This window comes from Peromyscus eremicus, chromosome 8b, assembly GCF_949786415.1.
Source record: "Peromyscus eremicus chromosome 8b, PerEre_H2_v1, whole genome shotgun sequence".
Taxonomy (NCBI): domain Eukaryota; kingdom Metazoa; phylum Chordata; class Mammalia; order Rodentia; family Cricetidae; genus Peromyscus; species Peromyscus eremicus.
The window spans coordinates 15,232,095-15,304,183 of record NC_081424.1 but is presented as its reverse complement, the minus strand read 5'-3'; the positions used below and the strand labels follow the sequence as shown (position 1 = coordinate 15,304,183).

Here is a 72,089-nt window from a genome sequence, read left to right as displayed (position 1 = left end):
CCTTCATTGGAGACTCACAGGAGGCATTTAAAGCAACCAAGCTCAACTGCTAAGACAAAGACCAATTTTCTTCTTTGGTACATTCATGGGAAATGGCCTGTACTGAGCCCCTGGTAGATCAGTTTCTCATCCAGTGCTCAACCCACGTCCCTGTTTTCACGTTGGAGGAAATACAGCTGCATGTATTTACTGTGTGACAGTCTCCAATCGGTTGCCCTCTGGGGGAGTTTTAAGATCAGTTTGGACCTTGCCTAATTTCTTTTATGAATGCATAACATGGATTCCACTTGGTTAGTGGCAATGTTCCAGGCCTGCCGAGGGTGCTTACTAACAAGAATTTATTTCCATTGGGACATGTTTGGTATGCTTCCAGAAAGTTCTTGCTATGAAGACTCAGTGAGTTTTCTGGAAGGGACAATTGTTAACTTTCACCAGGAGCCAAAGGCTCATCCTTCTGTTTCCTGAGCTTGGAAAAGAGGTAGCATCGTTCTGCCTTAAAACATGAGTACTACTTGTGCCTATGCAGTTTAAAAGACATTGACTGTTTTAGTTAGCATTCCATTTTCTAATGCATGGGCAGGTATCAGAAAAAGTTTGCCCAAGACTTTTGAAGAACTCACTGCTGTAGGGTAATGCTCTTGTACACTGCAAAGATTTGTCACTCGAATTGGTTTAATAAAATGCTGATTGGCCAGTAGCCAGGCAAGTAGTATAGGCGGAGTGACCAGACTAGGAGAATTCTGGGAAGAGGAAGGGTGGAGTCAGGAGTCGCCAGCCAGATGCAGAGGAAGCAAGATGAGATGATCATATTCAGAAAAGATACCAAGCCACATGGCTAAACATAGATAAGAACTATAGGTGAATTTAAGCATAAGAGCTAGTTAGTAATAAACCTGAGCTAATGGCTGAGCATTTACAAGTAACATTAAGCCTCTGAGTTAATTATTTGAGAAGCAGCTGCTGGGTATTTGGGAGTTGCTGGATGGACACAGAAACTTCTGTCTATAACTCACATTTTCATCAGTAGAGGAATCATCACTGTGATCTGCCTATACAATGGAATATCATAAAGCCATAAAGAGAAGTAAAGAATGATTTCTCTATATGCCACCATGGAAGCTTATTAGAAATACGTTGCTAATATCTTAAGAGGTGATTATAAATATTCAAAATAAAATGAAAGAACTAAACCTAATTTTGCATTAAGTAGATGGCAAATCCTCTCAGGGAAGAAAATTTTCAAGTGACCTTAGAATATGAGAATTAAATTGAATGTGGTGGTTGATGCCTTTGATCCCAGAACTTGGGAGATGGAAACAGGAAGGTCAGAAGTTCAAGGTCAGCCTAGGCTAGTTGAGGCCCTGACTTAAAAGACAACAACAGCATAAATAATTAAAACAAGAATAACCAATTAAATAAATAAATAAGGAAAATGAAAGATCCTAAGTATGGGTTATGTTCTTAGAACAAAAGGGGAGAAAAAACCCCACAAATAACAATAATAAAAACTGCACACTTTCAGTCCTTTCCAGGATATATATTATTAAAAGTGTTACTTTTGTTCTTGAGACGGTTGCATATGTTTCATGAGATAAAACAGGTAATGATGTTGGACGCTGAGAAGGGAGGGTGGAGGTGGACCTGAGATCCAGGAACAACGGTGACTGTGGCCCACAGGTAGTGCCTACAAACCCACTCACTCCTCTATGTTGTCACCCCTTCTGCAGATGCTGGTACCTAAGAAATCGTATGTGTTAAGATGGAATTGAAAATCTACCCTGAAGATATCATATTATTGACAAAAACATAAACAGATTTTATTGTGAAAACCAAGCAAGTTTATTAGAAGCCTCCACTCCTTTTTTTTTTTTTTAGTTTCAAGTAGAAAATTTGTCTGGGAACATGGCTCTGTAGCTATCTTGCTGGGAGTCACATCTGCAAAGAGGTGTCCCTTACTGTGCTCTCTCCACAACCCACCCCTTCCTCCTGCTCCCTCCAAACTACATGAATGGCTGGGCTCAGTTTGGCTCTACATTGCTATACCTGGGGGGTATGTATATCTAAGAGGTGACTGCCGCTAAGTTTGCTTGCCTTGCAAGGGCCGATGCTTTTCCTGACTGAGGTGCTGTGATTGAATTTATATATTTTTATGACTGCAGGCTTATTTCCTGATTTTTCAGTTTTAAAGAAACTAGTTGAAATAATAAACTTCCTTCTCCTCTTTTGATTGAATCTGTGGTAGTAATAAAATAAAGAACAGCTGTGCAGGAAGGCAGCAGTGACTAACTTCTGGCTTACTCTGTGGATAACAATAACCGCCTGGACTGCAAGAAAACTAAGTCTTCCTGTGGCAACACTCACCTAGCCCTTGCATTGTCCATGACAACCCACTTTTTGATAGAGGAATGACCCATGGAGTACTAAGCCCAGAGACTTGATATCAGGAGATGCAATCCAGTAGCAGAATGTCTCATCTATGTGGTCTCACTTGCCCTCTACCCTGCATCTCTGCAGGTTCCATAGATACCACCAGCTCTGGATCTAAAGAAAATATTTATAGAAAAAGAGGTGCCTGATCTAGGCATGCTTATGCTCTTTCCTTCCCACTGTTCCTGAAACAGAAATGGTTTGCAATCATTTATATAGCATTTCCATTGTTTTCACTGGTAATTGACAGAGGTAAAGTGTGTGGGAGGATTTGCATGGGTCATATGCAGAAGAGGCTTGAACAATTGAGGGCTTGCTGGCTGCAAGGGGCCCAGGAACCAGTCCCTCAGTCACTGAGGCGAGCTGTACAGACGAATCTGAGCCCTGCCATTTCTCTATCTCTCCCCGAGGTGTACAGCTCTCTGTGCCACTGAAAGAAAAATTTTCAGGCTGGGTGTGGTGGTGCACACCTGTAATCTTTGTACTTGGGAAGTGGAGGCAAGAGGCTCAGGAGCTTGAAGTCATCTGCTTCTACATAGCAAGTTCTGGACCAGCCTGGGCTGCATGACACCCTGTCTTAAAAATAAACCCAAACAAACATTTTTGTTTTTTGACATAAACATTCACCTTGAGCTACATCTAGTAGCATGCATTATTGCTACAGTGCCTCATGCTTTTTTTTTTTGTTTTGTTTTGGCTTTGGTTTTAGCTTTTGAGACAGGTTTTCTCTGTGTAACAGTCCTCATTGTCCCTGGAATTCACTTTGTAGACCAGGCTGGCCTTGAACTCACAAATGTCCTCCTGCCTCTGCTTCCTGAGGTCTGGGATTAAAGGTGTGTGCCACCATGCCTGGCTATGCATCTTAAGACAAGGGTCTGGCATATCATTCTTGTTTGATTCAGTGAAAGGTGTTCATGTAGGCAGATTTTTCTGTCCCTCCTGCCAGCTCCCAAATCACAATACAGAAAATTATTAATTATAAAAGCTCAGCTGACAGCTTAGGCTTGTTTCTAACTAGCTCTTGTAACTTAAATTAACCCATTTCTATTAATTTACTTTATGGCTCATGGCTGTATTACCTTCACTCTGTCCATGCTGCCTTCCTGATTCCTCTGTGTCTGGCTGATGAGTCCACCCTTCTTCTTCCCAGCATCCTCTGTGCCTGGAAATCCTGCTTAGCTTTTGGCCATTCAGCTTTTTATTAAACCAATCACAGTGGCATATCTTTATGTCAGTGTAAAGGAATATTCCACAATATATTTGGGGACTGAAAATTTGGCTTATTTCTCCTACTCCATTTTTGTGGGTAGATGTGATTTTCTGAAGTCAAGCAGGGCCAGTTTTGGATGCCTGCCCATGGATCTGATTTACACAAGGGCTCTGAAGATTATTGGCGTAGCTGTATCGTAAGAAAACTATAGAAGACAGATAGTTTATGAAAAATACTTGAGGAAGAGATAGGGCAGACAGGTGGAGAGGAGAGGTCAGGGGAGAGTGTGGGGTGAAGAGAGGGTTTAAAACTGTCCAAATACTTTTCAGTAATCTGGAGCAGCAAGTAGAATTTACTGGTCAGACACAAGCATCCAATCTGTACAGGTAAGCAAAATCGGTGGATGTACATGGTAGCATGTAGTCAGGTTTCTGTGTCTTGCCAATCAACTCTGCCCCACCAGCTGGTTCCCAAATAACCACACAAAGACTTATTATTAATTGTAAATGATCAGCTGATAGCTTAGGCTTGTTACTAACTAGTTCTTTCAACTTAAATTAGCCCATATTTCTTATCTGCGCTCTACCACGTGGCAGTACCTTTTTCAGAATGGCATGTTCAGCTCTTGCTTCCTCTGAGTCTCACTGGTGACTCCTTGTCTCCACCTTTCTTCTTCCCAGCATCCTCTCCATTTTGCTCTCCTGCCTAACATCTTCCTGCCTAGCTATTGGCCAGTCAGCTCTTTATTAATAATGAGAGTGATACACAGCCACAGTGTACAAAAAGGATTATGCCACAGCACTGGCATAGACCTATACCACTCAGCATTCAGGAGGCTGAGACAAGGGCATCCTGAGCTTAAGGCCAGCCTGGGCCAGACAGCCAAACCCTATCTTAAGAAAAGGAATTGATCCTAGGGGTGAGAGGAAGGTGAATGGCTCAGTTGGAAAAGCGCAAACAGAAGGACCTGAGTTTGATCCCTAGCACACATGTAAAGAGCCAGACTTGGTGGCACGCCCTTGCTATCCCAGCATGGAAGAAGTGGACGCAGGAGGATTCCTGCCACTTACTGGCCAGTCAGCCTGGACTAATCGATGAGCTCCAGGTCCTGATAAGAGACCCTTTCAAAACCAAGGTCCTCAAGATGGTCCAGTGAGTAAAGACATTTGCTACCAAGCCTGAGTTTGATTCCTGGAACCCACATGATGGAAGTGGAGAACTGACTTCTTAGATTATCCTCTGACCGCCATACATGCCTTGTAGAATATGTGCGTGTTTATGCCAACACACATGTCCACACACAAGTAAATAAATGTTAATTTGTTTTTTTAAGATGGACTGCCCATGAAGGTGATCTTTCTCCTCCATATCCATGGTACATGCAGCCCTTACACCCCTACCTCCACCTCTCCCTCTCCCTCTCCCTCTCCCTCTCCCTCTCCCTCCCCCTCTCTCTCTCTCTCTCTCTCTCTCTCTCTCTCTCTCTCTCTCACACACACACACACACACACACACACGACATACAACTCTCTTATATACATACCTACACATGACACACAAATCTCTTACACACACCTACACATGACACACACACATACCTATATATAACACACCACACAACATACAACTCTCTTATACACACACTTACACATGACACACACACACATACCTATAAAACACACACACACACACACACACACACACACACGACATACAACTCTCTTATACACATACCTATACATGACACACAAATCTCTTACACACACCTACACATGACACACACACACACACACACACATACCTATATATAACACACATATGACATACAACTCTCTTATACACATACCTACACATGACACACAAATCTCTTACACATAACTACACACACACACCTATAACACACACACACACACACACACACTCAATTAACGGATTATAATTTAAAGCAGTATGGAACTGGCATCTTGGATCAGTAGAATGATGGGACAGACGCTGCTGGTAAACTTCTGGGTGGAGAACGATATCCATTAAAAAGATGAAGAAAGCTCCTCCTTTGTGGTTATTGAAAGGTCTCGAGGCGAGAATTTTAGAGAAGGTGAAGATGTTGACAGCGGAGGTCTGAGGTCCAGGACTTCAGTCAGGTCCACAGCAGGGGAAAGGCTCCACGTCCTGTCTGTCCTTGTGGAATTAACTTTGTGAGAAAGCAGCTGCAGGGGTAGATGCAAGGCAAAAGAAACACCCTCGCTGAAGAGACACTGAAGCACCAAGTCAGGAAAGTGAGAGCCAAGCAGCGCCATGCTGGTGATGGAGAAAGTGGGAAGCAGGAGGGCTGGGGGCAGTTAAAAGGAAAATCGTTCGGTGTAGAACAGTACCTTCTTAAAAGGTGACAGTCGGCAGAAGACTGTGGCACACAGAGCCTTTTCTGGAGGTCTGAAGATCAACTGGAGAGTTCCCGTGTACCACCCCAAAGCCTTTCAGGAAGATGTGCGCTGGGACATTCACATTCTGATGGCGTTTGGCTCATTAATGAGTCCGTTAGCAGCTGGCTGGGTCTTCCAGGGCACCAACTCCTTGGCCTTACAAAGTTGCCCTTGGGGATTTGAGAGGAAGTCAACACGGAGGGGCTTCTCTGAAAACCAAGGGCACTGGGGAACTGGGCAGATTAAAACGAGAGGACATCACGCCCTGAGGCCTACCTAGATTGTCTCAAATGGTAACAGAAATCATTGATTATTTACATAATGATTTTCCCTGTAAATTCTTCTTTAAAAGTGCTTATTTGACATTACTAACCAAACTACTTCTGTAGAAATCCACTTGAACGGTTCAATATCTCTTTCAGAATTATCAGCCTTGTTTTTTTTTTTACATTTTCTTAACGCCCATGACTCTTAAACCTTTTGCCATCGACCCATCAACCTTCCCTGAGCCAATCTCCTGTAAGGCAGTTTCAGAACACTGTAGGCTTCAGAGAGTAGAGGTGCAAGCTGCCAGGGTCCCTTCCAGCAAAACTGAGCCATTACATCCCCCACGCCATACACAGAGGAGCTCGGTGAGGCTCTTTCTAAGTGCTGTATAGCACAGATGGGGTCTTCACAGCCAGATTCAAAGAGTATTCATTCTGTCTATTGTGCTGCACTTCTGGACTGATCCTTTCTTATTTGCCTCAGGATTCCAGAGACATAAATTGGTCAGCGTGGTTCCCACAGAAGGGACGAAGTTGCTAGGGAGGAGCTTCACAGATGATGTTATGGTTCAGGTCGATCACAAGCTTCCTTTTCCTAAGAACCATCAGAGGCTGCCATCATCATCTTCTTGGTACAAGCCCCTCCATATTCTGGTGGTGGAAAGAGGGGGAGAAGATCACACCACAATTTTGTCTCCACTTTTAGTGGGAAAGAAAGACACTCCCGAGTGAGAATATGGCCGCCATGTCCCATTCGTTTCTACCTTAACTTGTTCTTATAAAGGGAGTGTTAACCAATAAGCCAGACAGAATCCCTGAAGGTCTCAGAAGACTAAGAAAGTATAGCCTAGAGAACGTAGGAGATTGGTGGAAGAAAGGGGAGATAAAGGAAAGAAGAGGAGGAAAAACCAGCCAGAGAATTATCGGGATGGGGGTGGGGGTGGGGGAGGGAGGGCACCTTGGGAGAGCCACTGCGCTGTGGCTGCATAACACACATGCTGGCACCTTTAGATCGCACTTGTTATTAAGGAGCTGGTAAGAAGTCCTTCACTCAAAGCTGCAGGAAGGAGCTCTACCATGTGACTATAGGCCCAGCCACTTACAGCTCTACAGTAATCCACTCATCCCACAGGTATTTACTGAGTTGTGATATACCGACATTGCCCCAGCTTAGGGAGTCCATAAAGCAGGCACAGAAATCCTCTCTATCTGAGGCTGCGTCTGTTTCTATTTTCAAAGAAGGAAGTGATGACTCTTTCCGAGCCTATATGTGATCTGTTGAACTTAACATGTATTTGCCCTCCAAAAGGCAACAAACAATATTAACTAGTCAGTTTTCCATCACGATGACAAAACACTTGAGACGCCAACTTATGAAAAGGAAAGGTTCGTTTTCCTTCATCGTTTCAAAGGTTCCCATTTATGGTCAATGGGCCCCAGTGCTGTTGAACCTGTAGTGGGGTAATATATCATGTTGGGAGCACATGGCAGAAGCTGCTTATATCATAGCAGCCAGGAAGCAATGGAGAGAAATAGGAGGCTGTAGGGACAGCTCAATGTTGGAGAGCATATTTGCCCTTTTTGCACAGAGCTGATGTTAGTGTTCAGCACCCATGTTGGGCAGCTCACAGCTAGCTGCCTGTAGCTCTGGCTCCAGGGAATCCAACATCTCTAGGCTCTGTGGGCACCTGTAGATATATATGTGCACACACAGACACACACACAGACACACACACAAAATTAAGAATAATGAGAACAGATCTTGAAAAAGAAGAGAGAAGTGGGAAGAATTCGGCGTCCTAATGTCCCATTCAAGTACACACTCATCCACTAAACATCCTTCTACGAGATTCCAACTCCCATCTTTTCCAACACAACAGGATGGAGACCAAGTTTTCAACACACATGCTTCAGGGCATGTTCAAGATTTAAATTAAACAAGTGCACATACATGTATTTATTCTGTGAAATTTGGACATGAATAATTTCCCTTTGGCCTTCAGTACTGGAAGATTTGCCTTGGTGATGACTTTTAGAAGAGGCCTATCCTTTCAATATAGAGACTGAAATATTTATGTGCAAAATAATGAGACAACTGGAATTTTTTTCAGAATAATCCTGGGGAGCCAGAGTCTGGGGATATAGAGGAAATAGAATCAGTTGATCATGAGGACTGGATGACAGACATGTGGAATCTCTCATCTGTCCACTGAGTCTGTGCTTGACAGTCTCCACAGTGAGCACCTTTTTGAGGTAGTGGGAGTACAACAAGATTCTTCCTGTGTTGCCTAGGGTGGTATTAAATTCAAGTGATCCTCCTGCTTCTGCCTCCAGAGTACTAACTAGGCCACCACTCTTGACCATAGTAAACACTTTCAAATTACCACATAATGCAGAGTGGTATTAAATTCAAGTGATCCTCCTGCTTCTGCCTCCAGAGTACTAACTAGGCCACTACACTTGACCATAGTAAACACTTTCAAATTACCACATAATGCAGAGTGTGTTTCACGACTGTCCTCAGTGTTTGCAAGTGTGAATGACAGATAAATGCACCTTACAGAATAAGAATTATCCCCGATGCAGTGAAGCTGCCAAGGTATTTCGAGCCTCTGCGTAAAGAAGCTGATGTAACTTTAAAAATCAAAACAGCGATCCTGTGACAGTGATTCATGCGAGATAGTCCTGGGCATAACTTTTAAATTAAAAGTGTTTTAAGTGTGTGTGTGGGGGGGGGGGGGGGATGAAATTTAAAAAAAAAAATCTCTAACATCTCAATCATTTAAATTGGGAAAAAAATAAATAAACAAAAGTGTTTTGTGAGCCACACCGAACATTTGGTGTCCACAAAGACATGAAAACACTCTGGTGAGATGGCGGGTACAGGGCAAACAATACACTCCCGAAAGGAAAAATGGCAGGCATGAGCTGTCACTCTGCGTGTTTGGCTAGGCCTCCCCATGCACTCACAGACCATATGTTTTCAAAACCTGCTCATGTCTGCTGACTTCCAGGCATGACATGGCTGCTGTACTCTTGGACTCCCAGGATTTGTGACTGCATACACAAGGTCTGCACAGGACTGGGCTGTTCGATGTCCTGCCACAGCCTGGGAGGGGTTCCTGGAGCCCCGCTGCTCACTGGAGAGCTGTACATAAGACAGTGATTGGTGAGGAGAGAGCCATTTTCTTCAGTGGCGCAGCCCCTAGTAAAGTGCCCATGTTCTTGCCAACAACCCTAATAAAACTCACTGAGTCATACACACACACACACACACACACACACACACACACACACACACACACGCATGTGCACACACAAACAGCGTGAAAGTGGAAGGGAAGAGGAAGGGTTTAGCAGGGATGGGAGGAGGAAAAGGATAAAGGGGATGGGGTGTAAATACGATCAAAATACATTGTGTACATGTATGAGATTGTCACAATGAAACATATTTTATATATGTGATTGAAAAATAAATTGTGAGGCCAGGCGGTGGTGGCACACGCCTTTAATCCCAGCGCTTGGGAGGCAGAGCCAGGCGGATCTCTGTGAGTTCGAGGCCAGCCTGGGCTACCAAGTGAGTTCCAGGAAAGGCGCAAAGCTACACAGAGAAACCCTGTCTCGAAAAAAACAAAAAAACAAAACAAAAAAAAAAAAAAGAAAAATAAATTGTGTATGTCAAGTGATTCCTTAAACAGGAATATGGGTTATGAGACATTGTCTATACACAGCTGATTGGAAAGTTCAAATTATAATCAATTTTGATGCCTTGAACTATCTACAGTTCCTGTATGCTATGTGCATTCAACAAATATTTATTGGATGCTTAGTATGCTCCATGCAGTTTTGGGAGATGAATTAAAAAAGAAACAGAAATAACCTGAGTTCATGAAGCGTACATTCCAATAGAAAAATTCAGATAATACACACAATAAATTAGAGATGTGTTTGAAAGTAAAAGAACACAGGAATAGGGAATACACAGGAGTGGATTAGTTTTTGTCATTGCTATGGAAAAATACAGCTTTAGGAAGGATGGGCTTAATCTTGGCTCATGGTTTGATGTCTTTATCACGCCAACAGGTAAAGGTGTGTAATGTTTGCCCATGACACTCAATGCTTAAGAATCAGACAGGTAGGATAGACAGACAGATACACACGCACATACACAGATGTAGTGACTTAACTTAGAAACTGCTCAATCTGAGTAAAGCCAACATAGGCTTGGTTGCAACGGTCTTCTAACTTTTCAGTGAGTTTGAGATCATCTTAAACTAAAATCAAAACTTTTCATAATATATATATATAATATATATAATATGTTATATATTATATATATGTATATATTGAACAGGTCATATATGCCCATGGCTTTTATAAATCAACACACAGTTAAAAGCAACTTTTTCTTTCCAACTCTTAAGCCTCAGCTGTCAGTTCCTTTTCCCAGAGCTGGCCTCTGTTGACAACTTCCTCTGAACCCTGCCCAGTGTTTCCTTTCGTTTTTCATACTACAGTTCAGGGAGGCCTTAAACCCCTGATCTTCCTACTTCAGCCTCCTAAGTGTTGGATTTATAGCTATGCATTATTATGCTCAGCAACAAGGATATTTTAAAATGATTTTTATGTACTTTATATGCACGCACGCACACACGCACACATACTGGTACCAAGTTTCTGATATTGTTCCCCTCTCCTCCCCTCCCCGCCTTTCCCTTCCCCTACTCTCCCCTCCCCTCTCCTTTCCTCTCCTCTCTTCCCCTCCCCTTTCTATCTCTCAATCTGTCTGTCTATAGAACTGGGGTGGGGAGCAATGAATTCATGTTCCCCACACCATCAAGTACTGTATACAGGATCAATTTCATCTTAGAACTAGAGAAAGAAAGAGAAGAAATCCTAAAGCTCCATGACTGCACAAGCCCGGGAACTTCCTGTTTCATGGACTTCCGGGGATGGGAGGGTGGGGGGGGAAGGGGGACAGCCCTGCTGACTTTCAAAGTGTTACTTTACAGTTCTAAGAAAACAGAAACAATCCAGGCATGACCACCTAAACCTGTAATTCCAGCTCTTGGGAGGTGGAGGCAGAAGGATCAGGTGTTCAAGGTTATCCTCAGGTACACAGAGAGTTTGAGGCCAACCTGAGATATATGAGAACTTGTTTTTTTTACAAAAACAAAACAGTAAAAAGAGAAGAAAAAGAAGGAGCAGGAAGAAATTAAATGTACCAAAAACAGCTACACAGAATGAAAAAAATGGGGAAAAGTTCAAAGAATTTTTAGGATAACAGTATAGCAAAAACAAATTGAGAAAGATGTTTGAGGTTCCAACTAGAGTTCTGGGTTTACTGTGGAAGGGTTGATAGTAGGTGGGAAGAAATAAGCAAGTGTGACACTAACAGACCTCCCCAATGTTGGCCCTGCTTGGTAATGGAGGGGTCTATGTCTGTATGTGTGTGTGTTTGAGAACACTGTGTTCAAGAGCAGATATCAGGCCAACTGTTTATAAACAGATCTTCCCAAGTTCCAAGAATTTTCTGGCAAAATATCTTACATCATCTTGGAAGCACAGTTTCCAAGAATAGGCTAATTAGCTGAAGACTGGCCTGGGAGAAACTGTTGAGAGCAGCATGTGCCTATCACAAGGTAGTGAAAATGAATGTCTGAAGGCCATTCTGCATTCAGCCTCAGGCTGGGCGTGCTGACACACGCGGGTAATTTCTGCTCTCAAGGCTGAGGCAGATAGGAAGTATGAGACCAGCCCAAGTTACTTGGTAAAAACTGCCTAAACTGAAGAGGTGGAGAGGGCGTGGGGGTTGGGTACACAGCCTCAGGAGAGAAAGCCCCACTAAAAGGTTCATTTACTGACCTTCTTCCAACTGAAGCCACCCAGAGGCAAGCTGTCACATGGACCTCTGGATTTTGAAAGATTTTTTAACATTTATTTTTTATTATTGTGTGTATGAGTGGGTGGGAAGGTATGATATGGGGGAGGTGCGTGGCTGTGGAGAGCGGAAGATAACTTTGTGGAGCAGATTCTCTCTACCTTTGTGAGGATTCCAGGCATTGAACTTAGAGCCTTTACCTGATGAGCCATCTTGCCAGCCTCCCAAGAAAAATTACTAATGAAGGCAACACATCTGCTTCTCAGATGAGTGAATATGGTCCCGTGGACTCACATCATCCTGCCTGCCTGTTGGTTTTAAATGTGGCGCTTTTACCTTGTGAGGAAAGGTCATGAGGCCCGGCAAAACCCAGTATCAGAGCTTTATTAGGAGTGGGGGGGGGGGGAGACAGAAGAGAGCGTGGCCAGGCCTGTTGGAAAGACATGTGAGGAGAAGGGAGAGAGAGGGGAGAAGGAGAGAGCAGAAGAAGGGTGGGGGGAGTCTGTGACTGGCTTTTTAAGAATTCCCCTGCACATATGCATGTGGGCTTATGGAGCTACGCCACGCATGCGCAGACTGCATGACCGCACTGAGCATTGCACGATCATGCAGCACACAGATGACGTAAGACCCCTTGCTTGTGTGCTGAACTGTGCATGTGTGGTCATATAGCTGGAGGAGTGGCAGAATCCTAACATTCTAGACTTTTTGCTTATTATAAAAAAGGTGGGTGAACAGGAATAGGGGTATCAGTTCTCCCAAAAAACTGCTTCCAGCTGACTTGGTGGGCATCAGTTGACTCTTGTGGGGGGGGGGTAGGGAAGGGGGCTTTTGAGATAGACAGGCTGGGGTCTGGGCTCTGGGGTCATCTGCTGCTTTGGAGCTGTCCATCATCTTTCTCCGCCTGGAACTTCTGTCTGCTTGTGTCTGACGGGATGCTGGTGAGACAGAGAAAATCTTTAAAAAGATTTATTATTATTTTTATTTTTTCCTTTGCGGGGGGGCCCTGGGGTGAGGGAAGGGGTCCTGGGACCAGGAATGTTTGGGTTGCACTTATCTGAAGCAGATCCGACCTGTCCAGATAGATTCAAGCTGATTTCTGGAGCTTAGAAAAAAATTTAAACATATTAAGAAGCAGCCATGAAAAAATTAAAGTCTTGGGCTGGTGACTGTAGTGTTTAGTACTCTGCTTATATTGATTAGTGTTAGTGAGAGAGAGAGAGAGATTTGGAACATGTTTTTAATTTTTAACTGAGATAAGTCTTATCTGAGACAGATTTTAAGGCACCTGTTTCCTTTATTAGTTCAGCATCCAGGAGGCAAAGGTGATCAATGCTAAGGGCTAACAGTAATAGATTGTTATATTATATTATATTTTGAGAGCCGAGACCCTTTTGGGTCTGGGGGTGTAAATACCTTTGGACTGTTACTGTTCCTTACCACCTGGGTATATACACGATGGTCCTTGGACTCCAGCTCTGTAGTGATCCTGTAACAATTAGCTGAGTAGTTAATTAGAAGAGGGAACCAGGAAGAGAAAAGCTTGTGGGGTGAGACCTCATTCTTCTGGAATTAGGACAAGGCAGTGGATCCTGGTGTCCTCTGGAACTTGAGAGAGAGCAGGGCCCTGTCTGTGTCCCTGTGCATGAGGAGGAGACCAGTCTGGAGTGAGGCACATGGAGGGAGAAAATGAAATGGAAGCTCCTACCTTAGCTGGAAAATCTCTTCCATTAGGTACCCCTGAAAGTACAATTAAGTGGTGGGGTCTGGTGAGGTGGGTAAGGCTGTCCCCCTACCCCGACAATAGGGAAACAAGGAGAGGTGGGACCCCAAAATTCCCTCAGGATTGAATAAGTGGCTTGGTGTCCAACAGGAAGAAAATGCTGCATCCTGGCTTCCCTGTGAGCCGGTGGCCAAGCCTAGGAGGTCTACTGGAGGTCTTTGTTTGATGTCCCCATGCCACGAGGTGCACGAGGACAGTCAGCTGACCAGCATCTCTCTAGGTGCCTTTTTGAACAAGGCTCAATTGATGGCCCGAGTGGGCAGGGCACACACTAGCCCATGTGGCCTTTTATAGCATATGTTTAAAACAGGGACCTGGAAACCCTTATGCAGCCACTTGAATAGCGTGCGCTAGCATTTGGCAATTCCGTTCATGGGCTTTCTCATCTCTCCCACAGTACCTTAAATGCCACAGCTGAGACAGAAAAGAGTGTGGCCAAATGTTAGGATGCCGGCCACTCCTCTAGTTATGTGACCACACATGTGCAGTTCAGTAGGTAAGCAAGGGGTCTAACGTCGTATGTCATCTGTGCACTGCATAATTACATAATGTGCATGGTGTGGTCATGCAATCAGCGCATGCACGGCATAGCTCCGTAAGCCCACATGTGCATGTACAGGGGAGTCCTTAAAAAGCCAGTCACAGGCTCCTCTCCTCTCTTCCGCTCTCTCCTCCTCCCCCCTCTCTCCCTTCTCCTCATGTGTCTTTCCAACAGGCCTGGCCACGCTCTCTTCTGTCCCCCCCTTTCCTCCTAATAATGCTCTGATACTGGGTTTTGTCGTGCCTCGTGACCTTTCTCACACGGCAACAGCGCCGCTTATTGAAACCAACCCTGCCTGCCTCTCAAATTCATCATGAAGTATAGTGACCATACTGGTGACAGCCCCTGAGCCCCTGGGCCCCTGAGCCTCTTGGCTTAGGATGCACCTATGTGCAGATGAGTTCACAGCACTGAACTAGCACCACCTCCCTGAGTAAAGGCAGAATGTGTGATGCCCAACACTCCCTCCTTTTCCTCTTATCATTCTTCTTCTTTCTTACTTTGTTGTTTTTCTGTGGCATCTAACTCTAGCCTTCTCTAGTCTGACACACTGCCTTCCCCCTCCCTCCCTGTCCTTTCTCTTTCCCTTGACAGAGTCTTGGCATGTGACCCAAACTCTCAAATGCTAAGATCACAGGTATGCACCCCTAGACTCGGCTCCGGTGCTCACTTTGAAAGCAGACAGTCTCCCTCTGTTGCTGCTGTTAAGCCAGAACTTGACCCTGAGGCCACTTGTCATTCTGTCGAAGAGTTGGCAGCTATTTACACTAAACCAAAAGACACTAATATGGCAGTGAGAGACTCAAGGCTTGGATACGCCTAATGACAACAAAAATTACATAGAAGGCATTCAGACAGGGGTTAGCTGTCAGACTGAAACTAGGCCACGGATGGAAGCCGACATTCTGTTGCTTATCCTTTTAAACTGTATAAATTTTATTTATTAATAGTTTAGTTTTGTTCTGTTTTGCTTGGGACAGGGTCTCTCTGTGTCTACTTGGCTGTCCTGGAATTCACCGTGTAGACCCAGCTGGCCTCGAACTCACAAAAATTCCTGCCTCTGCCTTCGCAAATGCTGGGTTTATAAGCTTGAGCCACTGCACCCAGCCTAAACTACATAAAAATTTTAACCCTTTGAATCTATTATTCATAAAATATAATAACAAAAATAAATACACCTATAAAAATTAATGCAATTTAAAGTTGAATTTCTCATAGTTAAAAATACTAGGATAGGTTTATTCTGTATATACGACTGTCTTTAAAAAAGGCTTTGTTGAAGATCTTAGATATGAACTACAATACACTCGGATTGTGGTAGAAAGCAGATAAGTCAGTCCTCCTTCATTATTCCGTCCTCATAACATAGATACCATGAGAAAATATCAAATGCCGTGGAGCCTTTTCCCATCACACATTCCTTTATGCTCTCATGATCCTGTGTCCACAGAATCCACCTCAGGTGGGATTCTCTCACAGTCCAGGTGAGGAAATGACTTACGACTTGTCCAAAGCTTAAGTGGTAGAATTGGAATTTGAATCCAGTTCTCCCAGCTCTGCACAATTCCAAGATGTTCTCCTCTAATTTCAGGGTAGAAATCACACATGAACTACAGAGACTGCACAAAGAAAAGGAAATCTTAAATGAGCACCCTGCTGACCACACCATCACTCCGACACATCATCTTCCCTACTTCTCCTCGGGTTTTATCCAGAGATGCTAGATGCCATCTCTCTGTCAAGGTAGAGTTGCCTATTTGGTGCCTATTTGGGCGGAATTAAAACAGATAGGTGAGCCAGATATGGTAGCACATTTCCCTCTCTTTCTCTCTCTCTCTCTCTCTCTCTCTCTCTCTCTCTCTCTCTCTCTCTCTCTCTCTCTCTCTCTTTCTTCTTTTTGAGATTATAATTACAACATTTCTCCCTTCCCTATTTCCTTCAAACCAATGGCCTCTTTTTTCAATAACTCTTATTGCACGCATATATGTATATACATAGATATTCCTCAATATAACTTGTTCAGCCCATATAATGTTACTTGTATGTATGTTTTCAAGGCTAACCATTTGGTACTTGACAACCAATTGATTTGCTCTTCCTTAGGGAAGACCCTTCTCCCACTCCCAGCTGTCTTCAGTTGCCTGTAGTTCTAAGCATAGGGTTTCGGCTTCAGGACTTTTCTCAATCCAGTTTGACATGCCCAATGGTGTTCTCCTGTTCAGTTCATGTATGGGCAGTCATGTTGGTGATACTTTTTGTGGGTGTAGCTTCTGACACTACTAAGAGACACAATCTCACACAAACTCCCCGGTCCTCTGGCTCTTACAGTCTTTCCAACCCCTCTTCTGCAATGCTCCCTGAGCCTTAGGTGTGGGGTTGTTTTGTAGATGTATCTGCTGGGACCGGGCTCCACAAATGTGCATCTTGATTGGTTGTGGTTTTCTGTAGTGGTCTCCAGCTGTTGCAAAGAGAAGTTCCCTTGATAATGGGTGAAGACTACACTTATCTGTGGGTGTTAAGTACAAATGTTTATAGATTGTTGTTAGAGATTATACTGACTTAGTAAATTAGTGGTTGCAGATTCTCCCCCAATGACCGTAAAGCCTCTAACACTGAATAGTTAGCTAGGTTTCCAGTACCAGGCACATGACTTTAATCCCAGCACTCAGGAGATTCTCTGTCAGCCTGGTCTAAATACATATTGAGTTCCAGGTCAGTTAGGGCTGCATGGTGAGACTGTGTCTCAAGAGGGGAAAACAAAAGAGCAGAGTTGGAAACATTTGGTCACAGAGAGTCACAGCATCTCTTCTTCTACCATGGCAAACCTGATGGCAAGCACTACAGGAGAATGTAGCAAGGCATGCTGGGAAGCATTCTTTAAAGTGGTTATGTCTACCTATGTATTAAAGGGCAAGTGATAAATATGGTTTTTAGGTGTGTAATATATTAGGAAAAACTGATGAGAGTGTTTCACTGTTTTATACATATATTAACATTTAAACATTGTGTTAATTCTGTGAGGGTTTCATGCAGTGTATTTTGATTATATTTACTCCCCACTCATCCCCAACTCCTACAAGATCTGCTGCTGTCTTCCTATCTTCCAAATTCATGTCCTTTAAATTTTTAATGTAATTAAAATACAATTACATCACTTCTCCCTTCCCTCTCATCCCTCCAGCTTTTCCCCTTTCCATGCACCACCTCTCAAGTTCATGATCTCTTTAACAACTGTTGTTACATAGATATGATACAAATAAATGCAACCTGTTGAATCTGTCTGGTGTTATTTATATGTATATGGTTTTAGGGCTGATTATTTAGTATTGGAAAATGATGTAGGGGGTTTATCCCTGGGGAACACGAATTTTCCCTCTCTCAGCCATCATTCATTCCTATAGCTCCTCATCTAGGGTGTGGGTATATGAGATTTCCCCATCCGTGATGCAGGGTCAGCTGGTGCTGCTATTGTTTGGATCTTGTTTAAGCAGCAACATTGTTGAGATTTTGTGGGTGCAGTTATGTTTCTCGTGTGTTCCTGCACCCAGGGGAGCAACGTCACTGCTATATTTTTTCCACTCCTACAAGCAATTATGTTTTTACCTGTTTTAACTGATGGTTTTTTAGCAGCGCTCTTACCCTGTGAGTAAAAGTCATGAAACACGACAGAATCCACTAACAAGAGTTTTATCAAGACAAGGAGAAAGAGATAGATGTGATCGAGCCTGAGGAAGGACACATGTGTGTGTGTGGGGGGGGGGGACATGGGGCCTGTCTTTTAAGGGCCAGCTCGAACCTGCGCACACAGGCCCACATGGCGACTCCACACATGCACATAGATCACATGACCATGCAGCCATGGGGCATGAGTTACCTAGGACATATGACCTGGAAATGACTGGGCAGAAATGACTAAGTGTCCCAGGCATGCTCGACCATGGGGGCGGGGTTGGAATTGCTATCATTAACCATACTCTTTGTATTGGCTATGACCAAAGTTTTGTTTTAGGTTTTTTTTTAAAGGGTTTGCTCAAGAATATCTGATGGCAGGGATTAAATATGAACACAAGTGGTGACAGACAGACAGACAGACAGACACACACACACACACACACACACACACACACACACACACACACACACAGGGGTGAAGCACAAATCTAATTAATCTTACCAATAAAAAACAGGAGTCATATTGGGATAAAACCTGAAAGACCAGAGAAGCAAGGGAGCAGCCACAGTCACTTCCTGCCTCTCCCAGATCCTCCGACCAAAAGAGCTGAGATCCTCTCTCCACCCTGCCTTATCACTTCCTGCTCCTGTCTGTACAGACCTCCAGACTTCTAAGGTTAACTAGTGGCTAGCTCCACCCTCTGACTCCAAATAAGCTTTATTTGTCAGAACACAAACAACAGAACAAAGGGGGTGGGGAGAGGGCCAGGAAGCTGGTCTTGCATAACAGAGCTGCTGTCTAAAAATGTCCAAAAACTCTGCAATCTTATTATCATCAGCATCCTAAATATTGGGATTACAGGCATGTGCCACCTCAACAGCTTGACCTGTTATTAGACAGTTTTTTAAAAAAATTTGCAGTGTATCTGAAATAAATGCCATAATAATGTATAATGTTATGGTAAAGATGAGCCCAAATTTGTCTATATTCATTATAAAATAGATCTTTTTTTTTTTAAATGATGTTCTCTGGTATACAGTGTCTGCTTTAAGTTTCTTTGGCTTGGCAAGGTCACTTATTCTCTGTCTGAAGCTCCCCTTGAAGCAGGTATCACATCTGGGGAAAGCAGGACCCTATGCTGGGAGAGAAGCAGAGAAAGGCATTGCACTGTGGTGCACAACATGGAGTCTTTATCCAGGCCCCTTGCAGAATGTCGGCATGGCTGAGCTCTCTCCCCTGGATTCTTCTCTTGCCTTTTGCTTTCTATTAACACTTCTTTCTCTCCTCTCGGATTCATCCTTGTGTCTCTGCTTCATTCTGCTTCCAAGCTTCCTTCTTATTGTAAACTGCATAAGGATTAGGAAACATTTTTCCTGTCTTTCCTTTCTTCCTTCCTTTTGTTTTTTAAAAATTAAATTTATTCGTTTTAATTTTATGTGTATAAGTGGTTTTGCTTGCGTGTATGTATGTGCACCATGCATTGGTTGGTGCCCACGGGGGTCAGAAAGAGCATCTGCAGTTACAGAAAATGGTAAAGCGTCAATCTGGCGCTGGGAACCAAAGCCAGGCTTTCCTCAAGAGCAGCCAGTTTGCTTAACATCTGAGCCACACAGTTACAGCCCCTTTCCTCCCTTCCTTTTTCATTTTCTTCCATTTATTTGGGGACAAGGTCTTGCTGTGTACCCCAAGCTGGCCTCAGAGTCACAGCAATCCTCCTGCTTCAGCCTCCTGAGTGCGGAGATGACAGATACATGCTACTGGACCAGGCTAGAATGCATTTTTAGATCAGGTGTCACTATCTCAGACCATCTGACTGATAGTCCTCATGAGTGATGGACTGTAGAAGTAACCATCTTATTAAATAAGAAACACAGAGCCAATGTAATGATAAAAGCCCAAGCGGTCAGAGCTAAGAGCCTTACCCTTCCTGCTTCAGCGATCCTCTTCAGCCAAGAGAGACCTACTCCTGTGTGTTTGTCTTTATATAGACTTTCTGTTCTGCCTTCTCATTGGTTGTAAACCCAACCACATGACCGCCTCATCACTGCCTGTCTGTACAGACCTCCAGGTCTTCTATGGTTGGTATTGAGATTAAAGGCATGTGTCTCCAATGCTGGCTATATCCTTGACCACACAGAGATCTACCTAGCTCTGCCTACCAAGTGCTGGGATTAAAGGTGTGCACCACCAACGCCCAGCTCCACTATGGCTTACTATTAGCTCTGACCCCCAAGCAACTTTATTTATTAACATACAAATAAAATCATATTTCAGTACAAATAAAATATAACTATATTTGGACCCTTACTATTCTGAGCAGCTTGAGTCTCTTGGAATCTCTTGTCAAACCCAAAGTACAAAGAAGCAACGCCATGAACCAGGAGCATCTCCAAGGGACCACGTTCTTGAATCTCATTCCTCAACAGAACACAATTACACTTTCTTTTCAAGCACTTGCTTACCATGTGTGAGGTCCCAAGTTCAATTCCCAGCCAGGAAAACAAAATAACCCACACCTCTGGAGCCTGTGAGATGGGTCAGAGAATAGATATGGGTTGTCAAGTCTGATGACCTGAGTTGGATGTCCCAAACCTAGAGGGTAAAAAGAGAGAACTAACACCCAGCAGTTGTTCCTTGACTTTCACATGTGTACCGTGGCACATTTGTGCACACACACACACACACACACACACACACACACACACACACAAATACATGTAATAATAAGTGCTTGGCTTCTTGGCATTGCCCTGAATGAGGTCAATGAATGGAGTTTGGAAGGGTAGTGTTCAATTCATTGTATGCTTCAATAATAATAATGATAATAATAATAATAATAGTTATTATTACAATTTTAATTAGAGAATACTTAGAATATTGTGGACACTATAAAAATTGAGAGTTGTTCCTCTGGCACTCATTCTCAGCAGGTTCTCTTCAGGCACAGTCCTCCCCTTCATGCCTCTCTGGGAGTTGTCTGTCCCTCTCAGGGAGTCTGATGCACTCCTTCTTAGTCTAACTAAGTGCTGTATTATTCAAAGTTTCTTTGGGCTACTTTAGCAGCAGGGCCTTTCCATCTGAGTGGAATGCCCTGGGTGTGTGTCTGCTGATCATTGTCTTTCACAGCTAGCAGTTGGCAAAGCTACAGCAGAAACCTGGGCTCCTTACTAGGAAAGTGGGGCCCTTTCTTCAGGACGCCATATGGTCGCTGAGAGTAGCATTGGCTTTTCCTTTAATTGACATTCTTGTAGAAGATCACTGACAATAGCATTAGCAGTGGCCAGCTCTTTTAATTGTCAAGGTAATCCTTGTCTGTTTTTGTGCAGATGTTGTCTTGTTCCTGGGGTGGCTGGGGGGGTGTATGGACTCCTCCTCTGGGACATGGATACTGCCCAAGTGTAATCAGCATGGAAACCTTGCAAAATTACCAACAGATTACTGCTCTGGCTGCCAGCGCTTTCAATGCCAGACAGCTTGCTTTTGTTTGTTTTGTTTTGTGTTTCTCTTTCGCACTGGGACAGGTTGCAATTCCAAATACGGTTTTTTTGTGGACTGTGAATGAAAGTATAGGTTCACACAGAGTTGACAACCTGTGACAAATAGGAAGGCATACACATGACACATTGGGAAGGACGAAGAGCAGCCTAGGAAACTGCTGGTCCCCTCTTCTCTTTACTTACCTTAAAAACCCAAGCCATGTCCCATAAAACCCTGTTTGACCCTGGCATCCTGCTATATGCTTTGAGGAACACCAAATAAGTAAATGATGTCTGTCGCCCCTCAAGGACAGTTGTGAGCAGCGGAGTCACAATGACCATGACATCACTAAGACTCACCAATGCAGAAGCAAACAAAGTCTAGAGTCTCTGCACATAGACATTCTACCTGTTTTCAAGTCCAGAGAATATGGGGCCTAACAGCTTAGTGAAATGCATTTCCCCAAACGCCCAAGGAACATCTCAGCCAGGCCTCTGCTTGACACTGGTCTGTGTTGTTCCAGTTTCCCCCATGTCTCAGCTGTCCTTTTTTTAGTGGCCTCTCTTTTCTACAGTTTATCAGTTCTCCCAAGAATCCCTATTGTCCTGAGGCACCTAAACAATAATCTCACATAGTTAAAACAATGAGACGGTAAAGAGTTATGTGTATCGCTGGATACAACAGCTGTCAACTTCCAAAACAGCTGGAGCTTTATAATGCCAGAGGGTACCAAGGCTGTACTTCTTCAGCGTGGTGCTGCCCATCTCCCACCATGAGGCCTGTTTTATTACTTTGTCTAAATCACTATGCACTTTTTTCTCTGTTCTATATATTCCTTTTGCGTCCATTATAAAATTCTTTTTGAAAAAAAAAAATAGACTCCTGGGCTCTACTTTGTTGTTATTGGTTTAACTAGACACTTGAGCCCAAATAATTTATAAAGGAAAGAAGTTTATTTGGTTTGCAGTTCTAGAGGCTGGAATATCCAGAAGCATAGAGTTGGCCTTCATTCAGCATCTTCTCAACACTTTCTTCCTTCATCCAGATATCGCATCCATGGAAAGCAATAAACATGCCCACAGAGTGTTCTCCCCCCACCCCTCCCTCCCTCCCTCTCTCTCTCTCCTGTCTGTCTGTCTGTCTGTCTGTCTCTCTCTCTCTCTCTCCCCCCCCCCCGTGTGTGTGTGTGTGTGTGTGTGTGTGTGTGTGTGTGTGCGTGTGCATGTCCAATGTATGTCCATGTACACATGGAAGTCTCTCTTGCGTCCCTTATGGCTCTCTACATTGTTGACTGAATGAAGGTCTCTCACTGAGATTGCTGATTAGGCTGGATTAGCCGACCAATGAGCTTCAGAGAGCTACCTGGCCACACCCCCACCTTCCACTTCTCTCTAGGGTCAGCGACAAGGTGCTCAGGTTTTTACGTGGGTGTTCAGGATTACAGCACCTCATGCTTGCCTGGCAGACACTTTACTGACTGCGCATCTCCCCAGCCTCAAGAGCTTTTCATAGCAAACTCCCCTGAGTCTCTATTCATCTACTAATTCATGAATGAATTAATTTATGGCTCAAAGATCCCAATTCAAAACACCATTTGAAATATGTTTGGATTTCAAGAATACATTCAGACTAGAGAGCCTGAGAAGCATATGTTTTTAAAGATTTAAACCCATTTTTGTTTTCTTTAATGATTTTAACCAATCAGTGGCCTAGACTTAGCAGGTCAATTTTTATTTCAAAATTATGGATTTGGAGAAGAGTTCTGGAAGCCAATAAGAAGCCTGAGACACATCTCTTCATTTCTATGTTCTCATCAGGGTCCCATGCACACAGACCATAAAGAGTCACTCACACAATCTCCATTCATGGTGTGGTTGGATAGTAAGGCAGCCTGACTGTCACAGGTTGAGAAATTAGGTGATTAAGTGATCTTCTAAATCCTTTTGAGTTAAAATTTAGTCATTGTAGCTATGAGCTATTCTGGGCTTTCTCTATATTTTCTTCACATTCACTTTTTAAAATGTGTTCTTTAAAACATATGTTATTTTTAATGTGTTCCAAATCAAATCTATTTTAAAAATAGTCTTGAGCTTAAATCTGTATGCTACTTTATGCCATAAAATTAAGTAGTAAATATGAAGAAATGTTATTTCATTTTAAAACTTTATAAATCTGGCTGAGTGTGGTTTCACAGACTTGTAACCCCAGCACTTACAAGATAGAGGCCGGATGATCAGGAGTTCAAAGCCAGCTTTGGCTATGTAGCAAGTTCCCGATCAGGCTAGGCTGCACAAGACCCTGTTTCAACTATCAGAGCAAAGCAAGTCAAACAATTAAAAAAAAAAAAAACTTTATAGTTTTCATAAAACTCAAGGTCTTATAAACTTACCTGGCATATAGTATGTGCAGTAATTGCTAACTCACCTAACGTACCATTAGATACCATTGCTTTCCATTATCAATCAAATGGACAGGAGCAAGGTTAAAATTCAGCATTGGGTGTAGTGGGTAGCCATTCCAGCTTTGATCTGGAAGTTCCAACCCCCATTGAGGCTTCGGTAACTGTCACACCTACAAGGCAGGGCCAAGAGAGGACCCTGAAGACCCGAGATCTGGATGCACAGGCTCTCTTGGTTCCTGGACCCTGGACGCTGGAGGTAGACCGAGCAGAGTGCTCCAGAGAATACCGCCGGACTGAGCCATACCTTTTCCAGACCCTGTAAATGATCCCTTCACTTGTGAGTTACCCCACAAAATTAACCTCCCTTTTAACTACGTGGAGTGGCCTTAATAATTTCACCAATATCTGGCACCCAATGTACTATTATATCCTTCTGAGGTCTTTGATGAAGTTGAAGCTAGATAGTTACAATTTTTCTTAGTTATGATAAAAGATAAATTAGATATAAAACCTTAGACTCGCAAATATAAAATAGATAGGATATCTTCTTTAATTTTGCCAAATAAACTAGTTATTATAAATAGACTAGATATTATAACTATAATTCTTGCTTGATAATTGTTTTGTTATCTGTAATTTTACTATGCAAAAGTTAAAACCTTCCTTTTAGAAAAAAAGAAAAGGGGAAGTGCTGTGGGATGTTCTGTATGTTACGTATGTTGCTCTGATTGGGTAATAAATAAAACACTGATTGGTCAGTAGCCAGGCAGGAAGTGTAGGCGGGACAAAGAGAAGAGAATTGGGGGAAGTGGAAGGCTGAGGCAGAAACTTGCCAGCCGCCGCCATGACAAGCGAGATGTAAGGTACCGGTAAGCCACGAGCCACGTGGCAACTTATACATTAATAGAAATGGGTTAATTTAAGATAGAAGAAGTAGAAAACAAGAAGCCTGCCACGGTCATACAGTTTATAAGTAATATAAGCGTCTGAGTGATTATTTTATACGTGGGTTGTGGGACTTCGGGGGCTTGGAGAGAAGCTCTCCAGCTACAATTGGGGCCTTTTGCTATGGACTGAACATCTTTTTGCAAACCAACAGCCTTGGAAACCAATAAAGGGAGCATTGGTGAAATGATGTCATGGGGGTCCTGACAATGCTAGAACCCAGGCACTCTTTCCACTCAGGCAGTAGAATGTTTATGTCACATCAAACTTCACATCCAGTCAAAAAGGCACAGGAAAAGTGTCAGTGTTTGCTAATGTCACCTCCAGCAAAAACACCAAGCAGCTTTTTCTTTCTTTTTCCAGCTCAAAGTATCTAATGATACATTGTGTCAGGAAGTCCAGGGATGCTGAGATCCCCTGCCCCCCACTGCTAGAAATTAACCCTGTTTCCAAATTTGGACAAACTTAATTTTCATTCTCTTCTTCCACAATCTTTCCATAGTGTCTGAGGCTCTTGCTCTTCTTTTACGTGTCTGGAAAAGGGCCCTGTTTTACAACTTCCACCATTTTTGTGGTTCATCTAGAATCTTCCCTAAATTTAAAATCTGTAGACGGCACCCTGGAGCTTCTGAGTGTTCTGTTTGCCAGATGATAACGACGTCAATGCTGGACTCTTCATGGATAACCCCTTCACAGCACTACCAGGTAGCTGGAGTTCTGTTGCTGCTCAAGGAGCCTAAGAAAGGCTAGGGAAATTACCCAGAGTCACAGGGCTTTGTGCATAGTCACTGCTCCCCAAGCTTGCCTGTCGGGAAACCCATTCCTAAATGCCTGTCATCAGATATATTTTTATCACCTCCAGAACATTCCTCTGCTAAGCAGCCTCATTGAAAGTCTAGAACCAGAAGGAAATGATGCTGTGGCCGGGCACGGTAGCTGGTGATTGCAATTCCAGCAAGGGTGGTGGAGGAGAGTGAGGTGGAGCCGAAATGTAGACAATGCCTCAGCCAGCGTAATCTCTTCCCCATCATGCCTTCTCTGTTTTGAGTTCCGTGTATTTGGGGGAGTACCTTTGATATTCAATTCCTCTTTTATGTTGTATACATTGGATTTCACTTCCCTAACAAGATTTGCTCATATAGCATGTAAAAATGAATGATATTTAATTTCATAAAGAAAATTATAGGCATTTTTAGACTAGAATTGGCAGCTGAAACAAAACCTTTATGAGTTTGAAGCCAGACAAGGTCTAGGACAGCCCAGGACTACCCAGGGAAACCCTGTCTTGAAAAATCAAAACAAAAACAAAAACAGAAAAAAAAAAAAAAAAAGAAAAAAAGAAGAAAAGTAGAAAAGTAAACTTCAATTGATAGATAACAAGTCAGACTAAAGACTTCATTAGGAACATTTGGCCTGTCATATTCACTCAGCTACTGCATGGTAGAAATGAATACTTTTAGATAATAGGGAGAAAAACAGTAACTTCAAAGTAATAGAAATCAAAGTCAAGTAAAAACCAGCTTGGAGCCGGGCGGTGGTGGCACACGCCTTTAATCCCAGCACTTGGGAGGCAGAGCCAGGCGGATCTCTGTGAGTTCGAGGCCAGCCTGGGCCACCAAGTGAGTTCCAGGAAAGGCGCAAAGCTACACAGAGAAACCCTGTCTCAAAAAAAAACAAAAAAAAAAAAACAAAAAAAAACAAAAAACAAAAACAACAAAAAAAAAACAGCTTGTAGACAAACGCTGTAAAATCAAGAAATTTAAATCTAATGCTAAATGGACCATAGCATGTCCATGGAAATGGAGCGGAGACAGAGTTCCTCTGGGGGACCTCTCTGTGTCACTCATCAGCTGTCCGTGGCTCCTTGTGACCCTCTGCAACAGGTTCCACCCCAGAACTATCACTGTTTTTGACAAGTCCCCTAAAGACAATATTTCTTTCATTTTTTTTTCCTTTCTTCCTTTTTTATAAAAGCTAATCTTTTCCCAAGGCAAATAGCATTCAGTGTGAAAAAGAAAGCTCCTGGTTAATTTATGTTGCTTAGAAAACCAAAACAGATAAAGAGACCCCTTTAAAAAAAAAAGTCATCCCCAGACTGTAACATAATCAGGAACTGGGTAACCACAACAATAGGAGGAAGTCAAGCAGGCTGACCTTTCCCAAGTTGTTTTAAAGCTGACACGTGAGTGGAAGTTGCTGGTGTGCCTTTGTTGTGGATTCTGTTTTCCTACGGAATCTGGACTCTGAAGAGGGAAATAGTTGGTTCTTTAAACTAAGAGGGGAACAAGAAAGAATACACCCACTCTCCTGGAGACGAAAATCAGTAGGAATGCAGCACAAGACGTAAAGGAAAGCACGAACCAATAGCTTAAAGAAATGCCATCCCTTCCTACGGACCTGATCGTTCCTTAATATCAGGAGCATTTAAGGGAGACAAACACGCAGAGGTCATGCTGAGAACTAAGTTAAAAGGTGACGTGAGTTCTTAAGGAGTTCACAGTCTAATTAAAGTATGTTTCAAACATGATTGAAAGCGATTTCATAGCCTGGTGGCGGTGGCGGCGCTCGCCTTTAATCCCAGTACTCAGGAGGCAAAGACAGGTGGTTCCCTGTGAGTTCCAGGACAGCTACAGGGAGAAAATGGTTTCCTTTGGTGTTTTTGTTTTGTTTTGTTTTGTTAATTTTTTTTTTTTTTTTTTAGATATGATCTCACATGGCCCAGGCTGGTGTCAAATTCCCTGTGTTGCCAAGGATGACCTTGAACCTCTGGTCCTACTGCCTCTGCCTCTAGAGTGCTAAAATAACTGATACATGCCACCACACCTGATTTATGAGGTACTGAGAGCAAACATGGTGCATGCTGGGTAAGCACTCTACCAACAGAGACACAACCCCAGTCTGAAGGTATTTAATTACTTCATCTGTATCTGTCATCATTACAGTTGTTGCTACAGTGTTTATATAAATGGTGATTCTTGGGTTGGTCTGTCCTTCATATATTTCTTTCTTTTGACTGGGTCTCATGAAGTTGCCTGTGCTGGCTTTGAACTTATTTGGTAGCACAGGATGACCTTGAATTTTTGATCCTCTTGCCTCAGACTCTCAACTACTACGACAACTCATATGTGCCGCCATGCTGGGTCATTCCCAGTTTTCTACCATGGTACCAAGATTGTTTGTCTTTTCATTTAAATACACTAACAAGTTACCAAAACCTGGGGTATTATCACTCAGGTGCTTTGATTTGCATCTATAAAAGACGATCAGTGGACTCATGCCACAGTATTTTAAGTAGATTTGAACAACAGCTGGCAGTGTTGTGAACTCATAAGTTTTGCTTATCCATTTTCTTTGTTCTTTCTTACTCATTTTCTATGAAAATGGTGTCAACACCTCCTTTTTTCCCATTCTGTTTAAGACATACATTCTCAAATACCCATGTTCAAGGGACAGTATTGTCTCTGGTTGCACATTAAAAAATAAAAAAAAATAGAAGCTATTCAGGCTTGAGTCCTCTCCATTTTTGATGTTGCAAATTAGCAGTGTTTTGGGTCATCTTTTTACTATTTAAGACCTAGTTCTTCCTGAACAAAGACAGAACCAATAGACACATTGTCAAGGACATGGGAAAGCTCAGGAGGCCTCAGCTCTAGACAAAGAGCTACAGGCAACTAAGGAATACTGAGAGCAGAAGAGATAGGATAGGCATCCCCCGGAGAAGAGCACACCAATTGGTTATCCAATGTCAAATGGTCAGCCTTAAAAACATACATACAAGTAACATTGTATGAACTGAGCATGCATATATACATACACAACGTGCACACATATATGTAACAACAATTAAAGTAAAGGAGGTCATGTATTTGAAAGAGAACAAGAACATGGATGGGCTTGGGGGAAGAAAATGGAAAGGGGGAATGTTTTAATTGTAATAAAAAAAGGGCCTAGTTTTAAACCCACCTATTCACAGTGGCCACCCCAGGTCATTTCTCCAATGTGAGTAGGAAGCCTTTTACTGACTGAGCTCAAATCACATCGTGAATATCAGCACTGTCAATCATATCATCATGAATATCGGCACTGTCAATCACATCATCATGAATATCAGTACTGTCAATCACATCATGAATGTCAACACTGTCAATCACATCATGAATATCCGCACTGTCAAGAAGATAGTTCAGGCCGGCAGTGCTAGCACACGCCTTTATCCCAGTACTCAAGAGGCAGAGGCAGGTAGAGCTCTGTGAATTTGAGGCCAGCCTGATCTACAGAGGGAATTCCAGGACAGCCATAGCTACACACACACACACACACACACACACACACACACACACACACACCCTGTCTTGAAAAACAAAAACAAACAAACAAAAACAAAAATAAAGACAGGTTTGGGAGAATAGATCTCAAATTTCCTGTGATCAAGTCTCTCTCTTTTCTTTTGGTTTGAGATATGTAACTTGCAGACTCATCGACTTTGATTTTTTTAAAATAAATGATGCAATCATATTGTTCAGATTTTCTACAGGTGTGAAGAGAAATCAGTGAGCATTATTCCACACCTGGGCCTAGCTACTCAGTCTCTTGTATATTCTCTAAAGATGTTTTTTGCATGTGTAAGCAATGTATATTAGATATATTCTTTCTCCCCCATCCCTATATATATATATATAAGTAGATACTATCACATTATATATATTCTCTATACACCCACCATGAAAACAAAAGCTATCAGCAAGTTTTCTAAATTATTACACAATATATTACCTCTTTCTATTCTACAGGCACACAGTTTGATAGATTAAAGACATTCTGTTTGTTTGTTTGCTCTTTTTCGAAACAAGATCTTGTGGGATATTTGTATACTGTGTGAAGATTGGTTTGATAAAGAGCTGAATGGCCAATAGCTAGGTAGGAAGAGGTTAAGTGGGACTTCTGGGGACAGAGATGACTCTGGGAAGAAGAAAGGCAGAGTTACCAGCCAGACGGAGAGGAAACAGGAGGTGCAAGATGAAAGAGAGGTAATGTCATGTGATAGAATGTAGATTAATATAAATGGGTTAATTTGAGTTATAAGAGCTAGTTAGGAACAAGCCTAAGCTATAGGCTGCGCTTTCATAATTAATAAGAAGTCTCCACGTCATTATTTGGGAGCTGACAAGCACGACAGAAAAAAGATGATAGAGGGTCTGACTGCGTAGCCCTTGCTTTCCCTTAACTCCCTATGTAGACTAGGCTGGCCTGGAGCTCACAGAGATCTGCCTGCTTCTGCCTCTGCCTGCTGGGGTTAAAGGCATGCACATCCCAGCAAAGATTATGATTCTTTAATTAAGAGGCACCCTTTGTAGCTGCTCTGGCTCCGTGACTTACCTTGCTCAACAGAGACCTGTTGCCTTTTCTCCTGAGGCACCTGCCCTAGGGAAGTAGCCAGTATGCTAGAAGTCCAGGCTGTGAGAGGAGGCAGCATGAGGGGCTCACACTCCCAGCAACCTCCGCTGATCTCCCATCCTACAGCCAGCCCCAGCAGCCAACCGCGTGAGTGCACCATCTCGGCCATTCTGACCTCCATGAGTGTCCAGATGACTACAAACCCAGCCAACCTTAGTCTCATAGAGCCAAACTCACTAACTAAGCCTTGTCACCCATGAAATACAGGAGAAAGCAAGTATCTGTCATTGTTGTAAGTCACTGCGTTTGGGGAAGGTACCGAAACCTGTGATATCCCAGCATGTGGATGGCCCCTAGTCTGTTTCACACAACTGCTATAGATGGTTATTGCTCCTTGTCTGTATAAGAAGCTATTCATACTGATGTACATACGTCACTTAGCATGTGTGAGTGTAGCTGAGGAATGAGTCCCCCAGGGTAGACCTTCTGGATATAAGACATATGTATTTTGGGTTCTGGAATACACTACGAAATGGTTATTGTATGTGGTTTCACTAATATATAGCTCTACTAATATGAACCCCACATCTTCATTATACTGGGTTATCAACCGTATGGATTTTTGTTAATCTAAAACAGAGAATTTTATGATGTTACTTTGTAGTCCTATTTTTAAAATAAAGCCGACACATTTTAAATAGCTCAAGAGCTGGACATGGTGGTTATACTGGTTGGTTTTTTGTCAACTTGATATGAACCTAGACAGATCTTGGAATAGAGAATCTCAATGGAGAAATTGCCTCCCCTTGAATTGTCCTGTAGGCAAGTCTGTGGGGGTATTTTCTTGATTAATGACTGATGTAGGAGGACCCAGTCCACTGTGGGTCATGCCACCATTGGTCAGGTGGTCCTGGGTCATATAAGAAAGCAACAGGGATCAAGGCAGTAGGCAGCATTCCTCCATCGATTCTCCTCAGTGTCTGCCTTGGCTTCCTCGCTGACTGACTGCCATCAGGAGTTATTAAAATGACATAAACCCTGCCTCCCCAGTTGCTTTTGGAAATGGTGTTTTATCACAGCAGCGATACACTTCTTTAATCTCAGCACTCAGAAAGCAGGGACAATGGCGGGCAGATCTTGGCAGATTCAAGGCCAGCTTGATCTACACACTGAGAGCCTGTTTCCAGGGGAGGTAGGATGTCAGTGGAACCTCTGATAGCTGGAAGTTCCTCTTGGATTCTTCCACTAGCCACTTGCCCCCATACACCCTTTAATTTTTAAAAATCATTTTTAGCGTTTAAATTGTCTCAGGATATCAGTCCAGTTTTTGTTAGGTAGTTTTTCACTTATATTATAACCTATTACAAGACTCCCCTGGTGTCCATACGCTCTTTTGTGCAGGAAGCTTGTCTTTTTCAGGGTTGGATCCTAAACCTAGCAGAGCTTTCACAGGAGAGCCCCCACCAGTACCCATATGGTCCTGTAACAGCCCAGAAGAGCCTGTACTTCTGTACCGCCTTCCACACACTAAGCCCCCTTTCCCGACATTACCTGGAAGGAATTTGTTGACGAGGTTCAAGACCATTACATTTTGAACAAGCGTATTTGAAATTCTAGAACTTCGGGCTCAGCAATGTAGGGACAGTGTTAGGTTGTTTTCTTCGCTGTCTGTACTTACTGTCTAGCCCGTGACTTCTCTTTCCCCTGGTGCTAATTAATTAACTTAATTCCCCTAGTGGCAGACCCTAATTTTCTACCTTGCACATGCAGACCTCTGTTAGAGGTCTTGAATGTTGGTGGGTGGGTAGGGACTTTAACCCTAGGAACCTCTCTCACGGTAATTTATTTTAATTGTTTTTCACCCTGGTTACAGGATCCCCAGAGATAGTGTAACTTTGTAAAGAAACTGATTAAAACAACAACCCTGATATGATTGCCTTTAAAAAGATCAACATGAAATATGATTTAAACATCCAGAAACAAACATATGTAAACTGTAGGAAAGGAAGAAAATTTGCTTGTTTTATATTCTTCCTCTTCTCCCAAGGAATGTTCCTGCCTTAACTCCCACCTGACCCTCCTATTTCTCAGCTCCCACTTCCTGCTTCTGTAAATCACTTTCAGATTTACCTGCAGAGCAGAACTTTACCTCCACTGGCCTCTTCGAAGTTCACTATTCCAAGCGATAAACTTTGTTAATTGAAAGAGAAACCAATGCATGCAAGCGTGTGTGCACTCAAGAAGCTACCTTCTGCTTTCATGGTCCGTGACTGATGCTCTGCATTCCAGTGGGGATGTTTAGGGATCACCAGAAAGTGAGACGCTTAAAATGAAAGCGTCAGGGCTGGCTGGCTCTCTCCGAGTCATAGTCACTTCTACTGGAGAAAAAAGAAATGGACACTCTAAACAGTAATTCATTTTTAGGTCTCAAACAAATGGCTGAGGTGCCTCTTTAACATATCAAAGTGGACACTGGCCAGCGGCTTCTCCTGAGCTGGGCACCCCTTCCCCCAGCTGCTTTTCTCTGTAGAACCCAGCCATCTCAGCTACACAGAATTTTTGGCCTCCTGGTTCTCTCCTCTCTCCTCACATGGACAGGTTCAGTCTGCTAGTCATGCTCACTTTGAACTCTTCCAGATGCCTCTGCCTGTGCTCTCCCTTACATATCTATAATAAAAACCTCAAGCCCTCTGGCACAGCCATATCCTTTTATTTTCTTTTTTATTCATTAATAATTTTGTTTAATTCCTTTCAAATAAGCCCCATACCTGTCTTTCCTGTATAAGCAGGGTTTGTATACTATCTTTCTCTTGTGTTTTTCCGAAGACTTTAGTAAAAAGGCTTACTTGGTTTATTTTACTAACTTAAAAAAAAAATGCATGTTATGCTACATGCACACATTTCACATAGTGCCTGAACACTGAAGGAAAGGCATCCCCCCCCCCTCCCATGGTATGGGGGTGTTTCTTGAATATGCTACCTAACAGCTGGTTACATTAATTTAGAAAATATGAAACCATCTATTTGAAATGATCTCTAGTGAAGTTAAAATTTACACTATTACAACACTTCTCAAATTTAAAAAGATGAGATTCTTGGGCAAGCAAGATAACTTAGTGAGCAAGAACACCGGTCACCAAGCTCGATGATCTGAGTTCAACATCCAGGACACACAGGGTAGAAGGAGAGAACTGACTCCCCAGAGTTATCCTCCGAACTCCACACATGCATGCATGAGACACACCCACACCCACTGCTGAACAATATGGAATAACAACAGCAAAGTTGGAAGTGTTACAAGGTAAAGAATAGTAGATTCCCAATGGGATAAGGCCCGAGAATCTCTCCCCACCTCCAATGGCTTTACTGAATTGATTGTATATGATTTAGGAGGTCTCAGTAATGCATAGGGTTAAAGTGTAGCATTCATGATGCAAGGTTACATAATAAGCAAGTTTTACCTATGGTTTTGATCACAAGTATTTGAATCGAAATGCACGTGTTTGTGTAGTTGAGTGTAGCAACTTCAAGTTGTTTGAAGAGCATTGGTCCATAAAGAGCAATAAAGACAGAGGCGTCAGTGGGAGGTCTGATATTGCCTCTACCTCCTTCTACTGATGCTCTTGTGATGTGCAGAGATAGTTTGTTCTAGGCCTTGCGACATTCAAGGACACAGAATATCTGAACGTATTGTGCTTGCAAGCTGAGGGTGTTCATTACTTTTTCTGTCGCTCTGACAAAATCCCTGAGAGGAACAACTTCTCCTGGGGGAGAGTGATTTCAGCTCAGTTTCAGATGGGGAATGCATGGCCATGTGGCTCCAGAGAGGTGGAAATTTTACACGGTGGCCGAACTCAGGTAGCAGCCAGGGTAGTAGACCTTTTAAATGCAGGACCCCACTGACCCACTTCTGCCCCAGGCCCCAGACCCTTCCAAAACACCCCCTAAATACATACACCTGGTTGGAGACCAGGTGTTCAAACACATGAGCCTATTGGAAGACATCTCACATTCCAACCACTAACAAGGTCTAAGATCTCTTTGATGTTTTCCAATCAACAGGTTCACAGCTTCTACTTGCCTCTGGAACACTCTCTCCAGACTCCAGCTCAGAAGGAAGGTTGCTGCCCTGTGCAAAGTCTGTTTGAGAACCCCTCTCAATCCAGAAAATGCTCACCAGGTCTCCATTTTCCTAGTCATCCCACCCAGGTGCAAGTCAAGGAGCAATCGTGGGTCTTCTCAGGCCAGCAAACACCTGGTGGAGAAGAATGGGAAGCCCAGACGTGTGGGCTCAGTCTAGCCATCCCAGGGGCCTCAGCTAGTCTAACAACTCCAGCTGTGGACACAAGCATCATGCATCTCAGATAAGCTGTGTCTTCTATGTCTGCTCTGGCTTGTGATCTACAGAAGCCTAACATTATGGCTAAAGCCATACATTGATTTTGGTGATGGTTCACAGCCCATTGGTGTGCTTATCAAACTGTACGTGCCTGTTTATACAGTTTACTGTGTGTCAGTTATATTTAAACAAAACTGTTGACATTTTTAATAAAAATAATTGCTGCTTAGGCCAGAGTTTTCCAGTGCTTTGTAATAACCCCAACATGTACTTCTATATTATTTTTTCTGGTGTTTAAAAAACTGTTATCAAAATGCAGAGTGTATATCTTATACATTCTATTCTACAATTATATCTTATACACTCTATTCTACAATTAAGTGAATTGACCTTTTATTATTTATTTATTGAGACAGGGTTTTACTATGTATCCCAGGATGGCTGGGAGCTGACCAGGCTGGCCTTGAACTCATAGAGATCCGTCTGCCTTTGTTTCCCTATGTTGGGATCAAAGGTATGCACCACCACACCCAGCCTATTTAAAAGTAAAATAAATAAACAAACAAATAAATAAATAAATGCTTTTCGTGTGTGTGTGTGTGTGTGTGTGTGTGTGTGTGTGTGTAATTGCACTTGCATGCCCACAACAGCGCATGCGTGACAATCAGAGCACAACCTTCAGGAGTCTGTTCTTGTTTCCACATTTTTGAGGCAAGGTCCTTCTTGTTTCTGCTGCTGTTGAGGTGACTCCAGGCTAGCTGGCCTGTGGTCTTCTGGGAGATCCTCCTGTCTTTGCCTCTGCCTTAGTTAGCGTTACTATTTCTGTGACGAAACATCATGACCAAAAGCAAGTTGGGGAGGAAAGAGTTTATTTAGCTTACACTCCCACACTGTAGTCCAGCACTGAAGGAAGCCAGGACAGGAACTCAGAGCAGGAACCTGGAGGCAGGAGCTGATGCAGAGGTCAAGGAGAGGGACTACTTATTGACTTGCTTCTCATGGTTTACTCAGTCTGCTTTCTTATAGAACCCAGGACCACCAGCCCAGGGATGGCACCACCCACAATGGGCTGGGCCTTCCCCATCAATCACTAATTAACAAAAATGCCTGACAGCCGGATCTTATGGAGGCATTTTCTCAATTGAGGTTTCCCTCCTTTCTGATAACTCTAGCTTGTGTCAAGTTGACATAAAACCAGCCAGTGCAACTTCCATCTGATCACAGAAGTACTGAGATTACAGATGTACGCCACCACGTCCTTTATACATGGGTTTGTGGGTGGAAATCAGGTTGTCAGGCGTTTGTGATTAGCACTTTTACCTGCAGAGCCATCTTGTCAGTCGAAACTGGCTTTCTAGAAACCATTATGATGCTTATTGATAGTAAGGGTATTATTTTTAGCTTGGGAGATTTCCAACTGAACACATTCTGAGCATATATATATATATATATATATATATATATATATATATATATATATGAATTCACTGCTATGTTCCTGGATGGAAGTCCATCCCCTAGACATATCTGATATACGACAAGTGTTTGCTAAAGCATAAGGAAATATAGAAAAGAATCTCAGTTGGAAATTGTCCGTTAGCTTTAATATTTATACATAGGAAACATGAATTCATGTCTGGGGGTGTAGCTCAGTTGATAAGATGATGGTCTAGCATTCCCAAAGCCTAGGATCCATCCCCAGCTCTGTATAAAACTATGAACTCAAAGCCATCCTGGGCCACAAAGCCAGACCCAGGGTAGCCAGGGCTACGTAGTGAAAGTGCGTCTCAAAAAAAAAAAAAAAAAAAAAAAAAAAAAAAAAAAAAAAAAAAAAGAAAGAAAGAAAAGAAAAAGGGAAGGGAGAAAGAAAAGAAAAAGAAGAGAGAAGAGTTAATATTTTCAATATTTAGTGTAGACTTTATATATTTTCTCTTGTTATTGTTTGAAAGTTTCATACACGCTTATGATCCAGTCCACCCCCTTCCACCATTTCCAGTTTCTACTCTGTCTCCCAACCACTACTCTTTCCTGACTTCATGTGCTCTTTCTAAAAATCCACCGAGTCCATTTAGTGTGCGTGAGTGTAGAGCAATCTGCTGCAGCATCACCTTTCGGGAGGCCAAATCCCCAAGAAAACAGACTCTCATTCTCCGCGCACCCCTGCAGCCAATAGCGTCTTGGCTAAGGGTAGGACTCCCTGACGTCATTCCTTCTCCACACTGGGATTTTACTGGCTTGTGTATACGGTCACAGCCATTGTCAGTTCACACGTACAATTGCCCTGTTCCGTCTAGAAACCCTTTCACTGTGGTCATGCCCTGGCTCCCACTCTTAGAGTCTTTCCACTCCCCTCTTCCCTTCAATCTTGTGTACGGGGAGGGGGAATGTGAAACTGACATCCCATTTAGGGCTGGTCATTTCTCAATCCCTTACTCTGTGCATGTTGGCCACATATGGGTCTCTATGTTAATCACTGTCTTAGTTAGGGTTTGTATTGCTTCGAAGAGACACCATGACCACGGCAACTCTTACAAAGGAAAACATTTCATTGGGGCTGGCTTACAGGTCCAGAGGTTTAGTCCGTTATCGTCATGGTGGGAAGCACAGGTGAAGGCAGACAGGGTGCTGGAGAAGGAGCCGAGAGTTCCACATCTGAATTGGCAAGCAGCAGGATGATAGAGTGACATTGGGCTTGGCTTAAACTTCTGAAACCCCAAAGTCCACTCTCCAATGACATACTTCCTCCCAAAAAAGACCACACCTACTCCAACAAGACAACACTTCCTAATAGTGCCACTCCCTATGGGCCTATGGGGGCCATTTTCATTCAAACCACCATAATCAGCATCTTCTGCAAGAAGAAGCTTCTTTCATGAGGGTTGAGAGAGGCATTAATCTATGAGTATATTGATTAGTTTTTAGGAATCAGTTTAAAATGATGTCCATTTAGCAGAAGAAAAGCATAGGTTCTTCCATAGGAACTGTCACTGGTTGTCTCTGGGTTATTGGCCCCATTGGTGTCACTAGGCATAAGTTCCAATCTGAAGAGTGGGACATAAATCAAATAAAAAAGAGGTTGGCCACTCCGATAATGTTGCTGCCACAATTGCAGCAGTGAGCATATCTTGCCAGGCTGGCCAATATTGCACCCAGCAGGGTTCCTAACTAGTTAAGACTGACCATGACTTTTATTCACCCATCGCATGCACAGCATCTTCTAGCAGTAGGAAAGCGAGTCAATAGGAATGAAGCTTCTAGATCAGTACCAGCTTGATTTACCCATGTTCTATGACTCACGAATGTGGTATCTTTCTCAATAGGGTCTTACTGTAAACTTCAGGAGAGTAGCCCTGAGCAATGACAATAGGTTGTAATGTTTGGGGTGGTAGTGGGAGGTCTATGGGACCTCACTGGTCAACAACTCCAAAAGAGTAACCTATTCCTGGCACTAGGCTTTTTATTTGATAGCCTGTGGTGGGTGGGGAGGGGTATTGTCCTTCCCCAACCATTAGAGTTAATATATATATGTATGTATGTATATATATATATATATATATATATATATATATATGTATAAACTATAGAAAGGGTCTACAGTCGTAGGTTTCTAAGTTTCTATCTGGTTTTTTCCTAAGTACTTGGTGTTGGTTTTCCCTCCCCACACACCCTCTTCTAACTTACTGTTCTATACACCACCCCACTTAATCCTTCTTGGTCCATTCTTCCCAATTCCCACACCATACCATCTGCATTCTGTCTCTCCTCTTGGAAAAGCCCCTGCCCCCATGGCCCTTACTTGAGTTCCTGACTTCTATGAATACTCCGACTTAAACACATATATCCAAAGACTCAGAGCGGACATCCACATATGAGAGAAAATATGTAGAGTTTGTCTGGGTAACCAGCCTCACTAAGGATGATTATTTCCAGTTCCATTTACATGCAAATCTAATTTTCTTAAGAATCTAATGATATTCCATTGTGTACCATATTTTCATTATCCATTTATCAGCTAATGTGCATTGAGCCTGTTTCTGTATCCTGGCGATTATGAATACAACAGTAATGAACATGGATGAACAAGTATCTCTGTAGTAGGACAGAGACCGGAGCTAGATGGTTCTTGTCAACTTGACACAAACCTAGACATATCTGGGAAAAAAGAATCTCCCCTCCCCTCTTCTCTTCTCCCCTCCCCTCCCTCCCCTCCCTTCTTCTCTCCTCTCCTCTCCTCTCCTCTCCTCTCCCTCCCCTTTCCTCTTCTCCTCTCCCCTCCTCTGTGTGTCTGTATATATACTGTGAATGGCAAAACTGGAAACATAGAGCTGCCCAGGCCCTTTGGAGTTCAGATAATGAAACCCACATGAGACGTTAAGCTATTCATACCGATGGAGTTTGGTTTGGTTTTGATTTGCTTGGGACTGTGCTCTGGTTCTTCCTTCTTGGAGTAGGAAAGCATTTAACTTATTTTGACTTTACAGTAGCCCATAATTGAAAGCCTTCGGATATTTTAAGATACTGAACTTCTAAAGTGTTTGAACTTTTAAAAACTCTGGGACTTGTACAACTTGGAATGTTTCATAGCGTGATATTGATACTAATATGAGATCTTGGGGGTAAACAAGAAAAGAGAGGCTATTGTTTTAAAGTATTGCATTGGTGTGTCAAGTTGACTAGGGGTCAATTGTTTTGGTTACTTTTTTTTCCAACTTGCCACAAGCTAAACTAAATAAATATGTAAGTAGATAAGCTATATTCCTTCCATGGTCTCTGCTTCAGTTCCTGCCTTGAGCTCCTGTCTTGACTTGCCTATGACAGACTGTAAACCTCAGAGGTGAAACAAACTGTTGCTACTCAAGTTGCTTTTGGTCATGGTTTGTATCGCAACAATATAAAACAAACTAAGACATCTGATATTTTCCTCAATTTCTTTCATGTCTTAAAGCTTTTGTTGTACAGGTCTGTCACTTCCCTGGTTAGATTTATTTTCAGATATTTTTTGAGGCCATTATTAATGGGATCACTTCCCTGGTTTCTTCCTCCATATGTTTGGTTTTGGTATTCAAGAAGGGTACTGACTTTTGTATGTTAATTTAGTAAACTGCTGCTTTCCTGAATGCATTCATCAGCTATAGCAGTTTTCTGGTGGGGCGTTTAAGGTCTTTTAAGGTATATAGGATAATATCATCTGGAAATAAAGATGCTGTGAGTTCTTCCTTTCCATGCTGGTTAGTGATTTTTATACAAGCTAGAGTCTTCTGAAAAGAGAGAACCTCAATTGAGAATATGCCTTCATGAGAATGGCCTGTGGACAAGCCTGTGGGGCCATTTTCTTGATTAATGATTGATGTGGGAAGGCCAAGCTCATTGTGGGTGGGGCCACTCCTGGGCAGGTGATCCTGGATGATATAAGAAAGTAGGCTGAGCCAGGCGGTGGTGGCACATGCCTTTAATCCCAGAACTTGGGAGGCAGAGCCAGGTGGATCTCTGTGAGTTCGAGGCCAACCTGATCTACAAAGCGAGATCCAAGACAGGCACCAAAGCTACACAGAGAAACTCTGTCTTGAAACACCACCCCCCCCAAAAAAAAAGAAAAAGAAAGCAGGCTGAGCAAACCAGTGGGAGCGAGCTAGTAAGCAGCAGCCCTCCACAGCTTCTGAAGCAGTTCCCATCGCAGGTTCCTGCCTTGAGTTCTTGCCCTTGACTTCCCTGGATGATGAACTGTAACCTGTAAGCTAAAATAAACCCTATCCCCCACAATGTTGCTTTTCACCATGTTTTATTACAGTCATAGAAACCCTAAGATACTTAAGTGTTTGTACCCCTCTTATCTCCTCTTGTCTTATTGTTCTATTTAAGACACCAAGTGCTATACCGAACAGATATAAAGAGAGTGAAGAGCCTCGTCATGTTCTTAATTTTAGTGGAAATTCTCATTTTTCTCTACACATGATATTGGCCTTGGCCTTGCTATACATTGTCTTTACTGTGGTTACATATGTCCCATTTCTTTAGATTCTCAGGAACTTTTATCAGGAAGATATTCTGTGGTGTTTTCTTTGACATCTTTGGATTACCTGTCTTGGGTTTGTTTAATTCCCTGTGTCTTAATTAAGGTTTTACTGCTGTGAAGAGACACTGTAACCATGGCAGCTCTTATAAAGAAAAACATTGAATGGGGTGGCTTACAGTTTCAGAGGTTCAGTCCATTATCATCATGGTGGGACATGGTGGCATGCAGGCAGATGTGGTGCTGGAGAAGGAGCTGAGAATTCTACATCTGAATCCACGAGCAGCAAGAAGAGATAATGACACACTGGCCAAGCTTGAGCACCTTAAAGCACACCCCCAGTGTTACCCTCCAACAAGGCCACACCTATTCCAACAAGGTCACACTTCCTAATAGTGTCACTCCCTATGGACCTATGGGGGCCATTGTTATTCAAACCACCATACCCTGTAATCTCATTGGCATTCTTATCCTTGTATTCACACGGAAGTATTTCTTTCAGTATCCTCTATAGAACTGGCTTAGAGGTTATACATCTCTGTAATGTTTTTATCTTGGAAAGTTTTTATTTCTCCTTCAATTTTTTTGTTTTTGTTTTTGTCGTTCCCCCCCCCACCCGTCCCCCATCCCATGCAGAGTTTCTCCACGTGACAGCTCTGACTGTCCTGGAACTCACTCTGTAGACCAGGCTGGCCTTGAACTCACAGAAATCCGCCTGCTTCTGCCTTCCAAGTGCTGGGACTAAAGGTGTGTGTCACAACACCAGGGTCTCCTTCATTTCAATTTTAAGAGGTGGTTTTGCTGGGTATAATAGTCTGGGTTAACAACTGTGGTCTTTCAGAACTGGGAATACATCCTTCCAGGCCCTTCTGGCTTTAAAGGTTTCTGTTGAATTATCAGGTGTTGCTCTGATGGGCTTGCATTTCTAAGTGACTTGATCCTTCTTGCAACTTTCAATAACCTTTCTTTATTCTGTGTCTTTAATGTTTTAGTTATAATATGCAGTGGAGAGCTTCTTTTCTGGTTCTGTCTGTTCAGAATTTTATAAGCCAAACAAACGTCCATAAATTCTCTAGGTGTGGTGAATTCTCTTCTATGACTTTACTGAAGATACAGTTTATGGCTTTGGTATGGTGTTCTTCTCCTTCCCCTATGACTATAATCCAAACTTTAGGTCCTTTCATGATGTCCCCACACTCTCTCATGTTAGGTTCATGTATTTTAAATTGTTCTCTCATTGGCTTTTACTGAATATCCTCTGTTTTGTCTTCTGGACCTAACTCTGTGTTGTCAACACGATCCATTCTGTTGGTGAGTCTTTCCACTGAGACTTTTTGTTTGTTTGTTTGTTTTGGTTTTTTGAGACAGGGTTTCTCTGTGTAGCTTTGGTGCCTTTCCTGGAACTCACTTTGTAGCCCAGGCTGGCCTAGAACTCACAGAGATCCACCTGGCTCTGCCACCCAAGTGTTGGAATTAAAGGTGTGAGCCACTACCGCCTGGCTCCACTGAGACTTCTACTTGGCTTATTAAGTTTTTATTTCCACCATAATTGTAGTTTGGCTTTTTCTCAGTAATTCTGTTTCTTATTGAGTTCTATTTTTGTATCTTGTATTGACTTCTTTATTTCATCCTTATTTTGTTTTGTTGTTATTGGCTTGTTTTTTGTTTTTATTTTTCAAGACATAGTTTCTCGGTGTAGCCTTGATTGTCCCGGGACTTGCTCTGTAGACCAGGCTGTCCTCAAATTCAGAGATCTACCTGCCTCTGCCTCCCAAGTGCTGGGATTAAAAGCATGTGCCGCTAGGCGGTGGTGGCGCACGCCTTTAATCCCAGCACTCGGGAGGCAGAGGTAGGCAGATCTCTGTGAGTTCGAGCCCAGCCTGGGCTACAGAGTGAGTTTCAGGACAGGCTCCAAAGCTACACAGAGAAACCCTGTCTCAAAAAAAAAACAAAAAACAAAAATAAAAAAATAAAAGCATGTGCCACCATGCCTGGTTTCCATCTCTTTAATTTTATTTTCTTGCTGTTTTTTGCTTGTGTATCGTTATAATCATTCTTTGAATTCTTTGTCTGGAAATTACTTTGAGGTCACTTTCACTGGGACCCATTATTATGGGACTAGTAATTTGGGGAGGAGAAGGATTGCCTTGGATTCTTCATGATGTTTCTGTTTTTGTGCTGAGATTTGTACATTTGGAGTTAGTTGAGAAGAGTATGGGCCTGTGGCTGATGGCCTGGAGATTGCTTTCTTGTCAATACCATGAGATAGGGGGTGGTGGCAGGGGGTTCAGGTCTAGGACTCCTTACTAGTTTGTGGAGGGCGCGAAGCATGACAGGAAGTATGTCAGAGTATTCATGACCTGGTGGGGCCCTTCCTTGTCTGCTATAAGATTCTGGAAGGCTGGGAAGTGCGGGTCCAATATTCTGGGCCTAGAAGGAGCTCGGCAGATCAAGAGGTATGGCAGAGTGTCCAGGGCCTAAATTAATCTTTATTCTGCCCACTTTCTTCTTTGTTGTTGGTCAGACATGCACAGTGGTAACTATTACAATGTTATAGCATGGAAATCAATGGTAAAAAATCAAATTAAAGAGCTAAGGATGTATCTGAGTCAGCTTAGTGTTTGTCTAACTCAGTTCAATTTTGCGCACTGCATAAAAACAGGTTTGGTGGTGCACACGATTAATCCGAGCATTTGGAAGATGGAAATAAGGGTTTACGAAGTCCAAAGTCATCCCTAACTGTGTGGCAGCAGAGTAGGGACTGAAGGTTAAACTATCAAGACTGACACAGGGAAGGGGTCAGCAGAGACACTGAGATCGTCAGGGGTCCTTTCTTACCTGGCCTCCCGTGATGAAGAGCACACACAAGGGTAGTGCAGACCATACAGCTAAGAGAAGGGTTGGTGTGTGTAAGTGTCCTATGAAGGATCACACTCCTCCTAGCCCCACACTTCTGGGGCCTTCTCCCTCAGCTCACCAGCCCTGCTGTCCTGACTGCTTTTCCTTTCTTAATAAGCTGTCGCATTTTATTTCTTACTAAGTATCACTGGAACAAAGAACCTGGACACGAGAGCCTGGACTAGCGGCCGTGCCCGCTGAATTCAGATCTGTGGTCCAGCACCAAGCATGGTCTTCCTTTTCCTTCCCTCCCTATCCTTTTCAGGTACTGACCAAAGGCCTGAGCATGCTTCCTTTTTCTTTCCCAGAAGCCCCCTTCCATCACACAGCTGCTTGTGAAAAGCTTGCCAGCTTCCTTGAACACGACTTCAAAAGGCATGACTTTCGGTCTCCCCCTCCCCATCCAATAACTACCCAGATTTACAGCTTGCTCGCCCTTTTGTTTTTCTCTCAATCTAATATGTTTGTCCTCTGTCATCCTTCTGACTCTGGTTTTAAATTCTTTTATTAATGAGACTGAGACTAAGAATGTAAACAGCAGCCGTGGATTTTCCCCTGTAACAGCTACATTCCAACTTCAAGATCGGCAGGGGATACATGAAACCACATCTTAAAAAAAAAAAAAAAAAAATCTAACTAATGATATTGATATAAATAATACTAGAGAGTTAAATGTTGGTCAAAAACTGCTCCTTTAACCAAATCTGAACCTCATTCAACTGTGGTGCACTTTGTGCATCCCTCCCCTGTTAAGACGAATTGCTAAATGGTCTTATTAATAGAAACCCAGAGCCAGATATTGGGGTAAAAACGGAGAGATTAGGAAAGCAGAAAGAAGCCAGTCACATTCTTATCGCTAGAAATCCTCAAGCAAAGAGAGAGCTACTTTTTGTATACCCACACCTATATCCTTATTGTCCTTGCCATCTCACTTCCTCTCTCTGCCCAGCTACATCACTTCCTGTCAGTCTGTACAGACCTCCAGACCTCTATGGTTAACTAGCACTGAGAATAAAGTTGTGTGCCATCACACCTGGCTCTGTTCCCAGTGTGGCCTTGAACTCACAGAGATCCAGATGAATCTCTGCCTCCCGAATGCTAGGATTAAAGGCGTGTGCTACCACTGCCTGACTTCTATGTTTACTATAGTGGCTGGCTTTTTCCTCTGATCTCTAAGTAAGCTTATTTACTAAAGCACAAATAAAATATCACCACACTCCCCCTTCTTCCTTTCCTTTGGTAGTGCTGGAGACCGAACTCGGGGCCAGGGCCTCATATTTCCTTAGGAGGCACTTTGCTGAGCTATCCCCGGCCTCCAAGTATTGTTCTTATAATTTATGTATTTATTTATTATCGTTGTTGTTGTTGTCTTGTGACTGGGTTTTACGATGTAGTACAAAATGGTCTCCACTGTGCTAGGATTACAGGAGTGAGCCATTGTAACTAGCTCTTTAGAATTTAAAAAAAAATATTCAAAGAGAAGACCTCAACTAGAAAGTGGAGAAAGTGACAAAAATTGAAGACAAGAAGAAAATTTTCCTAAAAATTCTAATATTAATAACGGCACCAAATATTCATACGCCTCATTCACTTATCTGTGTACATATGGAATTTGCATATACTGCTTACAGACAGGCATTAAGTAACAGAACTGGAATCCAAAAAAGCAGCAGCATGCTGTATGAAATTGGTTTTAATGGCAGTCTTCTTGATCTGAACAAAAGGGTTAAAACTGCATTGTTTTCAATAATCTTTTCCCCTGTGTTTTAAGCTTCAGTAAATATACGTTTAAGAAATATTCTTTAGGGATTGCAGGTGTAGCTTGGTGGCAGGGAGCATGAACAAAGTTTTGGGTATGCTGTTAGCACTATCAAAAACAATTTTTAGTATGACATTGCTGAGGCAGGCAGGCATAGGAAATAGCTTCTCCGGGGCCTCTTGTTGGTTTGGGTTATGCACACTCCTCTTTTAATTATGTACTTGACAGCCCTTTCCTTTACCTGCACACACTGTGCACACTTGCACATGAGCACACACTGTGCACACTTGCACATGAGCACACACTATGCACACTTGCATGTGCACCTAACAATCCCAGACCCTCATCTGTCTGTCCTGGGCTACACATACTCCTCTCTGTGAACAAGGGGACATGTTTCTCCTCCCCTTGACAACAACAGTCAAACCTGAATAATTTCTATTCAAACATCTTCCCAATGCATCATGGTCTAAAAGTGGGAGAGCCAATTTAGCCTCAACTGGCTTTGAAAGCATGCACAGAAAGGCAAGACTGTCTCCAAGTTAGCTTTCAGGGAGAATCCTCTAGTGAGCACTTTGTGGCTGGGCAGAATTGGGGGTGTATATGCTTCAATCAGATGCACCGAGGGAGGAGGTGGTCATGGTAGAAAATGATTGTACAACTTAATCTATCAAAACCGCTCTCACGATGCCCCTTAGTGACCAAACGCCTCATCTTGAACCCCATAAAGGAAGCCCCCACCAAAGATCAGGCCTTTGAGGACCTGTACTCACACAGCCATTGCTCCTTACAGGGTCTTTTCTACTGATTTGCTTTAAATAAAGTTTCCATGTTACTTTTGCAAATCTGCATGGGCTTTTATTTCTCTTCCTTGAATAAAAGGCCAAGAACCTAGAAACATCTGACCCAGTAACATTAGTATAGTTACTTGTATCAATTGTACCATTAAGTTCTTCATCACTAAGTGCTGTGGGATGTTCTGTATGTTAAATGTGTTGCTCTGATTGGTTAATAAATAAAACACTGATTGGCCAGTAGCCAGGCAGGAAGTATAGGCGGGACAAGGAGAGAGGAGAATTCTGGGAAGTGGAAGGCTGAGGCAGAGAGACGCTGCCAGCCGCTATGAAAAGCGAGATGTAAGGTTCTGGTAAGCCATGAGCCATGTGGCAACTTATAGACTAATAGATATGGGTTAAGATATAAGAACTAGATAACAAGAAGCCTGCTGCGGCCATACAGTTGGTAAGCAATATAAGTCTGTGTGTTTACTCGGTTGGGTCTGAGCGGCTGCAGGACTGGTGGGTGAGAGAGATTTGTCCTGACCATGGGCCAGGCAGGACTGGAGAAAACTCCAGCTACAACTAAGAATGGAAATAATCCTTAGATGTGTCAGAATGCTGAAAACGTAATTTTCAAGAGAGTCATAGCAAATTTCACTATATTTGGGAAAAGAAACCCTAGTTAGTATTATATTTTCTGTTTAAGTAAATTTGCATTAGAGTTCTGGTACATTTCATTTGTAGAATAAGTTATATATACTAAGCATGGTGGCTTAGGCCTGTAATTCCAGCACTCAGGAGTCTGAAGCTAGCCTAGACTACAAACATTGGTTTAAGGCCAACCTGGGCTATAGAGTAAGGCCCTGCCTCAAAAACAGTAGGGCTGTAGCACAGTTGATAGACTGCTTGCCTAGCATCTACGAAGCCCTGGGGTCATCCCTCAGTGTCATTTCAACTCAGAATGGTAGTACATACCCATAATCCTAGCACTCAGAAGGTAGAGACAGGATCAGAAGTTCAGGGCCACTCTCTGCTACATACAAAGTTTGAGGCCAGCCTGAGCTACCTAAGACTGTTTCAGAAAGCAAAGCAAACATCAAACACACACGGGCATGCACACGTGTTGTAGAGTATTATTTTAAGATGTGTTACATTTGTTTATGCTGTGGGACATTTGTTTTAATGATGCAAAGATGTGTTGCATTCTTTTATGTTGCATGTGTTTAACTCTGTGAAGCTGTGTTACTTTGCCTGTCTAAAACACCTGATTGGTCTACTAAAGAGCTGAATGGCCAATAGCAAGGCAGGAGAAAAGATAGGTGGGGCTGGCAGGCAGAGAGAATAAATAGGAGGAGGAGAAATCTGGGGGAAGAGAGAGAGAGAGAGAGAGGGAGAGGGAGAGGGAGAAGGAGAGGGAGAGGGGGAGGGGGAGGGGGAGGGGGAGGGGGAGGGGGAGGGGGAGGGGGAGGGGGAGAGAGAGAGAGAGATTAAGGAATGAGAGAGGAAGGAGGAGGACTTCAGGGGCTAGCTAACCAGCCACCCAGCCACCCAACCACCCAGCTAGCCATGGAGTAGGAGTGAAGGTAAGTTTTACAGAAGTAAGAAAAGGAAAAACCCCAGAGGCAAAAGACAGACAGGATAATTTAAAGTTAAGAAAAGCTGGCTCGCTGGGCGGTGGTGGCGCACACCTTTAATCCCAGAACTTGGAAGGCAGAGGCAGGTGGATCTCTGTGAGTTTGAGGCCAGCCTGGGCTACCAAGTGAGTTCCAGGAAAGGTGCAAAGCTACACAGAGAAACCCTGTCTTGAAAAACCAAAAAAAAAAAAAAAAAAAAAAAAGCTGGCTAGAAACAAGCTAAGCTAAAGGCCAGACATTTATAATTAAGAATAAGCCTCTGTGTGTTGTTTATTTGGGAGCTGGGTGGCAGGCCCCCCAAAAGAGTAAAGATAAAAAAATACCAGCAACTCCACACATGCACGCAGGCATATGCTAACACTATTTTTGAATCATTAAACTGATTCTCATTTTTAAAGTTTCAAGGGAGGGACAGTGACATACCCCCAGGTACTCCAGGGGCTAAAGCAGGAAAACCAAGAGTTTGAGGCCAGCTTGGGCATTTTGACAGAAACACCATCTCAAAAATACAATAGAAAACCAAAGAAGACTAGAATTGTAGTTCATGCCCCCATGACTGAGGCCGCATCTCCAACAATGAAAACCAATCCTGACAGTAACTTAAAATAGCCAAGAGGTGGGCCAGTGGGATGGCTCAGGGGCAAAGGCACTTTGAGGAAACCTGAGTTCTAGCCCCAGGACATACATGACGGAAGTAGAAAAAGGATTCCCACATGCTGTCCTCTGACCTCTACACACATGGCCTGCCATTCATGTGCTCCACACATGCACGCAAATAAATGTGACAAAACATTTAAAACATCAGGAGGCATATAACATATTTTTGTACTGTTGTAACTTAGTGAACTAGATGTCTCAAAGACTAAAGGAAAAATGATACATTATTAATTTTCCACTTATTAATATTTTGTAATATAGCCTGATTAATTCCGTAAGTTTATTTCTTTATAATCTGACCAGATGTCTTGAATTCCTTCTAAATGTTACCTTAAACTATCTACTGCCTCATCTACTTTATTAAAAACATTAAAATATGTTACTCCGGTTGGTATTTCATTTAGAAAGAGATGTAATCTCGTGGTCATTTCAACTCAACCTCCTCAAACTTCTTTACATGGCTATTCCTGCTACAGGAGACGCCAGGCTCTAGAACATTCTCAGTCTTTTTAAATACTGCCAGTGTCTGTGACCGTACTTCATGGTGAAAGTTTTAACATTTGCCCAGGGCAGCAGTGTACTGCCTGTGGACCAACAAGTGTGCTGGCTCACCACATCCTAATACATGTCTCCAGAGGCCAGAGATTGCTCCCCACGCTGTACCTTCCATTTTTCTCAGTACACACAAGGTATTATGTTGATGGATTTGGGTAACATTTAAATATAATTATACCATAGTAATTAAAGGGTGAGAAAAATGCCATCCATCTTATTTTCAATTATCTGAAATTATAACATGGAAGACTTCTCCACATCACACACACACACACACACACACACACACACACACACACACACAAAAGGCTAACTAACTTTATACATAAAATCACTCCACCCCCTGCAAATAATGAAATCCAAGCATACTCATGTCCCCGATAGAAAACACCTGCAAATAATCTACACATATTTCCCCTGAAGAAATCCTCTCCAAATTACTTATAATACCCGGTACAGTATAAATGCTTTGTTACACTGCATTATTTAAGTAGTAAAGAAAAATGTCTACACATTCCAAATATAGGCATTTTCCAAATTATTTGAAATCCAGTTTGTTGAGTCTGTGCATGCAGAGCCCTTGTACACTAAGGTTAACGCCTTAATAGTTCAAAGCCCGAAGAACAGAAAACCTTAAACTATCCAGGTTAGCTCAGCATCTGTATCTTTCTAAGGTACTTTGTAAGACCATCCATGGAACCTTTGAGAACTGCTCAGAATTCCAGTAATAAAAAAACGTCAGTTTTAAGATGCGCAGTGGTGGCGTGCACCTTTAGTCCCAGTACTCAAGAGGCAGAGGCAGGCGGATCTCTGAGTTTGAGGCTAACCTGCTCTACAAAGTGAGTTCCAGAACAGCCAGGACTACACAGAGAAGCCCTGCCTTGAAAAACCAAAAATAAATAAATAAAAATGTCAGTTTTAAGAACAAGCTTATGGTATGAAAATAAGGAAAAAATTAAACCCAGCTTTCCAGAGCCTGATGGAGAATAAATTAAACCCAGCTTTCCAGAGCCTGATGGAGAATTGTAGGTCTGAGATGAGGCTGGGTTACACGGAAAAACCCTCATCTCTAAAAGAGGGGAAGACAGAAAGAAGAGAACATTTCAACCTCATTCTTGGTCTCTTTCATTCTGATTGCCTCCAGCAAATAATCTTTAGCCTGTGAAGTCAATGTTCACAGACTCTTGGAGTAAGAATTTTACAGTTTCTGTATTATCATCGCTGAGGTACTTTGTTTCACATGGGTGGGCACATTGTGGTGACTGGATTTCCTTGTTGGAGGAATGAGCAGAAGGGAGGACGTGTGAGGAAGAGGAAGGAGTCAAGCAAAGTTCTACCAGGCTTTCAAAAGAGTCAAAAGTCCAATGCGGTGGCATTCCTGCAGTCCAGCTATGAGGATACAGAGTTCTAGCAAAATAATAGTAATAAATAGAAGGGTCAGTCGGGACTACCCTTTGTCACACTACAAGGCCTGCTGAGGTCCATGGTCTCTTGAACACACTCAACATGGCCCAGCATTACTTCGAACAATGTAGTTAACACAAATGCAAATTTAGCTGCCTCAGCAACATAATCTTCCAGTGGAATCCTTCAGATTGAAATGACTATAAAGATGATTTTATTTCTTCTTCCTTGTATATCCAGGAGCATACCACATCATTCTGCTGTGTATTTAGCCTCTCAAGGACAGAAACAAAATGATTACATGGAAGGTTCATATTGTAATACTTGAAGGCTGTTATCGTTGTAATGTGGAGTTAGAACCTTATAATTACCTCCAAATTTCATAAAGTGTTAGCCATCTTGTTCTTGAACACTGAGGTCTCAATAAACACGTGTAAAAGGGTGTTTCTTCACATTTCCAATACAGGGTCATAAAGTTCAGAGTGTAAATACTTCTCTAAGATGAAATATAGTTATGATACGAAAATGAGCTGGGCAGAGGTGGTATAAGCCTTTAATCCCCGCACTTGGGAGGCCATGGACCTCTGTGAGTTCAAGGCCATCCTGGTCTACAGGTCAAGTTCTAAGACTGCGAAGGGCTACACAAAAAAACTTGTCTTGAAAAACAAAACAAACAAACAAAAAACCCAAAACAACAACAAAAACAAAAAACAAAATAACTACAAAACAAAAGAAAAAGATACGAAATGAGATTCTGCTTTGGGGGTCCTGAACTTCTTCATTGATTAGATGCTTCTAAAGTTCAAAACATCTTTAGAACTTCCTCATAAAAAAGGCTGCTATCTAGAATAGTTTCCAAAATGATGCCAACTCTTCCACTCTGCAGAGAAAGCTGTTTCCAGGAAAGTCTCTGTCACTCAGTTCATTAGGCAGATCAAACCAGGAATCACCATTTGGATTACAAAAGCCACAATTGTAAACAATGAAACGTTTCCAATTTGTCCTGCAAAGAGGATTTCAAAATGACTTTTTGGGGTTGAAGGAACTGGAGATAAAAATTGCTTCAATTTTGCCCTGACCTCCCTACAACTAAAACAACAAAACCCCACAAACATGTAGCAGTGAAAGGTGATTTTATGATTCATGCTTTTCCTGTAACTAAAGGTAAAATGCAAGGGAGGAAAGGGTAATCCCATTGGTTTTTATCAATTATACTCTTATTTAATACTTTTATTTTTAACCATTAGAAATACAAAGACTAAATCAAGTCTGTTGAAAAATCCACACAGAACCTCTTATTTTCAGAACAACATTCTTGGGCATAATTTCAAGCACTCCAACTCAAATTCCTAGAACTGGAAGATCTGTGGATTTAAGTTCCGTTCGCTACACCATGCTTTGAGTACCATCACTTGGCTGGGAAGTAGAGAGGGGGAGTGTTCAATTTGTAGTGAATGATGAACAAGGTCGGCTCTAACAGCCAAGTTACCTAACCAAGTTTTACATGTTCAAAGTTAAGGGCAGCTATATCGAACTATACACCTCACTCCCACCAACTCTTAAGGGATCTATTGAAAGTGAGTTCAGCTGTGCGTGGTGGCACACTTCTGTAATCCCAACACAGGCAGGAGGGTTGCCAGTTCAAGACCACCCTGGGTCACATTAAGAGCCTGTCTCAAGAAAACTAAATTAACACAACAGTTCAGACAGCATGTGCCCTAACTCCTTAACGTGATCAACAAGGCTCTGTTAAATTTATGTCCATATGTGGAAAAAACATGAATGACTTGCTAAGTTTGACTTATTCAATAACTCACTGAAGAAGTTTCAAATTCTAAATACAATATCAAGCATGTGTCTTCTCAATCCTAAACACCTTTAACACTTAATTTTTTTTCCTCTAAACTTGAATTAAAAATAAAATTTGTAAAACACCCTATTTAGCAGGCTTGATTATATCAGTTGGTAAAACTTTATTTTACAAGCAGTAGGAATTGGACCAAATGATTATTATAATCCAGAGTAAGTGTTTTATAACCACAGCAAATGGCACTGTACACACTGCCAATACAGACTTAATAACACGATACTGAACTGTACAAGAGTTATTTATTTTCCTTAATCTCAAAGCTATTTTTAGTAGTACAAAAAAGCCATATTAACATTTTTTTTTCCATTAGAAAACAACAGGATGTACAAAACTTTGGATGAAAAGTATGTCAAATTGCATTTAGTCACTTGCAGGAAAATCCGCCACTCCATCGATACCACCCAGAGTGTTTTAGGCAGTGATTAAAATCAAAATAATGCATCTTAATAAACCCCAGCTGTTAAAAGAACAAACCTAGCAATATAGAATCGTTTTCTACACAGTATTCTTAACTACTCACTTCAGGAGTTATTTTTCAAAATCCATTTCAGTTGAGACCTACTACATACAGGCACCATACTTGACCAACTAGGGATTTTGAAACAAGCTGGTTAAAGTGGGAAGGGCCCACACATCAGTCCTTTGGTTACCAGGTTTGACTTTAATCTTCCAAAAATCAGGATCAAGTTTCCTCTTCCAAATGTTACTTGGTTGCATTAGTGGGGAGGGTGTTTAGGAAGAAAAGGAATGATTAATTTTGATCCATTATTTCAATTATAGGAGCATTATCGACAAGCTAAGCTATCATCCTTTATTAATACGATGTCATCTTGAGGTTCTACCACAGGTGGGGTTCAGCTTTCTCCTGAACCCCATCCTGCTCAAGAACAGCACAACGGGTGGACTATTTTGCATTTAATATAGCAATGGCCATAAACTCCAACAGTTTAGGGTCCAGTAAAAATATCCAGTTATGAGATGACAAAAAAAGCAGGAAGTAAACTAGTAAGAATTAATAGATAAGAAGTATCTTTTCCTTTTGAATGGCAAGATGCTAATACTTTGATTTAAAAAAAAAAAAGGCTTGCAGCTATGTGGATGGCCCATGAACTGACAAGGCTGCCCATTCAACACCATTACTGCTGTACAGAAACCTGTTTTAAGGTGTAGCACATCATTGAAGCAATCATTTGAAAATTAAGCAAATGCTAAACCTTATATTAGCAGGTCATATACCACCAACATTTAAACACACCTGGCTGTCTTTTCATGACTTACGTGCAGCCTGAACTCAACACTCTTAGTGATTATAAAATTTAAGTTTCTGGAGCTATATGACAAGAAAATGGTTTATGAAATACTCTCATAAGACATTTTTAAATAGTCTTAGGGTCGAACCACTTTTGTCTTAAATGACTCAATCTGGCATGCTATAACTACAGTAAAAGTCATTTTCAATGTTTAAATGCAAACTAAAAGCAGATAAATGGTAATGGTTGACACAGTATAAGATCGCCCTACATATGTAATCGGACACTGCTGATTTATGAATTTCAGAGCTTGAAAACGCCATATCAGAAACCACAACCAATGGACTTTTGATGGCATGCAAGGTCTTCCTAAAAATTAACCTAAGACCTAGAAGTCAGCCTCAGAACATAAAAAAACACAACAAATTTGTACATTTTATTCACATTTATTTTTTGCTTTTAGTGTGCTCACAGAAAATTAGAACACCTTAAGCAGGAGTTGAATAGCAATGTTTGTAAGCAAAGTTACATTCCAGCTCTACGTCAAATTGGTCAAAGCTCCTCCAGTATTTACAAAACACGATAGACGAGATGCTACACAAAACCATTGCATCTGAAGATTTGTTTTTCTTTTATTCTCAAAGACAACTGGCAAAGAAAGCATTGTCTGCTGTAATCAAAAACATACCACAGTATAAACAGTAACCATTCCACTTATCACAGCTTGGTTGAGTTTAAAATTTTGTGTTTAAAAGGTCCAAGATGACTGCAGTTTTACAAAAATGGGCAGGGTGGAGAGAGTTGCAAACTTCATGTGCTTCTGAAGGATATCAAGATTTGTTTTTATACAATAGTCACAGTTAAAAACACCCTGCTGGTAATACATAATTACACTTTATTAAGGTCATAAACCAGCAATAAACAATAAAGCCTATACAACTTGTAATTCTACTTAATCACTGACTGGTACAGCTAACATGAGATAAGCGAGAAGTTCCTATGGTTTAGATGAACTCCTAAGACTATGATCTTCTTTTTTTTTTTTTTTAAATCTGGGTATTGGTGTTTTTATTCATTAATTTTTTTCTCTTTCCTTCTTATTGAAAACTTGTAGTGTTGTAAACCTGCCTCACAAAATACATCGTAATAACTTTTCTTTAAAAAAAAAAAAAAAAAAAAAAAAAAAAAAAAAAACAAAAAAACCCTAAGCCTTTACACCATCATTTCTAGTGGCATATTATCTTGGCAATGTTATGCACTGCTGCGATTTCCCATAGTGGCCCCTATCACTTCATTTGATATTCCTTTTGACCCACCCATCTCCTTCATATATATGGGCACGTCCATAGATCTGACAAAGAAAGTTTACATTTTTTTTTTAATAAAGATGCAAAGTATGCAAAAAACATTAATACTGATGCAAAAAAAAAAAAAAAGTTAAAAAACAAAGAAGAAAGAAGGCAGAGGAAGCTGTCTTAAACTGTCCTCGACCTGTCGGAATGGTGGTAACAAAGATTTGAGATGGGATCTGTGGGAAAGGGGGCTTAAAAAAAAAAGGGAAAAAAAAAAAGAAAAACTAAAATTGGCTGCTAAAAAATAATGTAAAATTAAAAAAAAAAAGAAAAAAGGACATCTTTAAAAATCAATCCCTGGTTGTAGACAAGTTCGCCAAAACCAGTACCTGGCACCACTCCAACAAACAAACGGGGGAAAAAGTTCTTCGATGACGTAAGAGCGCTCGTCCGCTTACTCGGCGGCGGGCGCGGGGGGCGCCTCCGGACTGCACTCGGGCTGCGGCTCCGGCGACGCGGTGGGGACGGCGGACGCCGCGGCGGCGGCGGCGGCTTCCTCGGCCGGCCCCTCCTGCTCCGGCCCCGCGCCGGAGGAGGGCGCATCGCCCGCGGAGGCGCTGGGCGCGGGCTCCTCGCTGGCCTTCTCCCCCGCGGCCTCCGACGGCTCCTCGGCCGGGGGCTCCTGGGTCGCCGGCTGCTCGGGCTGCTGCTGCTGCTCGGGCTGCTGCTGCTGCTGCTGCTGCTGCTGCTGCTGCTCGGCCTCCGCCGCCTCGGCCTCCCGCGCCTCTCCGCTCGCCGCTGCGCCCTCGGCGCCCGCCTCGCCCGCCTGCTCTCCCGGGGCGGCGCTCGCCTCGCTGGCCGCTGCAGCCGCCTCGTCCTTGGCGCCGTCGGCGGTGGCGCCCTCGGCCTCAGCGCCCTCGCCCGCCTCCTTCTTGTTCTTCTTGAAGGAGAAGCCGCTCAGCTTGAAGGATTTCTTGAAGGAGAAGCGCTTCTTTTTTTTTTTCGGGGTCTCGCTGCTGGGCGAAGGCGCGGCCCCGTCCTCCGCCTTGGGCGACGACGTGGAGGAGGCGGACGCCGCCTCGCCTTCGGCGGCGGGGGACCCGGGCTCGGCGGGCTCGGCCTCGGCGGCTTCCTTCTCGGCGGCGCCTGCACCCGGCTCGGGGGCCGCGGCCGCCTCGTCTTTGTCGGCCGCGGAGGGCGACGCGGCGCCACCGGCCGCGGGCTCCTCCTTGTCGGCGGCCGGGGCGCTGCCATTGGCTTGCAGTTCCTCCTTGGCGCCCGGCTCGGCGGCCGCGGGAGATGCGTCCCCGTTCACTTTGACGTGGCCATTCTCCTGCGGAGCAGAAAAAAAGAAAAGAAAAGAAAAGAAAACCCGGGAGTGTCACTCGGTGCGGCCGAAGCAGTGCGGTCCCCGCCCACCCAGGTGCAGCTTAGGCAGGGATCCGTGCGCCCGACGGCACAGGGACCCGCTGATCGCGGCGGGAGGATGGACAGAGGTGGCCCAGGTCCCCCGGGCGGTTCGGAGAGGAGCCCACGAGGCTTGGGCGAGCCAGTCTCCCGGTCTGCCATCAGGATCCCCATCCCTCCCGCCCTGGATGGCCCGGGCTCCCGGGCCTGGGGCCGCGCGCCCCGGGCTTGGAGCCGGCAGGGGGCGCTGCGCCTCCACCGCACCGAGCGGGGCGCGGGCGGGCGGGCGGGCGAGAGCTCAGGGGCGGGGCCACCCCGCCCTGCCTAACCGGACCCTGCCCGCAGGCCGAGGCGCCCCCGAGCCGCGATCGCGCAGCCCGGGAGTCCGCAAACAAAGCTCAGGTGGCTGCTCGGCCCTCTCCGAAGCTCAGCCACCAGCAGGGCTGGGGAAAACCCATTATTTCTGAAGTCTCGGCCCTGCTCCCACGCCCACCTTCGCTCCTAATTCTGCAAAGCGGGGCGCGCCCGGGCAGCTCCTTTGGGCATTTTTTTTTTTTTTTAAACGGGTTGAAAGCCTTTTGACAGAGCCGGTCTTGCCCCCTAGGAGATTTAGAGCAGGGCGAAAGCAACACGGCCTTTGCTCTAGGAAAAGAGGCGTGGTGGGTGCCCGGTGTTTGTGAAGCAGCCAGCCATGGCCGACCTCTTAAGCCCACCCAACCGTGGCTCTCTGCCTGGGTCGCAGCAGCCCTGGGCCAGTCCTCGAGGGTGGCCGAAGTGCCACTCACACCAACAGTCCGGACCAAAACACCAGAACTGTCCCGTCCCCCCCCCCCCGCCCCTGGCCCAGAGGAAAGGGTCTTTTAAAAACCCACTGGGTATTCCCACCACACCAGGGACACCATTTAAAAAGTCGTATGGGTGTGTGATCACACAGCTACAAAATAGCCCCATCGGAAGGCACTTCCAAAAGCTGCCCGTCCAGCTCTTAACCAGCCGCCTCTCCAAGAACCTAGGGCAGGCACCCTGCCTCTGGATACAATAAGACAAGCCTTCTCAGCTTGCCTGTCTCCACTGCCGTCCGCGTTGGCTTCCCCCCTTCCTACACACACACACATACACAAGCGCGCGTGTGCGCGCGCGCGCACACACACACACACACACACACACACACACACACACACACAACCACACCAGAAATCTCAAAGACGACTCAATCTCGACAATAAATACGAGAGCCACCCAAACATCGCTGTGGCCCCAAACACAAATGCAACCTGAAGGGGTGTTGGGGGTTGTGTGTGTGTGGGGGGGGACCTAGCTAGTCACGTTCAGCCAATATCCAAACCACGCCATTTTAGACCATTTATCACTCTTCCTCCTCTCTACTCAAGAATTCGCCAGGATCCTTAGGATCCACTCCTTTGGGCTGGGGGCTGGGGGTACCCTTCCTATGAAAAATTGACAATTTAAGCTATCGTCTCCCCTTCAACTTTCAGACTAGGGTCTGGCCACGTTCCTCTCTCCCCGGAATGCGCCTCGGGCGCGACCAGCGGGAAGGAGAGGCGTCCTGATTCGAGAAAGGCGCCCAAGAAATGCACCCCAAGAACCACAGGTAGAATTTACCTGCCCATTGGCTTTGGAAGGCGACGAGGCCACAGCCGCCTCCCCGGGCCTCTCCGCGGCGGCTTCTCCCTTCGCTGCGGTCTTGGAGAACTGGGCACCCATGCTGGCTTCTTCAACAAAGAAACTCAACAGATCCAAGAGAGGAAACAAAGAGCCGCCTTCTTGGGTTGGTGTAACGACGGGACCAGCAGCAGCGGCAGCGGCAGCAGCAACAGCGGCGGCGGCGGCACACTCACCGGAGGGAGGGGGTGGGGGTGGCGAGGAGGACAGAAGAGACCCGATTAAATACACTCCGGATTTAAAAAAAAAAAAAAAAAAAAAAAAAAAATTTTTTTTTTTTTTTTTTTTTTTTAGTCGAAGCGATCAAAAAAAGCAGCAGCACAGGAGGGAGAGAAAAAGGTGGAAAAGTCGAGCACAAAAAAGGAGCCCAAGTGTAATTTTTTTTTAAAAAAGAAGTAATAAAAAAAATCCCAGATTTGTAGCCGCACTGTAGACAAGAGGAAAATGGAGAAATCTCCCTGGTTGCTAATAAGATGCGGGGTCCAACGCCCAAGTGCACAGATGAATGGGCTCGCGGGCGCTGACGCGGCCCCCGCGCGCGCTGGCCAATCCGCGCGCCGCACACAAAGCAGGGGGCGGGGCCTGCGCTCCGGGCGAACAATGGAGCCGCGCTTTGCAAACGGTTTGAAAATCGGCCTCAGACCGAGAATTAATGTCCTCCAAATAAATAAATCAATTAAAAAATACGTGCTTCTCCTCTCCCTCGGCCTGAATATAATCATGCATCTCTTGATTGGCTTGCTTTGTTTGGAATCAATTAACACGGGAGGGGGTACTTATGGATGGGGGCGGAGAAAGCTTTAACTTGACTCGCATTGACTCGGGTCGGTCTATATCCGTGTCTGTCTCTCGCCACTCTCTCCCCTCCCCCATCTTCCCGTGTGTTTACGTGCATGAGTGTGTATGCAAGTGTTAAAGACAATGGGTAGGATTTGTGTGAGCGTAGCATGTTTTCTTTCTCCGCGTTCCATATGGGTTTCACAGATAGTGCGCAAGGGTTTTTTTTTTTTTTTTTTTACTTATTTAAAAAAAAATTTTTAAACTGCTGCAATTGTTAAATCGTCCCACACTGAAAGGTATTTAAACCACGAATATCGAATTTCATCTAGCGAGATCTCCAGTTGGAATTGGGTCTGTAGGCCAGATGTGGGAAATGCAAAAGCAGCAAGCAGCCTGAGCCATGCTCCTTTCCCTCTCCCACAGGCGTGAAATAAAATATTTTGAGATTGGTCCTTGGAGCGCCTCAAATCGCGTGTCTCCGGCTATTCCAATTAGCGATCACTTTCCCACAAAACACTGTGAGGACCATTTGCAGAAGATCGAAACTGCTCGCATTTTATCACCGTATGAAACGACATAATTCATTTCCTCTGTGATAAAGCGAGGCAGAGCCTTGAGTGTACGAATCCACATTTACAGTTGGGAGGGCTGCTACTCTGGTCGACGGGGTTGTTTTCAAAGCCTGCTGCCAACATCGGAGGGACTTTCATTTTGAACGTGTGTGTGCAAAGCAGCGGGTGTGCTCCTGGAAGGGAGGCAGCAGCGAGGAAAGACCGATTGATTCCGAGTCTCAGAAGAAATCGCCTGCAATGTTGAGAGACAGCAAGCAAATCCCTGGAGACTCCACGTCTAACTCGGGCTAGAGGCAAAGCTCTACAGCGCTGTGGAGGATATCTCTCTGGGTCACTACGCCCCTTGCCACCGAAGTACCAGACGCTGTGTGTGAAAGACAAGGCGTTGATTTAATGTATCTGGAAGGGAAGGGGACAGAGGGTGCAACCTAATAACCTAATAAACATTCCTCTACCACCCATAATTTCGCTCACAAAAAAAAAAAAAAAAAAAAAAATCCAAACCATTTTTTTGTCGTTTGCATTTAGTGACCGTGCAACGTGAACGATGGAGGCCAGCAGTCGAGGGAATGGTTCGTTTCTCTTGGTGTTGGCTCGGAATTGTCAAACAGTTTTATTTTCTGTTCATTGTAGGGAAATAGGTCACACTTTGAGTGAAAAGGACAGTTGGTTCAAGCCAATAACCCTTTGTTCGAGTGCTGTTTGACAGGCACTGAGCAGAACATCGTTGCGTGAAGCTTCATCTCTCTCCTGACTGTCCAGTTCCTTTAGATACATTATTCAATCCCGATGTCGTATTCCACAGAGCAGCTGGAAGGACCATTCCGTCGAAATACATCTTGCCAGCCAACGTGTTAGCACCCGGTAAGGGAGCCTTCTGGCCTGGCCTGAGACCCCAGCCGTCAGGATGGACGCGATTCCCTCTCATCGGCAGTTCCAACTTGAAAAGCCAACTGGGCTGATCCAACGCCACCATCCTGGAGATTCCCAAATGCTCAAAAGGCAATCTGTCCCCCCACCCCACCCCACCCCCACGGGAACCTTGCCCCTTCCTCTGAGTCCCCCTCCGGTTTTAAATTGGGGTGATTGCTAGTTCGCTTTCGGATTTTTCTCCCAGACACTCGGGGGCTGCTTTTATGGCTCCTTTGTTAACAGGCTGCCCAGCAGCTTTCCCCCCTTTTCTCTCTCCAATGCCTATTTGCCTGGTATCGGCTCGTCGCCCAGGCAACCGTGGGGAAGATTCGGAGCCCCAGGCGCCCGGAGGGGGGAAGGGGCGGAGCCCGGCGGGGTGGGGGCGGGGATGCGCTCGAGGGGAGGGGCGGAGGGAGTGGGCCCGGAGGAGACCCCGGGACCCACGCGGAGCAGATGGCCGAGCCGGGGCGGGGCCGTGGAGCGTCAGGGGAGCGAGGGAGCCAATCCGTCCCCGCTGCAGCGCGGGAGCGAGCCAGCGAGTGTAAACAGGCAGGCTGTCCCCCTGCGGTCCCTACTTTGCAGCTGAAGACGAGATTTCCTTTGGATAAGGAAATGCATTTCCAGCGTGGTTGGAAAGCTAGCAGTCCCCGGGAGAGCGGGTGGGGAGGAGGGTTTGGACCGAGCTCTAGATTTTTGCTCCCCTGTTCCATCCCCTTCCACTCTCTCTCAGGCACCCACTAAGCCCGATGGGGGATGAAGGAGAGGTGGAGGATGGGTGAGGGGGGCAGGGCTGGGAAAAGGGAAAGAGGTTGAGTCTGCTACCGGCCAGAAGGACGGCCTGCAAGCTTGTGGAGCTGCTGGTCTTAAGAGTACTGGAACTCCTCAACATTTTGGTGGTCTCCCTCGTCGAGTTAAGGGTTTTGAAAAAAAAATCGCCATAGGCATTTATATGAGATTAAAGAACCTAGAAGGACATTGAAAATAGGAAAGTGGCGCCTGTCGCCAACTCAACAGAAAGAAAAAAGGCTGTCATTCTTCATTTGAGCTGTTTTTGGAGGGATGTGGTGTGTGTGACAATACAGCGTCGTACTGTGTTATACAGACTGACCTCCAACCCTTTGCAGCCCAGGCTGGTCTAGAACTCTTGACTCACAGGCTCAGCTTCTCAAGTGCTGGCAACTGACAGTTGTGTACCACTATGGCCAGTTCTGTTCTCCCATTTTATTCGGCTCTGAAATTTTCGAAGATGTGGAGAAGGGCTGTTGAAGTGGCACCTTTGGTAAAGGTGCCTGCCCTCAAGTCCAAAAACCCAGGTTCCAACCTTCGGACCCAGATGGTGGGTAGAGAGAACCAACTCTTGCGAGTTGTTCCTGGACCTTAACCCGTACATGGCACACATTGCCACCTCCGCCACACACAAAAACAAATAACAATACAATGTTGATAATCTGTCCATGGTCTTCTTTAAGGATAAACTGAGTAGGTTTAAGAGATTTCAGTTATTTTTCCATAAAACAATAGCACTTAAACTTTACAGATCATTTTGCAATATCTTGAGGGCATGCTGTATGTGGGAACATTGCAATGTAGAACTTCTTTTCATACAAGTAGGAAAGGCAAAGACTGGCCATTGGTTTCCTGGAGCTTACATTCAGTAGATCAATCTTACTGAGCTTCTAGCCTCTCACTGGCCAGGGGAAGACGTGAGAAAACGAATAATGAAGAGGCAGTAAGCGTGAATGCTTCAATATAGCAATAAGGATTAGTCACAAACAAAATGTGATTTAAAACGGCTGTGGGCTGAAGGAGAAGAGCACAAGGCGCTGTAAGAAAGTATAATATAATCAGAGGAGTTAAAGAAGGACCCTTCAAGTGTGGCGTTGAAGTGGAATCCTAAAGATGAAGTAAGACTGAGCCAGGTAAGGATATGACGAGCTAGGTGCAGAGGTGCCGACAGCAAAGAGCTCCCAGAGAGAAGAGCTTGCGTCAGAGATGGATGAGCTATTTGGGTGAGAGCTCCACCTCACACAGCTCCTCCCCAAACCCGCCCCTTCAGAGCCCGCCAAACACAGCTCCTCCCGCAGAGAGGCTCAAGACCACTCCCACAGGGGGTATATTATAAGCAGCATCCCAGAAAACAGACTCATGGTTCTTCCAGTCTCTTCCCTTTCTCCTGGGGGTGGGGGTTGGGTGGGGGTTTTAGGGAATCACCCGGTAGTACTTTACCCATTAAACCTGGGCTTTTCCTGATTTGGTCTGATTCGGTTTTGTTGCGACGGCGGAGAGGCCTTCAGGAGGCCTAAAACTTATCATGGGCTTTAACGTCTTTGGAAGCATCTAAAACACATCACAGTGCAGAAATCAAGTGACAGATCCAGGACTCTGGAAGTCAGAATGGTTTAAAATGTAAATATAGGGCTGGGGAAGTGGCTCAGCAGGGAAAAGCACCCTTGTAAAAAGCCCAGGTGTGCCTGTAACCCCCCCCCCCCCCGGGGGTGGAGGGTGGGGAGAAAACAGAAAGGACTGGTATGTCCTTTCTGTCAGCCTAGTTCCAGGTTCCCTGAGAGACCTTCTGTTGAGTGATTGACACCTGATGTCTCCTCTGACCTTCATATTTGTGCACATGGGCATGGACCCACACACACTCATGCATTACAGCACACTCACCTGTACACACACCACCACCATACACACAATTTTTTTAAAAAGTACTTATGGATTAGGAAGCATTCCAAGTGCAAATGTTACCAGAATCCAGGTCATAAGAACATGCAACAGATAGCAGATAGGGTCCAAAAATCACTCTGAGTAACTTCTGCTCTCAGAGGATATAGACAGAAGAGGAGAGGCTGAAGAAGGCCAGAAAAGAAACTCAGGAGCAGGCAAAAAAATCAAGAGTGTGGTCAGGGAAATCAGTGGAGACAGGTATGGAGAAGGAATGACTCCTTTTGCCAAATGCTGGAGTGTAATCAAATCAAATAAAGACTGAAAACATTATAGAAGTTACTGCCTCTTTTTTTTTTTTTTTTTTTTTTTTTTTTTCCTTTTTCGAAATGAATTCTCACTCTAGAGTCCAGGCTTTCGTCAAGCCCCCTGTGTAGTCCACGCTACCCTCGTGTTCTTAACAATCCTCTTACCTCTGTGTCCCAGTGCTAGAGTCTGGGGACAAACTGCCATCGCCAACTTTCCTGAGCAGTTTTTGTGTGTGTGTTTGTTTGTTTCGAGACAGGGTTTCTCTGTGTAGTTTTGGTGCCTGTCCTGGAGCTCACTCTGTAGCCCAGGCTGGCCTCAAACTCACAGAGATCCACCTGGCTCTGCCTCCCAAGTGCTGGGATTAAAGGCGTGTGCCACCACTGCCTAGCCTCCTGAGTAGTTTTTGTGGCATGCTGAGAAAGGATGTATGTTTAGGGCTTAGTGTGTTCAGCAGCTTGACTGAGCGAAGAGTTTAGAAAGACAAGGCAGGTTTTGTTATCATCTTGAATAAAGATATTAGAGCATGTTTGATGGACTGGAAATGATTTCATAAGAAAGGAAAATGTTAGTAAGACAAGAGGAACGCTGTGGATGAGCCTGAGGAGATGGTTCAGTTGGTAAAGTGCCTACCCAGAAAAAAAATAATAAAAACCTGCGTTCATGCACACCACAAAGTGGAGAATAGGATGATGATATCCTTGAGAAGGCAAGAGCAGAGATAAATGAAGAGGGTGTGTGTGTGTGTGTGTGTGTGTAGTTGTAACAGGGTCTCGTGTAGTCCAAATTGGTCTTGAACTCACTATATAGCTGAGGATGACCTTTGCTGATCCTCCTGCCTCACTTCCTAAGTGCTGGGATTATAGATACGCACCACTACACCTGGCTAAGAAACTAGTTGGCCTTTGAAAAAGACAGTGTCCTTTGCAGTAATGGGCAAAGAAGATGGGCGCGAATTTGCTGGTGGAAAAACGAGGGGAAACTCTCTTCTGGTGCTTTCTCTTTTCTCTTAAGAGTAAGGAGACAAAGAGAGATTTGAAGTTTGGTTGTATTTTAGCAGGTATGGAAGGTGTGGGATTGCGATTTGGGGGCATTGGAGGACTTCAGAGAAACCATAAGTGCTTGTTTGAGTTGCAAGCCATCTTTCCATTGAGGAAGAGTGTCTGTTACAATACTCCTCAAGACGGCCGTGCACCCTCCCAACCTACACCCCCTTTAAACACAGCTGTGTAAAATCACACAGAACTAAGCCAAGTTGGGCTCTGTCACAGCGAGACCATTTTAGTTTGTGTTCTATTTTGTGCAACTTCTATTCCACAACTTGGGTGTAGGTTGGGAGAATCAGATGTTGGGGAAGATTATTTTAAGGTGTGTTACATTTGTTTATATTGCATTTGTTTAGCTCTGTGAATCTGTATTACTTTGCCTGTCTAAAACACCTGATGGTCTAATAAAGAACTGAATGGCCAATAGCAAGCAGGAGAAAGGATAGGTGGGGCTGGTAGGCAGAGAGAATATATAGACAGATAAATCTGAGAGGAAAAGAAGGAGGAGCAAGAGAAGGAGGAGAACTTCACAGTCCAGCCACCCAGCTACCCAGCAAGCCTCGAAGTAAGACTAAGATTTACAGAAGTGAGAGAACAGAAAAAGCCCAGAGGTAAAAGGTAGGTGGGATAATTTAAAGTTAAGGAAAGCTGGCAAGAAACAAGCCAAGCTAAGGCCAGGCATTTATAAGTAAGAATAAGCCTCTGTCTGTGATTTATTCGAGAGCTGAGTGACGGCCCCCCAAAAGAGTGAAAAAACCCAACAACAATCCGGGGCTAACACATCTACAAGAAGAGTGAAGTTTCTGGAACTTTGGATCTCCTGCCTATATATAGTATTCATTACAAAACCATTGAAAATCCATGTCTGCTAAGAACATACCAATAGAATTAGCAAGCTGTTTATATCAGAAAAGATAGAAGAATACGGTGTATTTTACACCAGTGGGAACAAGACACAAAGAATGTTTTAAACTCTGGCATTTTTTTCCCCTAGTGGCAGGGCATAGGGGTTCATTCTCTAGCCCAGGCTGGTATGAAATTCACTATGCAGACCAGCCTGGCCTCAAACTCTGATGATCCTCCTGCCTCAGCTGCCAGAGTGCCAAGTGAGCCACCACACCGTGAGCCACCATACCCAATTTTCTGGAAATTCAGAATCAAAGGTCACTCATAGTAGCATTTCTCAGAATAGGCTATACTGACCTTCCAGGAACTGGCTGAAAATCTCCCCTTATGCCTTTGGAAAAAACAAGTTGGGAGGAAGAGGAGGTTCAGTTTCCCTTTCAACTTGGTTTCTGAGGTAACAGAAGGCTGAATACAGATGAGCACTCTAAGTTTTTACTGAAAGGATCAGATCCCTCATCTTACAAAGCTACCTAAGTTTGTTTCATATTGTTCTAATATCATACTCTGAACTGGCTAGCCAAAACGGAAGGAAGGAATTTCACATGATAAAAAAGTTGAATCTTGCTGGGTGGTGGTAGCACACGCCTTTACTCCCAGTACTCAGGAGGCAGAGGCAGAGGCAGGTGCATCTCTGTGAGTTCGAGGCCAGCCTGGTCTACAAAGTGAGTTCCAGAAGAGCCAGGGCTACACAGGGAAACCTTGTCTTAAAACTCCATCCCACCCTTTGCCTCTCCAACCTCCCCCCGAAAAAAGTTGAATCTTAATAGGATACTTTAGGAACCAGGAAGAGTTTTCAGTTTTATTTTCAGTGTTATTTTAAAGTCATAAATACTTTCTAATGTTAAAAGGGAAGTTAAGGGCTGGAGAGATGGCTCAGAGGTTAAGAACACTTGTTCTTTTAACAAGGGATGCAGGATGAGTTTCAACACTCACACGGTGGTTCACAAGTCTGTAACTCCAGTTTCAGGGGACCTGACACCGTCTTCTGGCCTCTACCTGCACTGGGAATGCACATGCCGTATACTTGCCTACAAGCAGTCAAATACTCATACACATAACATAAAAATGGATAAATCTTTAAAACAAAAAAGTAAGTTAAATAAATGACTAAAATAAGGTATTTAAACTATTGATGATTCTAGAAATTAAATATTTTCCCACGATTTTGATTTATAATGTCTTTTATTTTATTTTATGTGCATTGATTTTTGCCTGCGTGTATGTCTGTAGGGTGTTGGATCCCTTGAACTGGAGTTACAGTCAATCATGAGCTGCCAGGTGGGTGCTGGGAATTGAACCCAGGTCTTCTGGAAGAGCCGTCAGTACTCTTAACCACTGAGCTATCTCTCCAGGCCCTATAATGTTTTCCAAAGGACTATTTGTCACAATAAATAAAAGTTCCTTGCTCCCCACATGAGGGAGGATGGGGATCAAATCTAGGACCTTGTACGTTCCAGCAAGTACTCTACTACTGAACTCCATCTCTAACCCAATTAGGTGTTTTCAACGGTTAGTTGTGGTAGAGTAAGTTTGTAATTCCAGGGAGGGTTAGTGGGGAAGATTATGCCTTCGTGGCCAGTTAGAACTACTAGAGAAAGTTCTAGGCCAACCTAGGCTTCATAGTGATACCCCGTCTCAATTAAAAAAAAATTAGTCTCCTGCTAGTCAGATTCTCAGCAAGGCTTCCTTGTTCGGTTGCCTTTTCATTGACTTGGGCATTGTGTTAGAAGTTACCATAGGACAATTAAGTGTCCTACTTTGACTGTCAACTTGACACGCACTAGGATTATCTGAGAAGGCATCTCAGTTGAGGAATTGACCTATTGGGGTTTGTTTTTATGGTTAATTGATATAAGAGGATCCAGCCCACTGTGGATTGCATCATTCCCTAGGCCAGTGGTCCTGAGCTATTTAAGAAAGCTAGCTGAGTGCAGCATGGGTCTTCCAGTAAGGCGGTAGGCAGCATCCCTCTAATATTCCTCCCTGAGTCCCTGCCCTGACTTTGCTCAGTGATGGACTGTGACCTAAAATGTTAAGTCAATATAATGCTTTCCTCCCCAAGTTATTTTCTTTCTTTCTTTCTTTTTTTTTTTTTTTCTTTTTTGGTTTTTCGAGACAGGGTTTCTCTGTGTAACAGTCCTAGCTGTCCTAGAACTCGCTTTGTAGGCCAGGCTGGCCTCGAACTCAGAGATCTGCCTGCCTCTGCCTCCCAAGTGCTGGGATTAAAGGGGTGTGCCACCACAGCCCCGGCCCCCCAGTTGTTTTCATCAGAGTATTTTATCACAGCAACAAAAAGTAACCTAGAATAGACACTGACTTCCATCTGCTCAATGGATACTTAGTAATCAGCTGCTTTATACCAGGCACTGGGCTGTAGTATCAGGCTTATATTGCATTATTGAATCCCCACAGCAATTTTACATTTTCTTCATAAAGCAAGTCCTGGGGCCGGAGAGGTGTCTCAGCAGCTAAGAGCATTTGCTGCTCTTCCAGAGGACTGAAGTTTAATTCTCCCGCATTAGGGGACTCACAACCCACGTTAATTCCAGGTCTGGGGCATTTAACACTATCCCCTGGTCTCCATAGGCACCTGTGTATGGACACACGCGTGCGCGTGCGCGCGCGCACACACACACATACACACACACACACACACACACACACACACACACACACACTCAAAAATGAAAGAGTGAAACAAAATTAAAACACAAATAAAATAGCTGAAACCCTGAAGCCATTTTCCATTGGGTCAGTCTATAAATGTTTCTGTCTACCTCCACTGACTTTCCTTCACGTCCTTAGCATTTTCAGCATGTGTTCCTGTGTGTGGCTTCTTGTCCCTTTCAAAGTCCACTGACTGAATTTTACAGGCATAAAAATAATTGCATGGCAAGGAAAAGACTGGAATCCTCACTGTGTGATTTCTTCCTCTTCAGAAGACCTCACCGAGAGAGCATGTCCAGTCATGGTTTTTTTCCTATAAACATTTCTACTGTTCTCTTGCTTGTGGGGAAGAAAACTAAAGTCGAAGTTCATGATGTCTTGTACCTACATTCCTTCCTAGGTCATCTGTCCCCTCTCCAGAAAACTGTATGCCCTAAGTATCTTCCTGCTCCCACTTCTGAAGTAGCCCTCCTTGTACGACTTCCAAGGCTTTATCAGTTCCCATGGATTCCACTGGTGGAGAAGGTCTGACTCACGGACCATCTTAAACCCTTCCCTGGGATTGATTTCAGTTTCCCTTTGGCCAAAACCCAGTAAGGACAAGATTTCAGTCGCGACGTGTTTTATAAAATGGAGACAGAAGAACTTTTTCAAGGGATGTCCTAATTGACATGATGAAACCCTCTGAGAAACCATCTCTCCAGCAGCTCGAGTCTCCCGGTTTTTTTTTAAGAAGGAGCAGCTGTTGAGGAGAAAGCCCTGACTTTGAACTCCAGCCTCTGCAGTCTGGCCTGCCAGTCTGACTGCACTCCTTCAACAGCTGGGTCAGCTGCACTTTGCATCGCAGTGTGTCCCTGACAGGGAGAAAAAAGACAGTGAGGTTACCAAGAAGACACTTCCTCCTCGTTGGGTCGTGGAGCCCAGTTTTCCTTCCTGGTCAGGATATTTTTTTTTTTTTTCTCATCTAAAGCATGGCATTTCCTCACTCTAACAAGTCCCTTAGAGGGTCCCTCTGCTGTTGTCCCACCATGTCCCTAAACGTCCTCAGTGCTTTGAATTTAATCTATACAGTGACCAATAGTTAAATAAAAATAGAGCCGGGCGTTGGTGGCGCACGCCTTTAATCCCAGCACTCGGGAGGCAGAGCCTGGCGGATCTCTGTGAGTTCGAGGCCAGCCTGGGCTACCAAGTGAGTTCCAGGAAAAGGCGCAAAGCTACACAGAGAAACCCTGTCTCGAAAAACCAAAAAAAAAAAAAAAAAAAAAATAGATTGCGGGGGTAGGGAGGTGGCGGCACAGGTGGATCTCTGTGAGTTCCAGGCCAACCTGGTCTACAGAGTGAGTTCCAGGATATAGCCAGGGCTATGCTGAGAAACCCTGTCTCAAAAAAACCAAACCAAACCAACAAAATAGCAATTTTCCCTGAATGTGAAATTCTTCTGCTTTGATCAGATGAGAAAAAAACAAAACAAGACCCCAAAACCCCACAATGATTCATTCATAAAAATCTACATTCTTTTTTACAAAAATAATGTATTAGTAATCTCCAACAATGAACACAAAAAAGAATTTCTATACTTGAAATGTCATCGTTTTTGAAAATTATTTGTAGCGCAAATCCAATTTGGTCTTTATAATAAAATCCTGGAGTCAGATATTGGGGTAAATAAATGCTGAAGAAAGCAGAGCAGCCAGCCACTAGACTTCTTACCTCCATGGAAAACTCAACCTGAAAGAGGGCTAAGCCCCTGTCTCCTGCCTTATATTCCTCTCTCTGCCCAGCCATATCACTTTCTGTCTCCACCTCCCTAGTGCTGGGATTAAAGGCCTGAGATCCCAAGTGCTGGGATCAAAGGTGTGTGCTACCATTGCCTGGCTTTATCTCTCTTTTAGACTGGATCAATCTTGTGTAACCCAGGGTGGCCTTGAACTCACAAGATCTGTCTGCCTCAGCCTCCTGAGTGCTGGGATTAAAGGTGTGTGCCACCACCGCCTGACCTCTATGGCTAACTAGTGGCTCAGCTCCAAACTCTGATCTTCAGGCAAGCTTTATTTTTTAGATCACAAACAAAATATCACCACAATTATTTTTCATTCTGTTTGGCAGGGAGGGGGTAAAATTGTTCCACACTATGCAGGCAAGTATCTAGTTTGGGCAATAATTTTAATTTAATTCTTTACTAAGAGCACATCATTACTGAGTATTAAGCAAATTAAGTATTTGAGAATAATGAAACATGAAAGTGTGTCTTGTGATATTATGAAAAGACATAAACATAATTCTTATCAAATTGGATGTCTACACGTGAAGAAGACAACAATATGAAACTGAGAATATTGATTTCCATTGGCACCAAATCAGGACTCATGGAAACAAGACATTCTTCCTTGAAGTTATCACTGTATCAGACTGCCCATCAAACCAACGCCAGTGGTGACAGCAAGTTGAGAACTTTCTCCATCCTATTTGACCCTTGGCATGCCTGAAAAGAAGGAACTGCAGCTGAGGAACTACTTCCAGCAGATTGGCCAGTGCGCTTGTCTGCAGAGCTTTCTTGATGGTTAATTGATGTAGGAGAGCTCAGCCCACCTGGGCAACTGAGCTCTCTAGGAAAAGTAGCTAAACATACATCTGTGAGCCAGCCAGCAAACAGCATTCCTCGGTGGTCTCTGCTTCTGTGAAGGCAAGACAGACCTCATCTTAGGATAGGACCACCATCTTAGACCACCTGCTGTACTCAGTTCCAGGAAGGACCTCAGGAATGTGCCATGACAACAGATACAGAGCAGTATCCTCCTGAAGACATTCTGTCTGTGATTTATGGCCCTTGAAGATATCTAGATAATCCTGCTGAGCAGTCCAGATAATCCTGTTCAGTGGGTTGTGGTTCCCCACCAAAAGTCTAACCCAGTGGTTTCGTGCCCAAAGGCTAGACCAATAGTTTCAAAAAATCAGCTTGCCCCATATCCCTCTCTACCCAATCCCAAGCATGTAATTCTCAGCTTGTGGGTTTTTTCCCTATAAAAACTCTCTATACCTGGGCTTGTGGCCACCACCACATTTCCTTCCATCTGCCGTGCGGTGGCCCAGGTTGGACCTGACAATAAAAGGACCCTCACGTGCTTGCATTGGAAACCGGCTCCTTAGTGGTCTCTAGGGGTTTCGAGAAACAGGTACAACAGTGCAGCCCCTGCCTTTAAGTTCCTGTTTGAGTTCCTCTGTGATGGACCGTAACCACTAAGTGAAGCAAACACGTTCCTGCCCAAGTAGGTTTTGGTCAGTAGTTTATCAGGGCAACAGAAAACAACGTAGGACACAAACACGCAATTAACTCCGGGAGTCTTGTGTTTTTGTGGTACTTCCAGGCCTCTATACACAACTAAATCTTTTTTTCTCTTGTTAAAAAGAAAAAGCAATTGTCTTGACAGTTGTGTCTGTGTGTGGTGTGTGTTTTGTTTTTTTTGTTTTTGTTTTTTTTTTTTGAGACACGGTCTCAGGTAACCCAGGCTGGCCTTGACCTCACTATGCACACTATGTATCCAAGGATGTCTTTTAAGGCCTTAGCCTCTTGCTTCCTCCAACTCAAATGCTGAGTTACAGGCATGCTTCATTTATATCTGGCTTGTAGTTAAATTTTACTACGTTTTTTTTTTTTTTTTTTTTGTTATAGAAACTGTATTACTTGGGTTTGGAGAGATAGCTCCATGGTTAAGAGCACTGGCTGCCTGGGTTACATAATGAGTTTGAGGGCCAACTAAGAAAAGACACTGATAGTAGCGCACATCTTTTAATACCAGCACTTGGGAGGCAGAGGCAGGTGGATCTCTGAGGCCAGCTTGGTCTACAGAGCAAGATCTAGGACAACCAAGGTTACACAGAGAAACTCTGTCTTAATTGACACCCCCACCTCCCACCCCTCCCAAAAAAGTTGTATCTTAACTCCCACCTTTGGGAGGCAGAAGCAGGCAGATCTCTGAGTTCAAGGCCAACATGCTCTACATAGTGAGTTCTAGGACATCCAGGGCTACATAGAGAAACTGAGTCTCAAAAAACAAACAAAATATTTAATATTTTGAAGGGCATGGTGATATACACCTTTAATCCCAGCACTCGGCAGGCGGAGGAGGCAGATCTCTGAGTTCAGAGTCAGGTCTATAGACCAAGTTCCAGGACAGCTAGGACTATATATACAGAAAACTCTAGCTTGGAAAACCAAAATAATAATAATAATTTGATAGTTCAAACTGAGGATATATCTCAGTTTTTTGAGTACTTGCCTGC

General features: G+C 43.7%; 1 protein-coding gene and 2 long non-coding RNA genes across 3 annotated transcripts; 1 reads left to right on the top strand and 2 right to left on the bottom strand.

Moving 5' to 3' along the window:
- Nucleotides 1-21,416: 21,416 nt before the first annotated feature.
- On the bottom strand, nucleotides 21,417-21,989 carry LOC131918768 (uncharacterized). Its single transcript, XR_009381081.1, has 2 exons — nucleotides 21,882-21,989; nucleotides 21,417-21,791 (listed from the first exon to the last, which is right to left on the bottom strand). It is a non-coding gene; the product is annotated as an uncharacterized LOC131918768 (long non-coding RNA).
- Nucleotides 21,990-22,052: 63 nt separating this feature from the next.
- Nucleotides 22,053-34,987, top strand: LOC131918767 (uncharacterized). Its single transcript, XR_009381080.1, has 2 exons — nucleotides 22,053-22,185; nucleotides 34,481-34,987. It is a non-coding gene; the product is annotated as an uncharacterized LOC131918767 (long non-coding RNA).
- Nucleotides 34,988-52,543: 17,556 nt separating this feature from the next.
- On the bottom strand, nucleotides 52,544-60,307 carry Marcks (myristoylated alanine rich protein kinase C substrate). Its single transcript, XM_059272543.1, has 2 exons — nucleotides 57,896-60,307; nucleotides 52,544-56,198 (listed from the first exon to the last, which is right to left on the bottom strand). Exons 1-2 carry the CDS (start codon nucleotides 57,995-57,997, stop codon nucleotides 55,320-55,322), a joined length of 981 nt encoding a protein of 326 aa, XP_059128526.1. The 5' UTR covers nucleotides 57,998-60,307; the 3' UTR covers nucleotides 52,544-55,319.
- Nucleotides 60,308-72,089: the final 11,782 nt, after the last annotated feature.

What these genes read in the sequence shown, in the direction of transcription:
- Marcks (XM_059272543.1), bottom strand. Translation starts at nt 57,997, where the DNA reads ATGGGTGCCCAGTTCTCCAAGACCGCAGCGAAGGGAGAAGCCGCCGCG. An exon ending in CTTCCAAAGCCAATGGGCAG is followed by an intron (nt 56,199 to 57,895) that starts GTAAATTCTACC and finishes TCTGCTCCGCAG; the next exon opens with GAGAATGGCCACGTCAAAGT.